A 72,089-nucleotide genomic window follows, 5' to 3' on the forward strand; every position below is an offset into this window, starting at 1 on the left:
CCCCAACCCGACCTCCCGATCTGCGTCCTCCGCGTTTCCAAGAAGAGCATCGCTCTCGGCCAATGAACGACCAGCGCGCGGGGCGGCAGAGAGATCACGTGGCAGGTGGGCGTGCTCAGGGCTCCCCGAGACCTGAGTGACAGGGTCAGCGGCCAACCGGAGCGCCGTGTCCTCCCCACCTTTTCAGGGGCCCGCCCCTTCTGGACCGACCTGGGGAGTCGGGAGAATGTCCAGGGTCAGAGTCCGGGGAGCCTAGGGCCGCGCCGCAGCATCTCTCCGTGGGCCGCGATGGCGGAGCAGTCGGAAGGGAAGGTGAAGTACTACACGCTGGAGGAGATCCAGAAGCACAACCACAGCAAGAGCACCTGGCTCATCCTGCACTACAAAGTCTACGATCTGACCAAGTTCCTGGAGGAGGTGAGCTGCCCGCGGCTCGGGGCCGCCCGCGGCTGCCGCCCTGCTCGTGTGGCTGAGGCGGGCAGCCCGAGCGGGGCAGGGAGGGGGCGTCCCTCTCCCATCACTCTCGCCCTGGGCTGAAAGGAAATGGGGGGCGATGGGAGGCCCTCCCTCTGTCACCGCCGAAGAGGCGCTTCTCGGTGCGCGTGGGATTTCCGCGTCGCGTCTGCAATTGCCGACGAAAAGTTTGAAAGGTCTTTTAGGTCCCGGGGGGATTCGGAGCCTCGGGTGGGAGACCCCGCCCCAGGAACTCGCCAAACCCGTCCCTGTGCGGGTTGGGCTGGGCTTTCTTCTCTTTTTTTTTTGGCACCTTTTCCACTCGAGCTTAATTCGGGAGCAGAAGCTCCTCTGGTGTCGCCTCCCTAGGAAAGAGCAGGGCAGATTAGGGGACGCGTAAAAGGGCCTGGTGCCTCTCGAGGGCGGGCGTCATCTCATCCCGAGGCTCGTTGTCCGCCGTGTCCGGGACCCAGGGTTGTCAGCATCTCCTAGGGGGTAGGGGGGGGGTCGGCTTCCAGAGCTCGGGAGAGGAGAGCTTCCTCGCGTGGTGAGGGCGGTGACGCGTCTCCGCTTAGACTGTGACCCCTTCGACTGTAGCCCTGAAAGGGCGGGGCTCCACCTGTGCAGGGCCGCACACGGAGCGTGCTGGAGATGGTGACGCGTCTCCGCTTTATAACCTGCAGGAACATCCCTTTGCTGTATGTGTAGGACACAGACTGTAATCGCCACCTGTGCAGGGCCGCACACGGAGCGTGCTGTGACCGGACCAGCTGATGGTTGCGCTCGGACCCTTCCCGCAGAGCAGCAGCAATGCTCAGTGTCTGTACAGGACCCCACGCGCGCCGTCCGTCCTCCGCACGGTCCGGCGTCGGGCTTGGGCTAGGTCTCTGGCGCGGGAGGCCGGGTCGGAGCTCATGTCTTCCTGACTCCAAATGTAGCACTTTGTCTGCGGGAGCGTCCAGATAACAGTAACTCCCAAGTCTGAAAGTGTCAATTACTGACGGGAGTCTTTGTCTTGGGATACAATTCGCTTACATTAACTAGACAGGCACGTTACACAGCACTCTGAAATCTTGGATGAGCACAGCTAGCTCTGTATTCGGTTAAACTTACGAAAGTAAGTAACCACTTTGTCTTAGTTTATATAAAGAACATTTCCCTGTCGTGAGTTTGACACCCAGTGGTAAACCCTTTACTTCATAGCATATCTGACTCAACATCCAATGTAATGAGGAGATAAATGAATGTGTCCTGATAGAATTAAAACTCTGCAAGAAGCAGTGTAAGTTTTGAGGTCTGCTCTTCTACATAGAAGAGGAGGCATCGCTTAGTCAAATACTTGGATTCCTTCAGTGATGTTAACAGCCAGCAATTTAAGGTTGGAAAAGCACTTTACAAATATTAACTCGATTTTTCCCTCAGAACAACTTAGCGAGGGAGCTGCTATGATTATGTCCGTTTTACAAGTGAGAAATAAAGAAATTTGCCCAGAATCATAGAACGGGGTAAGTATCTGAAACGAGATCAGAATTTAGGACTTCCAGACTCCAGGTTGAACATCCTATCCACTACCATTTCACTTCAAACCATCATAAGAACAAAGGAGTTGTTATTATTCCCAGTTAGATTACTCTCTGGCTTAACTGCCCCAAATACCTGTTTGCGATAACCTCTTTTTCTTCTTCTCTAATCATTTATATTATTTAGATTTGAATTTTATTTTTCTTAAAAATTATATTTCTCTTTTTCTTTTATTATTATATTATTTTTCTTCTGAAGTCCTTTTCTTCATTTGGAATAATAATGATAAGAAGCATTAACATTTTCGAAGTGCTTTACATATGTTAATTTGTTTGATCCTCACAAAATCCTTGTGATATTGGTGCTATTATCCCATTTTATAGATAAGGAAACTAGTTAGAAGCTAAGTCCAGGGTCACACAGCTAGGGTAAGTGTCTGCCTCCTGCTGCTTGGGTCTTCTGACTCCCCTGGGCCACTGGACTAATTCATAGTGATCTAGAAAGAGTTAAATTCAGGAAAAGCTGGGTTCAAATATTGCCTTTAATACTTATTATTTGGGTGACTTGTGGGCGAGTCACTTAAACCTCACTGAGCTTCAGTCTTCTTTTCTGTGAAATGAGGGGCTTGAAGTAGGTGGCCTGTGAGTTTCCTTCCAGCCTCGAGTCTATGACTGAGAATGTACATTTTGTAAGGTTTTCATTTAAAAAATCAATTTACTCAAGCAAAGTGAGGTAAAAAGTGTTAATAGATAGTCAGAAAAATGCAAGCCTAAACAGTTTTCCATATAACCTATGTAATTTGTAAAGTGATTTACTTAAATTCTTCAAGAGTTTGTGATTTGATACAGATAGGTTCCCCTGCCACCTATGTAGTTGCAACTCCTGTGTTCCACCTGATGATGAGATTGTATATGGATAACAGACATAACATCATTGACCAGTATTCAGTCATTCCAGCTAGATGATACTTACTGGATCTTATGCTCTGCTAGAATAGCCAAATCAGATATTTAGAGCTGAAAGAGACCTTAGTAATCCATTGAGTCCAGTCCTCTAATTTTACACATGAGAAAGGAAGTGGTCTGACTATTCCTGGTACCTGGAACTCTCCCTCATCTCCCCCTCCTGAAATTTGACTCCCTTCAAGTCCAAGGTGAGGTCCCGACTTCTAGAGAACCCTTTACCTTCTCCTTAATTGTTTGCAGGTTGTCTTAATCACTAATATGTGAGTTCCCTGAGAGCAGGGACTATTTGTTGCCTTTCTTTTGTATTTCCATTGCTTAGTATAGTGCCTGGCACATACATATTAGGCTCTTAATAAATATTTGACAAAATGAGTAAAGTTCTTTAGACTCCAAAGCCAGCGTTCTTTCTGTTGCAAAGTAATAGATTAAAAGGATTATTTTAAATTCTGTATCACTAAAATCTCTTGCTGCCATACCAAACCTACCAAATAATTTTTTCTCTAAAAACTTTTTAGCATTCCTTTTCAAGGGAAATTACTCAGGGAGGTGACAAAGGGAAGAAAACAAAGACCTCCTTTAAATGTCATCACAGTCTCTTTCTGAGATTCCTCTTTAAAAGGCTACAGAGACAAGGGTATTAAACAAAAGTCCTCTGAGGTAAAGAACAAACTGTTCTTTGAAAGATGAGCTAAAAACAAGTTTTCTTTAAACAAGTTTTCTTTCTCTGCTTACCCCAGTAATTTCATTGCTTTCTATTTGAAAGTATATTGTAGAGAATTCTCAAGCAAATTGAAATAAACTCTTTTTTCATTCTTAAAGGCTTTACTGATACTTGATCATTAAAAAGAAGTAGTTCTAGAATTAGCTTTTGTGTGGTGTTTCACAATTTATTTCTCCTGATAGAATGCAGAATGTTGACTGCTTCCAGGATCTTAAGCAGCTTTTTGTGTGCTTCCTGTCATTTGTGTTGTATACATCTTCTTCCTCCCTTTGTTATACTCGTTTATTATTTGAACATGAGCTCAGCTAAGTACAAGCAGCCATAGAACACAAAGAATTTTATACTGTTGAGGACCTTAAAGTTGTAATCATAAGCTTTACACATACCACAAGAACCACTTAAGCATTCAGCTTTGTGGGACTGATTGTAATACAATAAAAAGTGAAAGAATTAGCTAATTCTTTGCTGTAATTTTTGTGTTTATCAACATGTTATCTCTTGCTCATGAAATTAAACTTGTTTCCAGTAGCCACTGTACCAAGTCCAGCTTTTCCTGTCATGTCTCCACCTGTTTTCTATTAACTTCCAATATGTACCCTTTATTCTAATAAAGCTGTTCTTAATCACTGTTAGCTTTTGAACATCTAACTCATTCTCATCCTGTGCTTTTTTTTTTTAGAAAAAAATTAATACCATACTCTGCAATTTAGGCACAAATGTGCCAGAAACAATTCTTAGTAATTTATCATTATCCTAAATTCAAACATTTTCTGTTTGAGAGAGAGATGTTTAAACAGCAAAATCCCCTCTTGCCCTCAGACATGTGTCTAACACGTCAATTTGAAATAACATTTATAGGAATTTTGAACAAGGAAAAGGTCATAATATGATAAAATGCCATTTTTGGTTAATAGTCTCCATGTAATAAAACGTTAGTCGATTAATCTCCTAAAGCTAGTCAGTTCCTTTTTTACCTGCCATTTCAAGGATTCTCCTGATGTGATCAAAGAGATCTCTTTGTGATCAATATTCTAATCACTTCAGAATGGGGAATGAGAGCATGTCTCCTATGTGTAACTAGATAAGACTTTTTCCTTATCAATTTGGGTACTACCATTAATCCATTTTCAGTTAGGTGGCAGTGGATAGAGCACTGGGCTTGGAGTCAGGAATACTTGAGTTCAATCTAGACATTAGCTGAATGACCCAGGGCAAACCATTTAATCCATGTTTGCCTCAGTTTTCTCATCTGTAAAATAAGGATGATGCACCTGCCTGTCAGGGTTGTTAGGAGGAACAAATGGATTGATGATGGTAAAGTACATAGCCTATCATTAAGAGCCACATAAATGTTAGCTACTAGGAACCTTAGCCTTTGTTCTTGACCTTTTTACATACTTTTCCTACTGGGAAAAGTCAGGAAAGGACTTTAAACTTGAGAAATATTGTTATTTCTTAACGTTTTCAGTTGGACTTTAAAGAGGCTTTTAATTAGCTTCCTTACTTTTCTGTGCTTCGCTTGTAATTCTCTCTTTTATGCTGTCCTCTTATTCACATCCTAACTCATTTTTCAGGGCCCTCCACAAATACACACATGAACTGCTAGAGTTGTGAGGACTCTTGAAGATCATCCAATCTCACAACCTCTTTTATGCTTTCCTCTAAATCACATGGTAGAAACACAAACACTATTGATAGCAAAACTAGGGCATCAAAAAGAAGTTTATTGAGGAGAAATCCAGAGGAATTGAACACTTCTGGCCAGAAGTGGACTCCTCCTTTCTTTGGGAAGGAGGAATGGGGGATACAAGAGTGCAGACACTCCCTTTGGAGGATGGATGAGCTAGTTCTCGTTCCCTTCAGGGTTCCGTTTTCCCACGTGCCCCTCCCGTTAATCGTACATTATTGCTAATGAGGCTCTAATTCTATGCTGGACGCGTCGGATAATATACATGAAGTTTATTAAGCATGCGCAGTAGTAACTCTCGAATACTCAGTCGTTAACCCCTCACTAGTTTAGATCAGACCTGTCCTTATCTTTGCCTAAGAGTCTCAAGGCTGCTGTCAGCTTTCTGATTGGTTGGGTCCACCTGCTCTCTGCTAACTCTAGTAAGTTTAGCAATTCTGTAGAAACCCAACTGCAACTGTTTCTCACAATTTATTATCAATAGTCTTTAGTAGTTTTTAGCAGTTCTGTGGAAACGACCCTTTGCTATCTCTCACACACATCTTGCTCGTTTTTCAGGATCCACCCCAGGTGCACACATGAACTTAGAGTTGTGAGGAACATTGAAGGTCATCCAATCTCACAGCCTCTTCCTACAGACGAGGAAATTCACAGGCCCGGAAGCCTATGCTCACAGCCTCATGTATAGTGTTCATAAAATCGCCAGCTGCTCTAGTCTGTGCCAACGTAGGTACCCCACCTTGGTGTCTCTCCCTTCTCTGCTTCTGCTGGCCATTTCTGCTTTGAGATACATCATTTTAAATATTTCCTTTTCAAAGTTCCCTAGGACTAAACACTTGATCCTTCTGGAATACTTCTCCCTTGTAATAGGCAGCAACAGAGTTTATTGGACATCTCATGCTGGGAAACTGAGTAATGTTTGGTTTGCCCTTGTGTTGGTGGCCAGATAGGGCCCTGTCTTTGGGTAATGACTTCCCTTTCTGCTTTTTTGTCTCTTACTATGTACTACTATCTGTCTTGACCAATGTTAGCTCCTCATTGGACTCGCTACCCTCTCACACTGTCTTTGATTTATCCTTTATGCCACTGCTAAAGTTATCTATTCTGTTGCTTTGATCCTGTTACCCATCTCTTTTAAAGGTTGGTGACTGCCTGTTGTATGTACTGTTTAATTTTGAAAAATAGCTCCTTAACCCAGTCCTACCTTTCAAAAGTAGTGAGTTAGTCTTGCAAAGATTAGCTTTGTCTCCTACAACCCCCACCAACTCACATGTTTTTTTTTTTCTTCTTTAAAAAGAAATTTTATCCTCTTCAAGTTTGAAGAAGATTAATGAGAGAAGAGCTGGCTGCTTTCTTTGCCCTGCCTGACTGGAACCTCTAGGTTTCTCCTCTATTTTTTTCCCTCAGTTATGGAAAGATCTACCTATCCCTAGAATATACTTGTATTTGACTTGCATGTGACCTGTTCATTTCATGGAGTTATGAAGTATTAGAGCTGGAAGAGATCTTTTAGAATATCTAGTCCAGTCCCCCTCATTTTATAGAAGAAGAACCTGAGATTCAGTGACTTGCCAAATATCACACTTCTGGTATATGACGGAGCCAGGGCCTGATCCTAGGTCATACTGTGCTGTGTAGTTTTTGTTCTTTTATACATGCCATTACTCTGTAGGCATGCTCATGCTAATGTGTCCATTTTTAAGTACAAGCTTCAAATTGTTTAGTGCCATGCAAAATTTGGTGTTCATTTAGTACTTTTGATTAATGATATATGTCCCTCCAGATCATGTTGAAAGCATGGGGTGGTTGGAGAAAAGCCACCTCCTCCCATTAAGGATGCTAACTGTTTATTGGGAGCTCTTTGAGGGATCTCTTCCTTAATGGAATAATAAACCAAAGAAAGTATTCAGAGAGTGGACTAGCAGCCAGAGATCTGTCCACTAGTGAACAAGAATTGGATTGGAAAACAGGAATTGGATGTGTAACTTTCTGTAGGAGTCAAGAGAATGATCAAATCATGGGCAGTGGTGCATTCCCCCTTCTGTCTTTAAATATAGGCATTTTTGCATCATGAGATTGAATTGGAGTCTAATAATACCAAAATAAACACATTTAGGAAGATAAAAGTTTTGTGTTTTATTTTGTTTTCAAAGAAGAAAAGCAGAAATTTGAGTGAAGCACTGCCCATTCTTAATAACACTTTAAATAGCAGCAAGGTTTTGATTACTCATGGATGCTTAATAAAAGGAAGATTATGAGCTTCATTGTCTAAATATTTCACCTTTGGACTCAGGACATGAAATTGAACCTAGGTTTCTTTATTTTGTGCTTGCGAAACTTAGTTTTTTTTTCCTGTATCTTATTACATTGTTATCTGAGCTAATACCTGCAGGATTTTGAAGGATAATTACTTGAAATTAAAGCTTGTGTTATTTAGGCCAACAAAAAATTGATTATGGTTTAGTTTTTCTCTTCTCTGTAAGTTTGTAAATTTGTACAATTCTGAGAAACTTAATTAAAAAGTATCACATAATAACAATAATAGCTGATAGGTGCCATGTATTGTGCTAATTGCTTTACAAAAATCTCATTAGATTGTGAAAAATGATGGGTACATTAGCTTTTTACTTTTGATTCCAAGGTTTCTCACCTGTGTGTTACATTTGGCAAGTCACTTAGCTTTCCTGAGTTTCCATTTACTCATCTGTAAAATGAGGATGTTGGTCTCTGAGGACTCTTGCTCTACATCTGTGAGCTTCTTGAATCATGAAAAAGATTTTGCCTTTATAGGATGGCAAGGCCTATTTTCTTGTTCATTTTTTTTCCAAAAATGTAATTAATCAATTTTTAGTTTTCAACATTCATTTCCATAAGATTTTGAGTTTTGAATTTTCGCCCTCACTCTCTTCTTCCCCTTCCCCAAGATGATGAGCAATCTTTTATAGGCTTTACTTACACATTCATACGAAACATTTTCACTTTAGTCATGATGTAAAGAAGAATTAGAACTAATGGGAGGAACCACAAGAAAGAAGAAACAAAACAAAACAACAAAAGAAAGGAGAGTGAATAGTATGCTTCCATCTGCATTCAGACTCCAAAGTTCTTTCTCTAGGTGTGGATAGCATTTTCCATCATGAATCTGTAGGAGCTGTCTTAAATGCCTGCATTGCTGAGAAGAGCTAAGTCTGTCAAAGCTAGTCATCACACAATGTGACTGTTACTGAGCACCATATTCTCCTGGTTCTGCTCATTTCATTCTGCATCGGTTCATATAAATCCTTCCAGGTTTTTCTGCAGTCTGCCTGCTCATCATTTCTTATAGTGCAATAGTATTCCATTACATTCATATACCACAGCTTATTCAGTCATTCCCCAATGGATGGACATCTTGTCAATTTCCAATTCTTTGACACCACAAAAAAGCTGCTATAAATATTTTTGTACATGTGGAACCTTTTCCCATTTTTATGAACTCTTTGGGATACAGGCGTAGAAGTGGAATTGCTGGGCATGCACAATTTTATAACCCTTTGGACATTTGCTCTGTTAATCCAAATTGCTCTCCATAGTGATTGGATCAGTTCACAACTCCACCAACGATGTTTTAGTGTTCCAATTTTCACACATATTCTCTAATATTTATCATTTGCTTCTTTTGTCATGTTAGCCAATATGATAGGTGTGATGTGGTACATCAGAGTCATTTTGATTTGCATTTCTCTAATAAATAGTGATTTAGAGCATTTTTAATATGACTATAAATAGCTTTTTTTTTTCTTTTTTTGCTTTTTTGGAGGGAGGGAAGGTAGGGCAATTGGGGTTAAGTGACTTGCCCAAGATCACACGGCTAGTTTTGTGTTAAGTGTCTGAGGCTGGATTTGAACTCAGGTCCTCCTGACTCCAGGGCCAGTGCTCTATTCACTGTGCCACCTAGCCGCCCCTATAATAGCTTTAATTTCTTCTTCTGAAAACTACCTGCTCATATCCTTTGACTATTTATCAATTGGGGAATGATTTGTATTCTTATAAATTTGACTCAGTTCTCTATGTGGTTTAGAAATGAGGCCTTTATCAGAGACACTGGTTGTAAAATTGTCTCCCAGTTTTCTGCTTTCTTTCTATTGTTGTTTGTATTGGCTTTGTGCAAAACCTTTTCAATTTAACGTAATCAAAATTATACATTTTGCATTTCATAATGTTCTCTTTCTCTTGTTTGATCATAAATTATTCCTTTCTCCATAGATCTGACAAGTAAACTATTCCTCGTTCTCCTAGTCTGCTTATAGTATCAGTCTTTATCGAGCACCCCAGAGTCCCCAGGGTGTCGCTGCCACCACAGGTTCTTAGATCTGCTTTGTTAAAGGAAAGCAACTCAAAATGGGTTCACAAGCTTACTTTAATCAGTCAAATATGTATCGTTTACCTAGTTCATGGGAAAGAGGTCAGCATCCCGAACTTCAGAGTATACAGACAGAATTATCAAGACAGAGAAACAGATCAAGTAGACAGGTTTCCATGCTGTCCAACCATTACATCCATACCAAACAACATCTGGGTTTTTCAAAGCTGGGGGGCTCTGGACAACGGCTTCCCATGGTTTCATCTGATCAAATCACAGAACACTTCTCAAAGTGAGCCCCAAAGCAAAGCCTCACATCAGGGATTATATAGCCTTCTCCTGGCTCAGAGAATGTAACCACCCTCTTGACCCACTGCCCAATCACACAGCATCAAGGTGTGGGCATTCCTGGAAACAAAGCCTCCTGCCACAGGCTCCATGTGACCACATTCAGCCTAGTAGGAGGAAGAGTATATTTTCAAATCAAGGAAGGTTCTCAAAGGGCCTAGGGGCAGTGAAGATCTTTAAATTTGCATTTCCATTACAGTCATGTATCCATTTTGACTTCATCATGGTATATGGTATAAGATGTTGTTCTGTGCTTAGTTTCTGACATACTATTTTCTAGTTTTCCCAGTTTTTGTTAAATAGTGAGTTTTTATCCTAGAAGCTACAGTCTTTGTATTTATCAAATATTAGATTACTATAGTCATTGACTTACTATAATCATTGTCTTGCATACCTAACCTATAACCAACAAATTTTTAAAATTTTTTAAATTATATAGTATTAATAATAGTATATATATTTAAACATTTGATTTTAAAACTTGGAATTCCAGATTCTTTCCCTTCTTCCCTTGTCACCCACCCTTACTGGGAAGATAAGCAGTTCAGTATAGGTTGTACATGTGTGGCTAATGCAAAACAATAACATAGTAGATATATTGTAAAAGACTGACTCTATTTCCCTCCCTCCTATCCCACCTCCCACTTGTTCTATTCTCTACTTTGATCCTGTCCCTTTTCAAAAGTGGTGCTTCCAACTTCCCTCCCCCCCAGCCTGCTCTCCCTTCTATCATCCCCCCTCTCATCCCCTTCTCCCCTACTCACCTGTAGGGTGAGATACCCTATTTAGAGTGTATTTCGTTCCCTCCCTGAGCCAAATTCATTGGAAATAAGGTTGACCCATTCCCTTTTGCCTTCCTATTCTTCCACTCCATTGTGACCATTTTCCCTTTCCTCTTCTATATGAGATAGTTTACCCCATTCTGTCTCTCCCCATCTCCTCTCATTATATTCCCCTCTCACCTCTTAATTTCACCTTTTAAGTATCATCCCTTCCTGTTAAATTGGTCCTGTGCCCTCTATGTATACCTGTAAACATATGCCCATAAACCCTGATATATATATGTATATACATATATATTCCCTTCAACTACTGAGAAAGGTTTCATAAGTTACAATTATTGTTTTTCCATGTAGGAATGTTAATAGTTCAACTTTGATAAGTTCCTTATGATTTCTTTTCCCTGTTTACCTTCTCATGCTTCTCTTGCTTCTTGTATCTGAATGTCAAATTTTCTATTCAACTCTGGTTTTTTCAACAAGAATTCTTAAAAGTCCTTTATTCCACTGAATGACCGTATCTTCCCCTGAAACATGATACTCAGTTTTCCTGGGTAGGTGACTCTTGGTTTTAATCCCAGTTCCTTTCACCTCCGGAATATCATATTCCAGGCCCCTCGATCCTTCAGTGTAGAAGCTGCCTGATTGTGTTTCTACAACATTCAAATTGTTTCTTCCTGGCTGCTTGTAATATTCTCTCCTTAATCTGGGAATTCCGGAACCTGGCTATAATATTCCTAGGAGTTTTCTTTTTGGGATCTTTTTAAGGAGGTGATTGGTGGATTCTTTTAACCTCTGTTTTGCCCTCTGGTTCTAAAACATCACGGCAGTTTTCTTTGAGAACTTCCTGGAGGATGGTTTCTAGGTTCTTACTTTGATCATGGCTTTCAGGTGTAGTCCAATAATTTTTAAATTATCTCTCCTGGATCTATTTTCCAGGTCAGTGGTTTTTCCCATGAGATATTTCACATTGCCTTCTATTCTTTCATTTGTTTGGATCTGTTTAACAGCATCTTGATTTCTCATAATGTCATTAGCTTCCATTTGCTCCAATCTAATTCTGAAGCAATGATTCTCCTCATTGAGTTGTTGAGATTCTTTTTCCACCTGGCAAATTTGGCTTTTTAAGGCATTCTTCTCCTCATTGCCTTTTTGAGCCTCTTTTGCCATTTGAGTAAGTCTGTTTTTTAAAGTTTTATTTTCCTCAATCAGGCTGTTGACTCTCATTTGATAATTTTCTTGCATCGTTCTCATTTCTCTTCCCAATTTTTCCTCCACTTCTCTTATCTGCTTCTTAAGGTCCTCTATGGCCTGTAACCAGCTCGTATTTTCCTTTGAAGCTTTTGGTGCAGGATTTCTGCCTTCACTGTCTTCCTCCTGTTCCATGCTTTGCTTCTTTTTGTCCCCAAAATAGGAGTCTAACGTTGAATCTTCTGTCTGCTTTGTTTCCTTTGCCTGGTCATGTTGCCCCTCAGTCACTTGACCCCTGGGTTTTTTGCCACAGTCGGACTCTGCCACCAGACGGGGAGCTTTCATCCCAAACGCTGGTGGTTTCTCAGCTGCCGGAGGTATTAGATGGGTGCCTTCTCTGAGGCCTCCACATGCTCTGGCAAGCTGGTCACACACCCCAGGACCTCCACCCTAGACTGCAATCCAGATCCAAGAAGGTTAAAGCAAGAGCGATTACCCCTCAGACTGGTGCTTGCTCCCCCTACACTCTCCAGGCCAGGAGCTGAAGCTGCCATGTGGGATTGGCTGTTCTCAGGGGCTTCTCACCCCGGGGGCAAAAGCCACACACTTGCACTTACTGGGTCCCAAAGTCCATACTGCACTTTGCACACTTTCACTTTGTCCTCCTCATTTATGTGTTGATAAATCTGGAAACGGCCACAGCTGCTGCTGATCTGGGGTCCCTCAGGCTTGTGGCTGGTCAGGCCCACCCTCAGGGTGGGGCTGGGCTGGGCTCCCAGAGCCATGCGCTGTGATTCCTGCTGTTCTGCCGGGCTGTCCTCAGTGGGAGGTTAGCTTCTCTGTGTCATTTTGTGGGTTCTGCTGCTCCAAAGTTTGTTTAGAGTCCCCTTTTTACAGGGATGGGGGAAGGTGGAAGCCAGAGCATCAGGGAGGTCCTGCTTCTATTCCGCCATCTTGACTCCACCTTTCTTGTTCATTTGTAAAAATTAGAACAGCAATTTTGCTTTTTTTTTTTTTGCTTTTTGGAGGGGGAAGGTAGAGCAATTGGGGTGAAGTGACTTGCCCAAGGTCACATTCCTAGTTTTGTGTTAAGTGTCTGAGACTGGATTTGAACTCAGGTCCTCCTGACTTCAGGGTGGGTGCTTTATTCACAGTGCCACCTAGCCATCCCAGAAAAGCAGTTTCTAAACACCAGTAATTCCTTTAGGGATTTTGTTTGTATTTGTTTCTGTCCTCAGCTTGTTGGACATTGAACTCTGATCCGGGCTGAGAGCTGTATTTGGTGACTTCTCTGGGTGTCACAAGCAGTATTCTCTCCCCTTCTTTCCCTCCCATCTTGATCTCCCTTCTTCCCACTTTACCCCATCTTCCTTCTCCTTCCTTCCTGTTTCACTCTTTTGTTTCATAATCTGTCCCCTTTTTTCCCTCTCACCTTCTATTTCCTCCTCCATTTTGGTAACAGCTGTTTTTATACTCGTGCTATTGAAACTGCTTTATTTCTTTATTTTATGGCTGTTCATGTGGTATAGGAACAGAGACCAGACACCAATCAAGATTGGTACAGATCACTATATAACTTGCACCAGGGGCATCTGGGAAATTGGAAGCTTTTAGGGTTCAGTTAATATAACAAGTGATCCTTACTGTATATATTTTAAAATAGCTTTGCTCTATTGTAACCCCTTAGAGTTGTAGTCTGGCTTTCACTTTCTGCTAAAACTGCTTTGTCAGAAGTCACAAATGAATTCTTTTAAAAGATAGCCTGGCGTTTGGTTCTCTGGCCCTACCCAGTTGTTGAAATGGGCCGTCTCTGCTTTAGACACTCCTCATATCTGGAATCTTCCTTGCTAGAAACATGCAGCTTCCTTGATGGTTCTCTGCTTACATCATTAGACTTAGGGAACTAAGTGATCATCCCTACTGAAGACTCCTCTCTTATCCATAAAACCTCTAGGTTTTTTTTAGGTTCCTGAGCTGTCCCAATACATGGAGTAACATGGACCCAGGGGTCTCTACCAGTGAATCAGGAACGACATCAAAAATTGATGTCACCAAGTGTCAAGTATGAGGGGGAAACCTCTCATAGTATCGTTGTAGATTTTCTGCCTCCTGCCACAGCCTGAAGGTTGTCATATTAGAGGCTCCAAATAACCCTATAACCCTCCTACATTCTTAACTTCCTAACAGTTGAGATTTAGAGTTGAAAGGAATTGTAGAGGGCATCTAGACCAAGCCCAGAATTTTTAGTGAAAACGATGGCAGAACCAGGTTTTGAACCTAATTTCACCCAATTTCAAATCCAGTGTTTTTAATATGGTATCAAATTATCCCCTTGAAGAGGAGTATTAACTTTTCCTTGCTCTCCATGTGTTTTGGAAGAAGGATCTTAAGTCTTTTGTCTGGGGGTGCTAGAGCAGAGGTTCTCCAAGTGCGGTCCATGCACCCCTGGGAGTCCCCAAGACCCTTGTAAGGTATTTGCAAAGACAAAACTATTTTCAGAATAATACTAAGAAATCATCTGCCTCTTAAGATAGTCTTCCCTTTTCCAACTACATATTTGTATGATGGTGAATTTTCTTCATATATTTCAACCAAAACAATGTATTGCAATAAATTGGATGCACAAATAGATATGTGAATCCAACTGTTAAACCAAAAATTAAAAAGATTTGCAAAAATTTGTACAACAGTGCCTTCCCACTAATTTTGTTTTGTAAATAGTTATTTTTCATAAGATGTTTTTTATATATTATAGGTTTATTGTTATTTTTAAGTGAATTAATATATATTTAAAATTATGTCATTTAGATTTTGAATACAGCAAATATTAATATTACTCACATAAAATAAAAACTCCTTGGATTCCTCAATTTTTAAGAGCATAAAAGGGTCCTCTTTCATTTTCAAATGAAGTGTTAATTGTAAAGAGACCCTTATACCAAAAATCTTGAGAACTGCTCTGCTATAATAACCTAACAGGTTAGGGAAGAGGAAAGACTTGATAGCTTATCTTCAAATATTGGAAGGACTGTATGGTAGAAAAAGCATTAGACCTAGGCCTCAGAGGGTTTAACAGTAGGGTAAAGATTATAGAGAGGCACATAGACAGGAAGGAAAGACTTGTTAACAATTAGAACAATGTCAGCCCTCAACTTTTGTGGGGATAAAGTTTCTAGAAAATGGTCTGAAAGTCAAAAAAGCAAATGTTGATACACTGATTCTATAAGAGATAGGAGGCTCAATTCCTTTGACCAGTAAAGACTATAATCTTTTTCTAGAGATTGATGAAAATATACTACTCCACATACAGTTCATCATAACAAAATCTTAATTCTGAGAATATGTACTTTTTCTAACATAGTAACCATGAAATAACACCGAAAGTGCAGTATGTAAAATTGGCTAACATGCAAAACATTTTTTCTCACCAGTAATTCCCTAGAATTCTGTGACCTTTTGTGCTAACATCTCAATAAAAATAATGAGTTCAGACAATATTCACTTTTCATCACTTAGGAAATGTACAGTATTTGTAACTTGCCCAGGGTAACACAAGATTCTCTACAAAGATTCTCAAAAGAATGGAACAGAGATAACTTTGATAAACCTCTTGTTAACATCAAGTGAATGATAAACAATGAAATGCCTTCCATGTGACAAGAACTATGCTAGTGGATGGGGATACCAAGGCAAAAGTGAAATCATTCTTCCCTCAGGGAGATACCTTTGTCACAGTCATGGAGAAGGTCAGATATGGACCCCAAGTCAAAGAGCATAGCTCTCTTGATGGTGGAATTCTCTAGGTGCTCTTCTTTGTGAATGACACACTGTTTGCATCAAGCTCCAGGACACTGCGTAACATTGCCATGGAGGTTTCATAATCACTTAAAAGAGTTTGGCTTAACTATCTACCCAGAAAAGCAACCTGGATGAAAAATGCCTATTCCCTGTACCAGGGACAGGCATAAGGACTGGGCCTGTGATTTCATTAGTGTAAGAAACTCCCTCTACTAGTGTAGGTCATTGCCTTCCATTCGACTTTATAGTTGTTAAAAGTTGCTTAGGACAGAGAGGATAGGTGAATTGCTAAGGGTCGTACAGCTAGTATGTGTGAGAGGTGAGTCATTTACTGAGGTCTTCATGTTATTACTGAAGAAGAATATTACTATTACTGCTTCCTATTATTACTCTTTGTCCACAATTGCACCTTGGCTATCATTGCTCAAACTGTATGAATAAGTAAATCAGCATACAGCTGATTTATTAGTATATTTATCTTGGTTAGATGGTATAAATAGACAATAAACTAGACCCAAAATTTATCAGAAATAGTAGAGTGGCTAGGTTGCCTTTAGGAAACTGTAGTGTTTAAGTGACTCTAACTTCATCCTTGAAACAAAGGACCTTTTTCACAATATTAATCTTCCAGTTGTATTATATGACTGAAAGTCATGAATGTCACAGTCTCTAGAGAATGAAAGCTGAAGGAAATAGAGAAACGCATGATGAATGAATAGATTGCAACACATTAAGTAATGAGAAGTGCTATGAAAAATGTTAAATGAATTGTAGTACCAGAGAAGATGTAATACAGTGAGAGCAAGGAAAAATGGATAGTTTAAATGCTCCATTGCTACTTACACAAGATCAAGAGATCTAGAAAAAGACATACATCACCTTTGATGGGCATACTAAAGAGTATTTATGGTAGAGAATCGACCAGACTTGCAGAGGATATGGGGGAACTACAGTCTTCTTTATTGGAGGAAGTGACTGCACCAGTTTTATCGCAGATCTACCAAAACATTGAAGGGCCAGATTTTTTGACTCTTAGACTTTTAAAGCAGAAAAGGACGACAGAAATCATCTAATTCAGTTGCTAAATTATGTGGAGAAGTGACATGACTTGGCCCAAGGTCTCAGTGCCAAAGTAATGGGGGTTAACCAGGCACTGTGGGCTTCCTGAATCACTTTCTTCTACATTCTATTTGTTCAATAGGGATGAATCTCTGGATCATGAAGTCAGTGGGAAAATATGATACAATATACATTTGTTGTGTTTTGTTATATTGTCAGCCAATATTTCTATAAGCTTATAATTAAGTCAAACACATCATTCAATGGATAAATGATCACTTCTTGGGTGCCTACTATGTGCCAGTGCTAAGCTCTGGGAATACAAAGACTATGAAAGATCTTGTATTCAAGAAGTTTCTATATTGCGAAAGACAATGTATACGGATATAAGCATGCAGAAAATATGCAAAATAAAAACAATATAAGTAGCAGATAGTTGGGGAGGGCAGGCATCAGCAGGTGCACAGATCAGGAAAGGCTTTATGTAGAATGTTTTAGGAAGTAAGGAATTCTGTGAGATGGAGGAGAGTTAGTGCAAAATATATACACTGGAAATGGAGTGAAGTGGAAATAAGTGAAGCACAGACAAGGCCTTTTTGACTTCACTGTAGAGTATGGGAAGGAGAGTAATGTCTAAAGAGGTTGGAATAGCAGGTTGGGATCGGGTTGTGAAGGAGGGCTTTAAAAATCAAATAGAAGTTTATATTTTTTTTCCTTTAAGGCAAATGAGATACCACTGGTTTATTGAGGAGAAAGTGATGTGGTTTGACATACATGTAAGGAAAATCACTTTGGCACCTGTTTGGAGAATGGAGTAAGGCAGGAAAACCAAATTACAACCCATTGAATTAGTCTAGATGATTCAAACTCAAACCAAATTGGGTATTATGAGCAGACAGAAGGGGCTACCTGCAAGAAATGTGGTTTTAGAAAAGACAAGATTTGGTGATTGGTTGGATGTTCAGGATAGCACTACTTCTCAGCCATCTGAATGAAATGCAGTCTGTGTTATGACCTCTGTCTCTGGTCCTCATGAGTGTTCACTTTAGCTCAGAACTACCACATCACTTTCTGGCCATCACCATGCTGTGCAGTGAAGCTCCATATTTCCTCTTCTGCCCACCCCACCACCCCTTCCAGCTCTAGCTTTCAGAACAGTAATCATTGTCATTCATTTGCCCTGTGATTCTGTTCACCATTTCTTCTGATTTTCCTGTCCAAAACAGCTGTAATTCTCCCCATATTTGCTTTCTCCTGTTAGAATGAAAGCTTCTTGAGGGCAGGGACTGTCTTGTCTTTGTATCTTTAGTACTGAGCATGTACCTGGCACTAATAAGTACTGAATAAATAGTTCATCATTTATTCATTTATAACACTGCTATGATGAACCTGGGACACAGAAAGATCCCTGGTACCCTTCATTGAAACAGGGGAGTTTTGATAGAGAAGAGATTTTTTGTGGGGATTTTTTTTTGAGGAAAGATACTGAGTTCAGTGGATATTTGAGATATTTATAGGACCTCTAGTTTCAGATTACCATAGGCAATAATGTAAGATGGGATCTCAGGAAAGAGCCTAGATCTGGATATTTAGCTTTTGAAGTCATCTGCCTAGAATGGATCATTAAAACCGTGGGAGTTGATAGGGTCACTAAGTGAGAGTACATAAGAGATCCTTGAGTACATGAGTCAGATCCTTGGGGAACTCTCCCATTTAGGATGTGATTGACTGATGATCCAGAAAAGTAAAATAAGGAGAGGTCAGACAGGCAGAAGGAGGTGTCTCTAAAACCTAGGGAAGAGAGAGTGTGGTCAATGGTGTCAAATATGGCTCAGGGAGGACAGTCTATGAGCAAGCATTTTATTAGGTTCTGGCTATGTGCCAAACATGTGATAAGCCCTGGGAGTACAAACATAGGCAAAGAGAAAGACAGTTCCTGCCCTCAAGGAATTTACATATTCTAATGAGGAGAGCCTATTAAAGGAAGCTGGGTGGAGATGGGGAGAAGGTGGAGAAGGAGCTTCTGTGGTGGCTGATGCAGGGCTAAAGTAATGAAGAGATTTCTGGGGCTTGGTGAAAGGCTCAGGTTGATTTGGGGTGGGGGAGGGATGCAGTGTAATTCTGTGGAATTCAGAGTTTGCCATTAGTTGAAGCTTGATTTCTCTTTAAGGAAGGGAAAAAGCTGTTAAGAGTATAGTAATTTTAGAAATAGATTACTGTTTCCAAAGGAACAATCCCCAGAGTTTATGAATTAATTGTGAAATAAATTATAGGACCTTTGTGCCTTCAATGTTTCAAGTTTCATTTGTCATGTTCCTTGACAGTGAACTAGTGGGTGAACTGGATAGGTCAGTACAGGTTAGAAAACAGAGGAAATGTCAACATAATTTATCAAGAAAAGGGGTCAGAAAGAATATCAGGGAGCTAGAATTATAGCAATAAATTCCTGCTCTATGCTGTGCACTGTGCTGCTCACTGGAAGTAAGAATGCAAAGAATAACAATCATTATTTATAAGAAGTTTCTGTTAATTAGCGAAATGAAGCAACACCTAGAAAATCTCTACTAGTTTGAGAGAAGGAAGATAAAGAATAGAAAGTTTGTTGCTCAAATTGAAAACAAAACTAGATTGAGATAGTTCTTAATCCCAAACATTCTACCTGGGGGCTCCGAGAGATTCTTTTGATGACTTGCCATCTCTTCTGAACTTTGTAAAATCCATGAGGCATGAAGCATTAGTGTTGAATTCATACTCTATTCGTTGGACATATGAAAACTCCAGTAAAGAACTCCTCGTTATGGGCCATCCAGAAAGTATTAATGGCCAAAGTCTGAGTGCTAAGAATATTGGGATGAAGGTGGCAGTGTTGGACATTACGGGTGCTTCGTGTCAGGTTTCTGGAGTTCACAAAAGAAGTTTTCCAGTCTGCACTGCATTACCCAAAGTGTGCTAATGAAAGATCAGTACTCTTCCACTTTTTTCTGGTTGCTTGAAGTATTTTTTGTTTGACCTAGAGGCTCTGGGTTTGCATTTGGAAATTTCTTTTAGGAAGTGAGTCGGTATTTTTTCTGTTTCTTCTTTGCCATCTGATTCTAAGGGATCTGAGCAGTTTCTTCTCAGATTTCTCAAAATACAAAGTCTTGTTTTGGTTGGGCATTCAGGGATCTAATGGGTCTTGTATTTTCTTTTCTTTTTTTTTTTTTTGCAGGGGGCGGGCAGGGCAGTTGGGGTTAAGTGACTTACCCAAGGTCACACAGCTATTAAGTGTTAAGTGTCTGAGGTCAGATTTGAACTTAGGTCCTCCTGACTTCAGGGCCGGTGCTGTATTCACTGAGCTACCTGTGTCTTATATTTTCTAAAGAGTTTTTCTTGCTTCATTTCTTCTGGGATTTCTAGTTAAATTTGTGCTCATGGTATGTTTGTCTTTGTAGCTTTGCTTGTAGATGTTTGGAGTCCTTCTCTTTTTCAGAGTTTATGTCTTGAACATCCCAGTCACCATAATAGCTCTTTATGGTGAGATTCTTCTTTACTTATTCTTCTAGCCTAATTTTTGACTTCAGACGTAATGTTAGAACTGGGCTCTGCAGCACTTCTGGAGGGAAGATTCCAGGATGGTTCTGTTGCAGCTTTCTTGGGGTAGGGTATTTAGTGCTCTTAGAGTGGTTTGATCCAGATTAAAGTCTAATTGATGTTTTTCCTGATCTGAGCTCTCCAAGTTCCTGACCTGAGTTGGCTGTGAGCAACACTAGACTACTGTCAGCTTCAGTCTCTTAGCCAGCCGAGAAGCTTGGAGTGGTTCAGAGTGACAGAACTTGCAGGCTACACTTTTGTTTAGGATTCCTGCCCAGCTTCTTTCTCTGCAGGCTTGGGTTTGGACTAGAAGATGGAACTGACTTTCTGCTCTTCTCCTGGGATCGGAGCCATATACCCACTGCTACTCAGGAACTCACTCCTTCCTTAGTGTAGCTCAGGGCCCGCTCTGGGGGAGGGAAGTTTACCTTTTCAGTGCGCTCTTAATATGCGACCCTGGAATGGAGTAGTGGACAACAGTTTCCAATTGACACCTGTCTCTGCAGAGATGCTTAATATGGATGTGATGGTGCCTTTATATGAATCTGGGACCCTCCTCTTGCCCTGGGACACAGCCTCCCCTTGTGCTGGAATGCTCAGTGTACAGCTCTCCTCACCAGATCCTGTCCTGAGTGTCCACCGACTTTTTTGTCTCCTTATGCCTATGACTTTTTCTTGGATTTTCCTTCCATGATAAGTCTGGTACATTTTTAGACCTATTTAGAGCAGTTGTGGGAGGGGAGAGCTTTCCGTCCTGCTTCCTGATAGTCTCCATCTTAGCTCCAACTCCTCAGTATAGACTTGATGTAAAGGAAAATTTCCTATAATTAGACCAAAAACCAACATAGTCATTCTAGACTGGAGGTCTTCAAGCAAAGGTTGGATGACCCTTTTGTCAGGCATTCAGCAAGCATTTTATTAAGTGCTAGGCCTTGCCAAACTCTGGTTTTACTAAGAAAGACAAAAAGTTCCTTCTCAGAGAACTCACAGTCTCATTGGGGAGATGACATGCATATCTCAAGCTGCAGACAACTGTCAAAACAAGATATATACACGACAAATCAGAGGCAGTCAACAAAAGGAAGGTAGTAACAAAATATGAAGGGGGATCAGGAAAGTCGTTCGTGGAGGATGGCATTTGAGCTGGTACTTTAAAGCGGTGGAGTTGAGGAAGGGGGAGGTATTCCAGGTGTAGGGACAGTTAGGAGTATGATGTCATCAGACATAGGCAGAGTAGGGGGTGGAGGCCAGGCTGTGAAGGGCTTGGAAAGCCAAAGAGACAATTTTATGTTGGATGGTGGTAGCTGCTGGAGTAGATGGAGGGTGAGGGGGCTCGTGACATGGTCAAACTACTGAACCAGATTGGGAGGCATCCAGAGTCAGGGAGACCAACTGGCAGGCTCTGGCAGTAGTGCAGAGTACAGTGACAGGTAAGTAAGAGGGTCTGCACCATGTGGTGCCAGTGGCAAGGAAGAAAAAAGGCACCATAATGGAATATGAGCTTGATGGCAAGAAGAGTCAGTTTTGTCTTTGACTGTGATTTAGTGCCTTGTGGCACATAGTAGATACTTAATAGATATTTTGGTTGATTGAGTAAATGGTCATAAAGCTTTTGAATTCCTCCAGTGAAATGGAATCCACTACCCCTGAGACAATCAATTCCACTTTTGGTTAATTCTGATTAGTAGACTGTTTGTTTGTTTTTTTTCCATTGATATTAATCTAGATTTACACCTTTATGTCTTCTGCACATTGTTCTTAGGGGCCAAACAGAAGTCACTCATTGGAGAAAGAACTTCCTCTTCTTTGGCCTGCTTAAATATAGAACAAAGGTAATTCGAAGCATGTGACAGAAGGCTTTGTGAAGTACATAGTAAAATTTCCAACTTTATTGGATAATGACATGTAAAGTTTATGGAAATGGACGTGCAGGAAAATCATATAGAGCTGAGAGCCTTGGACTGCTCAGTGCCTAGCACTAAGCATGATCAGAGATGTGAATAAGAAATGATCAGACAGGGGCGGCCAGGTGGCGCAGTGAGTAAGAGCGTTGGCCCCAGCATCGGGAAACCTGGGATTGGTTCTGGCCTCAGATACTCGGCACCCACACAAAAATAACTGGCCATGTAACCTTGAGCAAGTTCCTTAACCCCGATTGCTTTAAAAGAAAAAAAAAAAGAAAAGAAATAACCAGACCATGTGGGTACAAGGAAGAACCACGAACTCCATTTGTTGATTCTTAGTACAAGGTTTTTATAGAGCAAATGAGACAAAGGAATAGGACTCAAGTATTCTTATCATTACCTTAGTCTGTTATACACTGGAAGTAGCACAGAATAGATAATTTGATAAGGCTTTGTTATCTAGATGCCAAAAAGTTAGGAAAAGTCAGTTGACTCCTTTCATATGCAGTCATATCACAAAGGATGCTTTTCTTTGAGCAGGCTTCAAGGCCAAAGCCAAAGCCACAGTCATCGAGGACATTTGCATAGGAGCCAACGACCTAAGTAGCAAATACTTTGGCTTTGAACAGCTGAAGTCTTGGGGGAGAGCCTATTGGTCTCAGAACTCAAACAACATCCTTTTAAGTGTAACCCGTATCAAAAGACCAAAGGAGCAAGCTTACAAAAAGCCGCATCTCGAAGGGCCTGCTATACAGCACACTGTGAGATTTTTATCTGAGTCCTGAGTCAGGCCTTTATGGCTCCCCACAGCTGAGTTTCTGAGTTGTAAAATGACAAGTTCCAGACCAACCAAGTATAAAATGAGAAGAGAGAATATAAATTATGATTTTAAGATAACGGTCTCTGAGGTAGGAAGGGGATATGCTGTGACTCACTGTCAACTAACTATTCCCTTAAGGTAACAGCCCAGCACACAAGTCAAAAAATACTGAAAAAAATCTCTTAATGTCAGCAGAAAGGGTATTGGCAGCAATACAAAAAGCAGTTAAAAAAATTAAAACTATGTTTGTTAAAACCACTAAACTATGTTTTGTGTGTAATCACTCAAACAACAAACATTGAGTTGCCTGCCCCAAATGAAGCATTGTGGTGGGTGCTGGCAGCACAAATAACAAAGAATAAAGCAATCCTTGCTCATAAGGAGTTTACATTCTAAAGGTAGGGACATGTGTAAATAAGTGCAGAATAAACATAAAGACAAATACATACAAGGGAGCCAGTTAGGAAGAGTAGTCACTAGGAGCTGAGATTAGAAGACTTTGTAGAAAGTGTCTCGGCTGTTGCCTTGGAGGAAGGGAGGGATTCAGTGAGACAGAAGTGAGTAAAGAGTGTGTTCCACGAATGCACAATCAGTATAAAGGTGTGGAGATGCGAGATGCAATGTTTGCCTGAGGAATAGAGAAGGTTACTTTAGCTGTATTACAGAGTGTGGAAGGGAGGATAAGAGTAAGTCCATGGCATGTACGTGTTAAAGGGGTTGGGATGATACTCTTATCTCTGCAGTACCCATTCCATTCCCCTCTCATACCTCACCATTGGAATTCAGTAGGAGGCAGAATTGAAAGAATTGGTCAGACCATATCTGGAACATGGTGTTTAGCTTCACGTTTTTAAAGAGACATTTGCACACTTAAGTCAGACCCTCAAAGAAGATGAAGTCTCAAAATCATGACATTTGAGAGACAGTTTTAAGCCTAGATAAGAACAAACTAATGATGCTAGCTATCTTGATATATTTTAAGTACTGTCATGTAGAAGGTGTTAACTTGCTCTGTCAACTAGGATCAGTGAATGAAAATTACAAGGAGACATTTTGGCATAATATCTATCACACATACAAACACACACACGCATGTGTGTGCAATAAAATGGGCTGCCTTGACAAGGATTCAGGCTGAGGGCTTGTTAATATAGGAGCTATTTTAAGGTAACTAAAAACTAGCAGGAAGCCAGGGAACTCTACCTCTGAAATGGTGAAGGAAAGGTGATAAAGAAGACCAGAGATTCATGACATAAACATTGTTCCCGAGTTTTGTGGGTGCCACATCAACCTTCAAAATGATAGTGTTTATTCTAAAGAAGGGAGGACAGTATATTCTGTTTTCTAGCAAACTCTGTTTGCCTAAGACAAAGGAACAATTGATTTGAACAGCCTTTTTTCAATATTTTTGTACTATGGCTTGCACAATCTTTGCCCATTATGAACTCCTTTAACCTTGGTTTTTGGCTTAGCCTCGAAGGAATTAGATAAGCTGTATTTAAAGAATTGTTTTTGTTATTGTTGGGTTTTTTTTTTTTTGCTTAGTCATTGTGCATACTTCTGTAACTCTTTTCCATTTATAAAAGTGGTTGTTTTTTGTTTGTTTTGCAGTGCTAGGTATTCAGGCTGAATTATGGAGGAGCGCCTTTTCAAGAATGTATACTTCGTGGACCTAAGTTCATGTTAAGTTGGATTGAGTTGGAAATGGTCTGTTTGTTTTCTTTAGCCCCTTTATTGAGATTTGAACTTTGACCTAGTTTAAAACAGTGAGGTGTGTTCCAGGTGATTCTGCTCTGCCAGATATTTGCAGATATGGAGGCTGTCATGTTTCTTTTCATGAGTGCCAGCTTCAAGTCAAGTAATTACTCAGTGAGCTGGAAGGCATGGAGAGAAATCTGAAATTTCCGGAAAATTTGAAGATATGGAGGGGGAAAAGCAGTTTAAAAACAGCAGGTGGGAGGTGAAAAATGGAAGTACATTTTTAGCATGCTTTTCAGATGAAAGGTCCCTTCCTTCACGCATATAAAAATATATTTTGTATAATTTTGTTTGCTCAAGTAAATAAAAGCCCTGGACCAAGTGTCAGGCAACTTGAATTTTGTGACTGGCCCACTTGCATAAATCACAACCTCCCTGGGTCCCCGGTTGTGATAGGGGTAGACCCCAACCTTTAAGGTTCCTTTAAACTCTTATAAAAAAATCTGGGGGGCGGCCAGGTGGCTCAGTGAGTAAGAGCACTGGCCCCAGTGTCGGGATGACCTGGGGATCAAATCCGGGCTCAGATACTCAGCATCACACCCAGAAACACCTGGCCGTGTAACCTTGAGCAAGTTACTTAACCCTGATTGCTTTAAAAAAAAAATCTGATTCTATCTTTGATATTCTGGGAAATGTTTTCCTTCTCTGTTCTTATTCCCAGGTGTTTTAAGGGAGAGAAGAAATTCTTTCAAAAAATAGTTTTCTCTCCCAAAACAATCTCTTCTAGACTGTCTTATTTTTTTAAAGTTTTCCATTTGTTTTGTTAGTCCCTGAAATAGCCATTTAAATGGTATTCCAGGGATCCATCTTCCACTATACCCACCAGATGTTTTCTATCCTCATTTAGTCATGTCACTCAGTCACCTGAGACTTCCTCTAGCTATACCTCCCTTCTCATCCAAGACATTACGGTAAGCTTTTTAGTCCCTCCCTTTCCTGTATCCTAGCTTCTTCTAGATTTTAGGCCTTCTTAGCCTTCAGTCAGGGACAGGCCCAGGGTAGCTGTGTTTACTCCTTCATCCCTCTCTGGGCTGCTTCTGACTCAGGACTTCTTTCTCCACCATGTTTCCACTTTACTTCCTTCTACCCTATTTTTCTGCTCTGTGTGTTTGTGTGTGTCTTTCCCCATTGGAACATAAAACTCCTTGGGGGAAGGGACTTTTTTTTTTGCTTCTGTTTGTATTCCCATTGCCTAGCATCTTGCCTATAAAACACATTGTACTGTTTATTTTTACCTGCTAGTTCAAAGTTCCAGCCTCAGGCCTCAGTGGAACAACTAAAAAAGGCAAATACTATAGATCATTTCTAACTAAATCCAGTTTGACATGACTAGAGGTCCATTGAATACATATTCTTAAAGGTGCTACCTCACCATGTAGCTTGACTATCTAGCATTGCAACAATCAGACAAACAAAACCGGGAAGAGTTAAAAATTCATTTTATGGTAAGCTCATAACAAATGCTTGTTTACTTGATACCTTGACCTAACCCCTGGATCCACCTCTATTTTTTGTGCTTTCGCTCTCAGATGGTGGTTGCAGCCAGACCAGGGTCCAGGTGAACTGACTTGACTCACTGAAGCTTTTTTGTAATCAAATTCAAACCGACTTTCACTTCTTCTCAGCAACCCTTTTGACATTTCTCTAGTCTAGATAGAGCCTCTCTAACAAGAGCTTTGACCCTTAGCTCCTTGACATTCTCCCTATAGCAATTACTTGTTACCTTTGACCATCTGACAGAAATGCTTCTCAGTCAGATGGTAGGGCTGAGTGTGAAGCTAAGGCACCGTCTGCTTTCTAGAGTCAGGCAGTAGAGAGAGTGGGCTAAGCCAGGGGTTGTTTTATACACAGTCAGGTCCCAATCAGCTAGGTTGGGCACATGAGTGGGAGCTCTTAATTTCCCTAGGATGCTTTTAAAAGGGCCTACTTATGGAGCTCTAGATTTAATAGCTGTAGTACTTACTTCACAGGATTGTTATAAGGCTCAAATGAATCAATATTCTTTTGCTGAATTTAAGTACTATAAAAATGTCCATTGTTATTATTAACAGAAACTTTATAGTGTATCTCTTTTTGAGAGAAATATAGAAGGAAATGACCTGCATTGGACCAAGTTTACATGGAGGAGATTCACATTAGAGGTGGTATAATTGTAAAGACATTGGGCTGTGTAATATAAAAGGTATCTGGAGGGGAAAATACCAGTGGCATGGAAAAAACCTTAGGCTTTCTTAATACTAAAAAAGCAATTGAGAAAGCATCAAAAAGTGGGAAGGGAGAGAGGAAAAAAGGAAATTTACATCATAGCTTCTATATATTTCAAAGGAATAGTAAGTTCTACATAATAGATTTGCAGTTTCATGTGCAATCATCTTTTTTTATTGTACTGTTATAGAAATGCTTGTTTTTTCCATAAATTAAAAATAAAATGAAATTAAAAGAAAACTCCTGACCTGCATGTCTAGTCTCTCATCTCCATAAAATCTTTGAGTTGATATGTGTGTATGCGTGTTTATGTATATACATGCACACACACATGAATCAAGGACATCATCTATTAGAGTATTAATAGGGAATAGTATTTTCACAAGCAATATTCAGCAATGGACCACATCTTTATCTTTCAGAACTAACTGAAAGATTTAAGAATACAAGATAACATGGTGTTTATTGTGTGTTGACTATAAAAGAGTATTCAACAGGCTTCTTTCCAAGATGTATCTGATCTATACATCAAAAATCATTCAAGATTCTTTGGAAGATATAGCAACAGAAGTGATCTTGTTTAGTGAACGTTTTATAATGAACATCAAATGAGGCATAAAACAGGGATCTTTATGGATAACAAAGGTATAAGGTCAGTTCTGCTATGATGCTTGTTTCAAAAACAAAAAAAGTTTGTTCCAATGTAATCGATATACTAAGGAATGTTTTGAATATAATTCAAACTTCAGATTTGTTTCTACACAACTTTTTCATTGAAAAACAGTAAGAATGCAGAAAATTGCTTAACTTCATAATAATTCACAAGCTGCAGTCATTCCATTGCCCACTTCCATAAACAAATTTCAGGTCTTTGTCAAGATGAAGTGCCATATTTTTTATATGTCTTTTGGTACAGTAGGAACTGTGGGTCCTACACCACCCTTCTTCATACTGGTCTAAACCTACCCTCATCCCTGTTCTGCCATCGTCTCCAGCTACAATTCAAGACTTTGCTTGCCTATCCCTAAGGGACCTAGGGTATACGCAGAGCATACAGAGCAGTAAGCTAAGATTGTGGATGTTGCTAATATTTATTATAGTATTGACTGACAAGCTTATTAATACATAGACTTTTATAATTGGAGTGGACCTTAAGAGTTAAACTTCATAAATGAATGAATGGAAACATTTATTAAACATTTATTTTATATACCAAGCACTGTGCAAAGCTGGGGCTACAAACATAAAAGCAAAAATCCTTGCTTCTGTCAGAGACTATATTCTAATGAGGCGGTATGTAGGGAAGGGCGCTTTTTCACATTACAGGGACGGCACATTGGAACATGAGTACTAGATTGCAGATGGGATCACAGTTCTTGGTTAATCATTTTACAGATGAAAATACGTAGGCCTGTAGAAGGCCAGTGCTTAGGATGTCTGTGCCAGACATCCAGGACTAACAAGAGCTGGCCCTAGAGGCCAGTTCCCCTGACTTTTCAGCCCTGAACCCTTTCCACACCTTTCACAACTGTCCTAACACTAGTCATTTTTCTCCTGCATGTATATGAAATGACAAGAATTTGTTTTAATTCATTCATTGCTTTTTAACCTGTTCGCTTCCGTTGGTAATGGTAGTAAATGAGTGGGCATTTGGTTGCTAAATAATCCTCAATAAAAAACAGACCGTTTTCCTACCTAAAAGAAAATCTTAGCTTTTTCGAGTAAGCATGAAGCAGTAACATTATTAGGCAGTACTAAGCATAGTTTCTAGGCTATAAAATGAAAGGATTAGAGTTTTTATTCAGCAAGAGGAAGAAAGATCATCACAAATTACTTTGCAGCCCATGTATCTACTTGGGAGTTGCTGGACTGATAAAATATTTTTTCATTTGGGCATGTCACGCTTTACCTAAGTACCCCTGCTTCTCATTGTAACATGGGCCAAATCACGGTCAAGATACCCACTAGCACCTTTCTCTCTCGTTTCCATAGCTTCAGCAGCCAAATTGACTCTTTCCCATCTAAAAATGTCATCCTTTCCAAGAAACTTGCCACAGAGTTTCTGATCGCAGTGTATTTTTTTACCCACTTTTTCTGCTTTCCCTTAAAAGCTCTTTTATTTAGTTCCTTTTGGGATAGAAATAATTCTTGTCCATACATGTCTGTCTGTCTTTGATCTTAAGCAATTAGAGGCAGGACCCAAGTACATTTCAGTGTGTAATTGACCCTGTTCCTTCTTGTCCCGAGGTGATAGAGAGAGGTGGAACTCATTCATTTGAAGAACGGGAATAATCTTCATCTTAGAGCAGGGTTGTTAGAACCTAGAATTAGACCACTAAAATCTCTTCCCCCCCAAACTGATGCTGTTCAGAAATGTATTTTTTTTTCATTGTTCTGCTGTCAGTTTTTTTTAAGTGCAAAAAAACCCAAGCCCTGGAAAAGTTTGTGTGTGTGTGTGTGTGTGTGTGCGCGTAGACTAAGGAGCTGACACACGGCATCAAAAGGAGGAAAATTTACTTTTTCCCATCTATTTCTCAGTAATATTTTGAGGAGGGAGCAATAATAGAATAAACTCAAAACTTTAATGTTGTCTTGGGAATTTAATATTAGTAATTTCCGCTGAAAGGAGGAAGTTTTTGTTGTGAATCTTTACCTTCAGTTGCTGTTTTGTTTTAATTCCTTGTCATTCTTCAGTGAGACAGTTTTCATGTTGTCTCATGAAGGAACAGTGAATTGTTTTCACCACAGTTTCAGATGTTTTCTTCCACTATAGACTGTAAGTTCCTCGAGATGATTGATTTTTTGTTTTATATCCCCAGTAGCTGGAGCATAGTACAGCCCTTTATAAATGCTAGGTTTTTTTTTTATTTTAAAGGGAAGTGAAATTCTCAAAACCTTACTGAGGTTGGCACAGATGGCCGTAGACCAGGGCTCCCGGGCTTTGTTTGGGTTTAGCACTAACCCTTCAGAGCACTGTTGTGGGGAAGGGACTTGGCAGTTATGGAAGAACTACAGAAATATAAGTGGTTGGTTGGCGTTTTTGTGGAAAGTGTAAGCTCCTAGCCATTGAAAGAAAGTGTTTACATGGAGGCTTGATTGGGCGGCCACTTGTCATGAATGGTACAAAAGAGAACCCACACCGGGAAGGTTTGACAAGATCACCCCGGAGTCACGTAACTAGGGCTCAGACTTCAACAAGCCATGAAATGTTCTGACTTCATATACACACATACAGTGTCATGTGTGTGATGCTTTGAATAATTTTTTTATCCTCTCTACTTGAACTCCTCGGTTGCTGGTACCTTCCTCACTCCTAAATTACATCGTATTAATTTTCCATATACGTACATGTCTATGTTGTTAATATAACTTGTTAATGTACATTAATGTAGCTTGCTAATTAAACTCCTTGAGGGGAGAAACTTTGATTTCTCTTTTTCACATCTCCAGATACTAGCACAATTCCTAGCATATAGTAGATGCATAATAAATGCTGATTGATCTGCTCTGTCCCTGTGCCCAAGGATTTAGTAAGTGCTTAACAAATGTTTGTTGACAAGTTACCTAAGAATAAAAATGATCTTTCATGAGGGAAATCAGTATCTTTTAATTAGAGGAAAAAGCATAGTCCTCAAAAAAAGAATTGACCACAAAACTTTTAAAAGATTAATTTTAATGTGAGTTACATTTCTCTGATTTTCATCTCTTGACTCTATTCTTTTTTTTTTTTTGCTTTTTGGAGGGCAATTGGGGTTAACTGACTTGCCCAAGGTCACACGGTTAATTTGTGTGTTAAGTGTCTGAGGTTGAATTTGAACTCAGGTCCTCCTGACTCCAGGGCTGGTGCTCTATTCACTAGCCATCCCCCTTGACTCTATTCTTAAGTGAATAATAACCTCAGGAATATTCTGTATTGCAAATCCTCGTTAATGATGATACTTCCCTATATTGATGCCTTTTTGTTTCTCCCTTTAAATAAATAGCATCCTGGTGGAGAAGAAGTTCTGAGAGAGCAAGCTGGAGGTGATGCAACTGAAAACTTTGAGGATGTTGGGCATTCCACAGATGCCCGAGAATTATCCAAGACGTATATCATTGGGGAACTTCATCCAGTGAGTATAATCTCAAAAACCTTCTGTCCCAGTTCTTAAGGCTACCAATTGCTCTTAGATCACATCTTCTGTACCATGGGTTACATATATAAACAAAAACAAATGTTCCCCCCCCCAAAAAAAAAGATAAGACACAATAATTTATAAGATGTAGGTCCCCCTCCCCCCCACCACAATACACTTTCCTTCCATCCCCCTCAGGAAATTCTGTTCTATGTTTGCTTTTGTATCCTGATCAGACACTTGAATTATTGTTGTTAAGATCTCAAAATAAAGACTAACATTTTAGAAATAGTGCTATTTTATAGTCTTCGCTTTCATCTTAATGGTGCTGCATTCTTTTTTTTCTTGCAGGATGACAGACACAAAATAAAGAAACCTTCAGTAAGTGCCAAACCATTCTGCAAACTTTGTCTGTTGGAGCCTCATTGTAAAGTGTGTGTGTTGCATGTTCCAAAATGCAAACATTACTTTCTTATTATCAAGCAAGTTGTTTCAGTTACTTAATTTACACCAGTTAACTTACCAGATACTTTTTCCTTTTAAAGTGAAATTACATATTTGTCAGGCAGGTTGCGACTTAAATGCATAAGAAATACCATAGTGTTTTTAAGTGTCTAGGAGAGCCTTCTGCACTCTTTTTTTTGGGGGGGGGGAGAGATTCTTTTATTAAATTTTTTAAAAAATTAATTTGTTTGCTTACTTTTAGTTTACATGATTCAATTCCACAATTCCTTGAGTTTCACATTTTGTCCCCCTCCCCCCCCTGCCATGGCAGCTTATAGTCAAGTATAGGATCTGTAAATACTTTCACATTATACATTAGTCAGGTTATAAAGACGGATTGTATCAGATGGAATGAACAATGGTAAAGAGGACATAAAACCAAACAAGAAAAGGAAAAAGATCAGGTAGTTGGCTTCCATCTGGATATAAACTCAGTTCTTTCTCTGGATACACATATTTCTCTCCATCATGAGCCTGAGCCTTCTGCACTCTTGACAAGGATGGCTTCACATTTCAGACATTTTCAGCAGGACTTGTAATTACACTGATATGAGGAAACTCCATTAACCGGTTCAGATCTGTACCCGCTGTGCAGCTTAAGCTTCTTACCAGTTCAGATGCCTTTATAATGATTTTTAATACCTCTTCATTCAACATTGTGTCCAGTCTGGGGAATAGCTCTGAGGTATTGGAAGTGAGCCACGTTATGACACTCTCTATTAACTAGTAAAATCTAGTTCTTTATTCAGTGAAAGGATCCAAAGCAGGAACAACGGCTCACATTAGTCATATAGGCACTGCTGAGTTCAGAATTCTCAGCCTCTGGGACACTTAACAGCATGGGCATTATCCAAGCTTTATCTGCTAGTGACGGACCAGGAACGGTGTAGGACCTATTGCCCTATGGGAGGCAACTTAAGAAGTGATGGCAAGAGCTGGTGTCTGTAATTATGAGTCAACAGAAATCATACTCGGCACCAAGGAATGACCTAATGAGAATCAGACGCCGTAGTGTGTCCAACTGTGGGCAGGTATTAAGGCCACAACAAAGAAATGGAGCCAGGTAGCTCAGTGGATAGAACATCAAGCCAAAAGTCAGAAAGGAACCGAGTGCAAAATCTGCCTCAGACACTTAACTAATTACGTGACCCTGGGGAAGTCATTCTGTTTGTCTTTGGTTCCTCATCTGTAAAATGAGGGTAATGATAACAGCAGCTGCTTCTGGGGTTGTCGTAAGGATCAGATGAGACAATGATTATAAAACACTTAGCGCAATGCCTGTACAAATGTTAATAACTGTTATTATCATCAAGGCTATTATCTAGTTAAAGTTGAATGGAGGAGTACCTGAGTTGTGCAGATATAGGAAGAAAACTAGGGAACAAAGTGGAATAAAATAAGAACAATTTAATCATGAAATAAGGATAACTTGTTGAAAGCAAATTCTGTGGTAGCCCATGCTACCTATGGTTTGGACCACCATGAATGGTGTGGGCAGCGAGGGATCGAAAGGGCCACTTGTGGATATTGTGAGCAGGAAAAGCTTCAGAAACGAAGTAGGAATTCAAGTGGTCCTTGGATGACCAATGGGTCTCAAAAGCCTGAAGAAGAGGTGGGGGAGGAGGCAGGCATCACAGGTCAGGGAGACTGGAAGAGTAAGGGTTGGGTTTACATACACATTACAGGATTTCAGAGTTGGAAGGGAAAAGACTTCAGAGGTTATTGAGTCTGATCCATATATGAGAAAGAATCTCCTTTGCATGGCATTGGACACATTACCCTCCAGCCTTTATTCAAATATGTCTGGTGCCAAGAAACCCACAGCCTCTCAAAGCAACCCTTTCTACTTTCCAATAATTCTTAACATCAAATCTAGATTTGTTTCTTTGTGATTTCCACCCATTATTTCTGATTCTGACTTCTTGGGCTAAGTAGAAAAGATTTGTTCCCTTTTCACATAAGCCTTTCAAATGCTTGAAGACAGCTGGCATGTCTTCTTGAGCTTTAAAACCTGTAGGCTAAATGTTCCCAGGGCCTTCATCCAGTCTTCATAGTATGGACCTAAGAGTTTTTGCAACAATACTGTTTGCCTCCAGGATGCTCCCTAGATTGTTAGTGTCGTTCACAAAATGGAGTGACCAGACTCGCCACTCCTTGACACAGAGATGGACCCTTTCACCTCTGAGCATATAACTTCCTGTTCCTACACAGGACCTTTCTTTAGGTTTCCCAGGCTGTGATTTCATAGTACCTCAAATTTCTCATGAATGGCACAGGATTACTTCAAAAACCTAGTGACTTTGGTAGTTACATATGAAGAAACAAAATCAGAGAGGTTATGACGTGTCTAGAGTTGCACAGATTCCAAACAGGGTCTTCTGACACCTGACACAGAGCTGCTTTTTTTTTAAACTACACCACAGATCCTCTTACTGTAAACATGCAGATATAGAAGTTTTGCTTATGTCGATAGACAATTTTTAATAATGCTTTATAGTTTCAAAACATTTTCACATTCCCTGGAATTTAATTTTCAGCAGTTACTCTGTGAGGTAGAGAGCTGTAATAGTAAGAAATTACTCTTACAAGAGGACAAGTATTCGTGGCCACATTTGGTAGAAGAAGAAGCTGAATCCGAAGAGAGACTTGTTTATTTAAGGCAACATGGCTCATATGGAGTAGGGTGAGAATTTGAACCCAGACACTTCTGGCTCTCTGCCCAGGGCAGTTACCATTACATGCTACCCTTTTTGACTTCTTATGTGGGCAGGCATCATAGGGTTGAAATGGAAGAAACCTTAGATATCATCTAATCCAAACTCTTCCTCTAGAGGAGGAAACAATTTCAGAGAGGTGAGTGGCTTGCCTGAGAATTAATGGCAAAGACAGCATTAGAATACAGATCCTCTGAATCTCTCCACTGGACATCAGTATGTCTGCCAGTATTAGTCCAAAGATGGGCAGAAGCCAGCTACAGTGCTATTTCTGATAAGGTAAAGTAGGATGGGCCATAGTATGGACTGAAACAACTGTGTGGACTTTGCATTTCTTTTTCTATTTTTGTGTGGGTTAATTTAATTTTTCCAGCCTCCTCGTAGACATGGAAATAGTTTTAAGTAAACTTGTTGAGATTGCCTAGTGAGCTTGTGGCAGATCTTGAAATAGATATCATTTCCCTGGAGACCTTTTCTGCCACCATTGTTCACAGTCCTGAATCCTGGGTTTTAAGCAGTGCCTGGGAGATCAAAGTATGTGATGATTCATAGGGCTTTTGATCTTGTGCTCATCGAGGTAAAGGTGCCTAGCACAGTGCTTCTGAATGAACCCTTAAGAACTATTCATTGATTGATTTTGAAATTGGGTTAGGATGTTCTTTGAAAAATATGCTAGTGAGTTTTAGTAATTGCCTTTATGGAAAATCAGGAAAATTCAGTTTGATTTATCAAACAAGACAGTTTGCTACGCCATGGAGAGTCAAAGACAAAAATAAGGCAGTGCTTGACCCCAAGGAGCTCGTGTGTGCTGGGTGGGTGGGAGCTGAGTTTTCCAAATGAATCATCGGCATGTTTTTGTATAAATGTGTCTGTACGGTGTAATACCCTAAACCTTACTAACTCTTTTAGAGAACATCTTGACTTGAAGCAGAACTGATGAACAAATATGTTAAATGTGTGATGTACACTCTGTCTTTGCTGTCCTTTAGTTAACTAGTTTAAAGCACAGCTTCCTAACGTCAGGCTCTCCTGTGCTGTCCTAATCACAATCTCTTCAGCAATTTCGAGTTTCACAGTGAACAAGACCAGTGTGGAGCCGTTGGGGATGGAAGGGGCGGGAGAGGAGAGCAGCCAAACAAGCTGAAATAGGTCATCGGCTTGTCGTCCTCACCCCCATTCCCATGTAAGACAAATGATAGCTTTAGTAAGGTTGCAGGTGTCTAAGTCTCAGCACATCAACTTTTTCTATTAACTCTTTTTTAGTACTTTTTCTTCAGATACAATTATGTGATCAGGGGAGACGTCCTAATGTGAAGCTTTCTTTAAAATTGCCTTGTTTCTTTTCACTGTGTCAGGAATCTTAAAGGAGCTCTTCCAAGGTTGGTGGGACTGAACTGCTTGGCTTGCTCCTCTGGAAAAGTTTCTTTGTACTTTTCCTTTGTAAGAATACACTTTCACTTCCACTGCAGAGTGTGGCTTTGTTACATCTAGTCCTGTGCTCAGGGTTGCGGCATTTCAGAGAAAACGGCCATTGAAGCCATGTAAGCTTTGCTTTATCTTGGTTCCTCTTGGAAGGCACTACTAATACTTGTGCTTGTGTGAGCTGAGGGCTGCTATTTAGCCAGTTGCTAATTGTTGGAGTGATTTATGCTTAAACTTGTAGTACTGTTACCTATGCTTTCTCTTCTCTGTGGCTGTTGTGAGCTCTTTTCACTAATTTTCAACATTTGGAAGCTTCAAAGAATCCCAGAGGCAAAACTGACCACTGTGGCAGCAGATTAAAATGTCTATATCATGCTGGTTTGAAAATTCCCTTTGGAATATTCATTCTTACTGGGACATTATAGAAAGTAACTGGGTTGTGAAATAAACCGTTTTATATGCCAGCTAGTATTTGACTCTTATGGTTAAGCATAAAGGTAAGTGTTATAGTGATAGAGACTTGAAAAAATACAAATTCTAATCACTTTTCCAAGTTGGAATGACTTTCGATGAAATTCGGGTGAAGTATTTTCATAGGATTGTAACCTTTACCATCATTTTGCCTGTTGAAAGGTGTTTATCAGACACTTTGCTTATACTTTTAGGAACTATTCTTGCTTGTACTTACGATCATTGCTAAACGTCACTGTCCGTGTTCAGGTGTTGTAGTAGGGAGTTGAAGAAACTATTTTGATTCAGAATATTTTTCATGTTTTCTTTCAAATTGTTTAATATAAGCATAGGTAGGTATAAATGACATTAAATACATTGTCCACAGATAACATGTAGCCTATTTTTCTCTGGAAAAATAGGATATGATAATCACAAGTTAATAGGGATGTAATATTTTTGTATGAAAAGAAGTTGCAGAAATTTTGTGTTTATGTTATTGGTCTCTTAAGTTAACTGAGTAAAATGATCTTGCTTTGTAAAAAGTTTTTTTTTTTTTAAATACTATGGATTGCATAATGTTTTGATTTTCTTTTTAACTGTGCTTTTATCTTTTTTTTTCCAGGATACTCTCATTACTACTCTTGATAATAATAGCAGGTATGAAATAAGTTTTCTTTTAAAGTCTGTCATCGACCTGGAAGGGGGCTTGAAAGGTTTTGTAGTCCACACCCCTGCTTTTTAAGCAGTGCTACACCTAACATGAGCATCTCACTAAATAAGCATCTATAGAAATCCCAGCAAACTCCACCCAAAGGAAAAGTTCACCAGTAATCCTCTTGATTTTTATAGTGTGATTGCTAAATTTTATTTTAGGGCTGAGATGATGATGTGTAAAGAATGTTGCTGTATGTAATTTTCTTTGACATGAAAATATGTGTACATAGGAATTTTTATTAGGTTTAAAAAAAAATCTACATTCAAGTTCTTATTTGGCCCAACAAGTATGGCTTAGGCACAAAATCACATTAAATATGTGATTTGCATATATGCCATGTCGAGCACTCATTTATCTGTGATCCTTTGTTACTTAGTCTAAATTTGAAACTAAGCACTACATAGTTTGGGAATTTTTGTGTGTGTTAGCTACACAGGTTAGACAGATGATCTGGACATAGTGTTACCTGGACCGTATGTCCAAGTGAAGATGTATACTTGGAAAATTTGTAAAACTCTCTAAGGAGTAGGTGTTGTAAATGTATAGATTCATGGAGTGTTTAAATTGAAGAAGTATTTAATAAGCACTTAATGTGTGCATGGGGTTGGTTTGCGAGCCAGGGACAGAAAAGACAAAAGAAAAAGAGAACTGCTTGCTTTCTAGGAACTTCAGTTTGGTGAGGTGAGAGACAGTACATAAACAGCTAAGCATCGATGTGAGATAATTTGAAGGAGAGACTGCTCTCCACTCAGGTAAAAGACTTCTTAGTGGAGTGACGCATGGCTTGAACCTCTAAAGGAGCTAGGTATTTTTAGAGAAGGTAGAAGTGGTAGAGAACGAGTTCAAGGCCTATGCAATCACAGAAAGCCTTCCAGGAAGGAAAAGTTTTTGTGGTGGGGTGAGGGTGGGGAAAGCAAGCAGGTAAGTTTAACTGCAATATATGGAGTCCGTGAAGGGGAATAGTATGTGGTAAGTCTTAAAAGATAAGCTGGAACCAAATGCTAAGCTGAGGGTTTGTATTTTATCCTGGAGGGAATAGGATATTCTTAAGCAGCTTCTTATCCTAATATAGGTAAGAGGTGATGAGGACCTGAACTAGGGTGGTGTCTATGTAAGTGGAGAGAAAGGGCCAGTTGTGAGAAAAGTGGACGCAGAATTGATAAGACTCGGCAACTAATGAGTTTATAGGGGGTGAAGGAGAATGAAGAGTCAAAGGATAACTTCCAAGATTTCAAACCTGGGTGACTGAGAGGATGAAAGTTTGGAGGAAAAGCAAATTTAGATGAGGGAAGATAACAAAATTTGTTTTGGGCATATTGACTTAGTGATGCCTTGAGGACATCTCTGTGGAGAAGTCCAGCAAGCAGTTGGCAATATAGGGCTAGAACTCAAGAGAGAGATTATGGTTGGCTGTATAAATTTTAGAGCTATCTGCATAGAAATGATGATTAAATTCATGGGAATTCACAGAGGGAAAGTGTAGTGAGAAAATAGGGCCCAGGACACTAGCATGAGAGATACTCATAGATAGGAACCAAAAGAAAATAATCTCAGATAATGTTCCAAAAGAAGGAGTCTGAGGAAGTATGGATAGATAAATATAAAGGAGAAGCAGTAGGGTTAGGGTTAGGGAAAGCAGAAGGGGAGGAGAGGCCGTTGTCAGCAGGATCAGAAGCTATAGAGAGTCCATATGAGATAAGGACTTGAGGAAACAGCAATTGAGTTTGACAGCCAGAATTCACTGGCTGCTTCAAAGAGAGAAGCTTTGTTTGATGGTGGGAATCTATCTAGACGAATCCACTTACTTTTATTTTTCATGTGAAGAAACTGAAGGCCAGTGGTCCAGAGAAATGATCTTTGCCCAAGATCACACAGCTAGTCAGTGACAAAGCTTGAGCTTCCCACTTCATCCTCCCCACTTTAGTCAAGTGACCATTCACCATTGCTGTTGTATGGTCTTTTTCCCAGGGTTGATAATCTGTCATTAACTAAGAATCATATTTTTAAAATGTAGCCAGGGAGTTCCTAAGTAACCTCGATAAGCCCTTACTATAAAGTGTATGTTAATTTTCTTTCTGAAGATGCCAGTGTTGTCATCGGTGACTTCTTAGGCTAGTGAGGTGCAGCTCTTTTTTGGGGTAGGGGGCTGAGCATTAACCCTGCTCTATCTGTACTCTTTTGTGCAGCTGGTGTTCTTAGGCTCAGAGAGAAAAAGACGTTCTGGTGAATTGTCATTAGCTGGAACAAATCGTTTTTTATTTACGTGTATCTGACCGTATTCAATATATTTGAAACATTTTCTCCCTGTTTCCTTCCAGTTGGTGGACCAGTTGGGTGATCCCAGCAATCTCCGCACTTGTTGTGGCCTTGATGTATCGATTCTACATGTCAGAGTACTAATCCCATTTTTTAAAAAGCCAATAAAAGAAGAGACTGACTTAAACCAGGATATAAAGAAGCCAGTTGTCACTGTCCACTTTGCCTGACAGAAACCAACTTCATTTGCAAAGAGAACTTTATAGTGTCCATTTCCCACCCCTCCACCTCCTGACATCCAAAAAGTGAATTCTCCTTCTGTACACTTTTCTATAGGGTGTGCCTTTTCATTCAAATTATTTTTAAAGTTCAGTTTCTCTTTTTGATGCTCTATCACTACTTAATTCTTTATATAACAAAAACCAGCTGCTATAATTATTGTATAATCTTTACCGTTTTCTGCATCTATTTGTGTGTTTGTATAAAATCAGTCTTTGATACTCAGAAGCGTTTAAAATAAGCCCTTCAGCAGACTATTTAGATCCAAGCAGTCAATGTTGATTCTTGACTCTAAGGAGGTTTTTGGCTTCTGTCTACTATGACATTATCTCTAATACAATTACCCATTGTGGCACTTTTTTCATGTCAGTTTCCTTTTCAGGAAGTCAAGAAGCCCAATGGTCATAATTTGAATGCTTCTAATAACTGTTTTGGTATAGATAGTAATGGTAAGAAGGGAAAATGTCCAGAAAAAAACTGACATTGATCAAGGAACATACTGTATCTACCCGTAAAATGAGACCTGTCCCTCCTTCCCCAGTTCTCAGCCTAGAATTAACGCTCTGGTTCCTGGAGGCAGGGAGTGGGAGGAATCTGTTGGGAAGACAAAGCCTTTGTTGGCACTCACTCCTTTTAGGAGGGCCACTGTTTCTCAAATTTCTATTAAGAAGGACTGAAAGGCATCTTTGGTGATGTTTAGATAGTTTTTTGTTTTAAGGAATTCACTGCCAACTAGTTAATGAAAAATTATGTTCATACACGTGGTTCCACTTTTCCCCTCATGGAAAAACCCTCTCGACTTCTTCCATTATGTCTATTGCCTTTATTCTGTGGCCTTCATCTTCCTCTTGGAAAGTTTAGTTGTTGGATGACATGGTGGGGGAGTGAATGTTTAAAATGTAAACTGTCATAATGAATGTGATTATGCATTTTCAAACTCTTGATATATTAATCAAGCAGCATGTACACGAAAAACCCCTAATACACATTAAAAAGGCTGATTTTTTTCCCTCTAAAAATTCTGTTGATATCAATTGTGTAACCATTAGGTTTACCATCCTGCCACTGTCACTTCAGACATACACATACACTCACAGTGCATAACCAGGGCCTCAGGTTAAGGAGAAAGGCCCACTCTTTTATCTGTAACCGAAAATGACATTGAGGATGAAAGTGGGTAGGGAGAGGTGGGAAATGGTGAACTGTGGTGCCAAAAATACAAAATTACCTTGCAGAAAATTTTTTTGTTCAACTTATGAATAAACATGAGCCTGGAACAAAATGGTGCCTTGTCCGATAGATTTTAAATAGGGTGCTTTGGTAAATGACATGTGTTTTTTGTGAATGCAGAGCTGTTAAGAGTCATTGAGGTTCTGAACCAAAAATTTGGATTCTGAACTAAAAGTTCATTTTCTAAACTTAATACTGAAGTTGATGTTTGTCACCAGCTATTTCTAAAACTTGTTTCTTGAGCTCTTCAGTCACTGTCTTGCAAGAAATTCTTAACTTTTTAGTGTATCCTGGACCTCTTTGGGGGGGAGGGGTATGATGAAACCTATGAATTCCTCAGAATCATGTTTGTAAATGCAAAAAATTCAAAAAATACATAAGGTTACAAAGAAAACCAATTACATTGAAATCATTATAAAAATTTTTTTGAAAACCAGTTTCAAGATCCTAGGTTAACCCCTGCTTTAGTGAGATTTTATTTCAGAGTTTTGCTAAAGACAGTTACATATCTGTTCTTTGAGGTGCATCTCTGAGGCAACACTCATTCAGTGATTAAGGCTAGGTAATGAAAAAAAAAATGACTTAGATATTTCTCTGGCTCTTACCTCTTCCTCTTTCCAGATCCACATAGAAGACTACCTACTGGATTTCATTTAAATGCCCTTTTTTTTAAACCAATAGAACAAATGCCTGTAAAGTTATTGACATCACTCTTCTAGTCGCACAAGTTAACTTTGGAGCCTCCCATAAATAACCTGTCAACAATACATGTTTTCCCAAAAGGAATACATTTTTGTCTTCATATGCTCATTACCTTCCCCCTAATAAGTTCTGAGAGTGATAGTGTGTTGCTAGATTTTCAATAAACATTTATAATCAGGCTTTCTCTACAGTGTCTCACATAAATATTTTTTTCCATTCCTACTTTGCTACTTATTAATGTTTCTTGAAGAGACTTTTACAAAAGACTTTTCTCCACCCCCATCTATCCCGCTTAAAGCTTACTGGAGCAATGTATTTGCCGTATTGCTTTGCTCAGGGCATTTTCTTACTGAAAATCTAGGGATTCCTGTTATTACTTACAAAATAATGTTCAAACTCCCATTTACAAAAGTCATGCTCTAGCCACACTAGACTGTTTACCAAGCTGTCTCTCACTCCTTGTACTGGTAATATCTCCACCTTAACTCTTACCTCAAATGAAATTCAACAAAAGTAGACTGAGGCACATACTCTGAGCAAAATAACAGTTTACTTGCAGGGCACAGACTTGATAATAAAATGGTTCTAATGACTGCCTCAGTGAGCCAAAAGACCTTGAGCAAAAGGACAGCTGCCCTTCTATAGTTTGGGGGGCATACAGAACAAAGAATAGGACTTTGTAGGTGGGGAAAGAATATAATTGGTGATAGGGTTGGCATCATAAGGGTGAGGACAACATGACTGGTTGCAGATTGAAGCATGAGGGACCGTATGATTGATTTGAAACTGGGTGTGAGGATTTAGTATGACTTAAGAAAAGTTCATTGTTTGAGGCCACTTGCAAGGTTAAAGATAGTGGTTGAACTTCTTTGGATAGCAAATGGGATATCCTTGAAGGATAGCTTGTGGTGTAAAGATACTAGGCCAGACTCCCTGGTGTCCATTCACACCCCTCAAAGATAGCAGATAACCTTGAGGCAAGAATTAAACAGTGATAAGCAAGAGAACTGGATTTCTAAACTTAACTCTTTCTTGGCAGGCCAGCTAAATTTCTGGACTATGACTAAGCAGTCATAGGACAAGATTGTAAATAGGATCAATAAATGACACAATCAATTTAATCTCACTTAATATAATTTGTGACAATCTTATCTGAAGTCTAAATTCCAATTCTACTCTCAGAATGAACTCCCTTGATCTCTCTAGCCTAGATCTCTTTGCTCAGTGTTCTTGTGCATAATGTTGCTTATACTCTCCTTAGGGCAATTACCATGTTTTACCCATTGGTATTACAGTAACACACATACACACCACACCCTTTATCTCCTAGGATTATGAGTTCCATGAAAATGCAGAATGAATCTTCCTCTTCGTATTCTCCGCAAGCACCTAGCACAGAGACTTACTACTAGATTGTAAATAAATGCTGAAATAGAATTGGAATGATTATGGCAAATGTTGCAAGAAGCAAAGACAAAATGCTTAGATACTTAAAAGATATTTTTCAAGTGGAACTATCTACCATTTAGAACTATGCTGTATCATTTGTGTTTTATGCTTAATTCTATAATTTATTTAGGCACATTCAGGTAAAACTTGTGAAAAATTTAGTTCTATTGTCAAAGAATCAGTCTCAGAGTTAAAAGGAATTTCAGAGGCTCCTTTGTCTCATCCATACTTAAAAGGGAGACCTTTCAAACATTTTTGAGGTTTGCTTTATTTTTAAAATTGAGACATTTACTCTTATGCATCAGCTACTATGTTCTCACATCTTATGAAGATGATTGATATCAGCTCGGCAGTCAACATCCAACATGTAGTTGGCATGTAGTTTATCGAGATCTGCTGATTTGAACTGAGATAAGTGGGTACATTTCTGCCCTTCCGTCTACATATTTTCTTTGGGAAGAAAAAAAAAGTGCAGTCATTCTCCCTTTTATCTTCTTGTTCATCCTGAACACAGATGTTTATACTTTTTGGTCCATCATTAGTGGGCAAAAGACAAATTGTCAAGTCCTGTAATTTCTACTTTTGTAACATCTGTTGTATATTCCCTCTTCTCTACTTTGACATTGCCACCAACCTGGTGCAGGCCCTCATCCCCTCACCTCTGGGCTATTGTAATAACCTGCTGGTTGGTTTCACTGCATCAGACCTTTTTCCCAATCCTGCAATCAACTTCCTCTTCCTAAACTTTAGGCCTGATCAGGTCACCTTGCGCTCTATTTAATAAACTCCAGTGTCCCCGTATCACCTCCAGGATCAAATATAACAGCTTCTGTTTGCCAGTCAAAGTCCTTTATAATCTGGCCCCCTACCTTTGCAGTATTCTTACATGTTTTCCCTCTACCTCTGCAATCGGGTGACATTGACTCCCTTGCCATTCCTCCCCAGGCATTTTCTCCGGAGTTGGTACCCATGGCCACAATTCTCTCCTTCCTCATCGCTGCTACTTGCTTCATTCAAGTCTCAGCTAAAGTCACATTTTCTACAACAAGCCTTTCCCAAACTTCCATAATCTGGTTATTTCCAGTTTAGCATGTATAGCTATTGTTTGGGCATAGTTGTTTGCAATTATACTGTGGTGTCTCCTATTCAGTGAGCTTCTTGAGAAGGGGGACTGTTTTTTAACACTTCTATTCCAAGTGCTTAGCATATGGCTTTGCAAAGAGTAGGCACTTAATAAATGCTGTTTACTAAACAAAATGCAAATAAGAACAAGTTTCCACCTTCCTCCATTGCAGAGGTAGGGGAATCCAGGTATGAAATATTTCATGTATTGTCAGACATAGTTAATGTTTTGGTTCATTTTGATGAATGATTTTTTTTCCCTTCTTGTATTGAAGGGTAGGGAAGGAGGGGGAGAAATAATTTCAGAAATAAGTGTAAAAGCAAAAGACTGATTAAAATAATATTAAAATAAACAATACATTTTAGACCTGTGCACTGCTATGGCTCTATTTCTAGAACCTTTTGAAATCTGTTCTCCTAAAATCTAAGATGTATCTCAGGTCATGCCTGCCTTCTCTCAGTTCTAAAAGGCAATGAATGTTCACTTCTCCCAATTAACTTTTTTTTTTTTAATGGAGACATTTTCTTTATTTCCCTTGTCGCTTCCTTTACATTATGAAGTATACATTTACTGTTAAAGCAAGTTAAGAATTTACCTGCTACTCTGCCTTGGGGTGGGTAGAGGAGAGCACTTCAGCAGATGTCCCTTATCACTATTATTTTTCCAGATCCACGTTATTATAAATAACAGTTATAGTCTCAGGTTATCCAATAAAAACTTATTTAACCAAAAGAGCCATATCTGGGTCTCAGAACAGGGGCCATATGGTGCAGAAAGGCAAAGAAGGGAGGTTCCATTTCCTTGGGCACTGTACTAGGTGAAAACCTTCCTATACACAACCTTTTACATTCGTTCTTTCCTTTCCTTTCTGTACACTCTGGCCCAAGTCGCCTGATGCTCATACCCCATCTTTCCAACTCACTTGCCCTCCATGCATGCAGTTTGATACTCAGTCTTGCCCTGCTCAATGGTCCAAAATTATTTCTTCCTCCCTCCTACCCTCGTCATGCTGCTACCACTTCCATTTTAGCTAGGTATTAAGAGAAAGAAAATCTGATTGCAATGTTCACACTAATAAAAATTCACTCTTAGCCTTTCCAAAGACATTTGTACTTCAAAAAGGAAGCGCTTATTAATTAAAATGAATGCTTTCAGAATTTGAGATGATATAGCAAAATGGAATTAAAATATTCCATTAACTTAGGAAAAATGTATTCAGGATCAGAGGCTTTTAGGATTTGGAAAGGACCTCAGTGGTCAAGTCTAATATTCATGCTTTAAAGTTAAAGAAACTGAGTCCCAGAGGGTTTAGTGAAAGGTCACACAGATTTAAGATGTGAAACCAGGTCTTCTGACTTCAAATCCCATTCTCTTTCTACTCTACTACATTTGTTCAAGGGTGCGCCATATCCTTTTTTTTTTTTTTCTGGATCAAGTCCCGTAAGACATTGCTGGTTTTTATAGATCTTTTTTTCCTTTGTTTTAGAATCTTCATCTTCTCTAAAAGCTCCATTTTCTTCACCGCAGTCCCAAATGATTTGGGAAAGACTGGGTAATAATGGAGCAATATTATGATGTTATCATTTGTAAGTCAAGGGTTGCTGTTGCTTATGTGTACTTTGTTTTACTCTTTTGATCCTCAGAAGGCCAGAGATTACAGTTTCTGTTCAACTTCCAGACTTGATAGATTGGCAGGTATCTAGGCATTATGGGCATCATAAATATTTTTCTTTCTAAAATCTTATGCTGTATCCGAAAGGGATCAAGAAAGATAAAAAGAATCCATATGTAAAAAATATAGCAGTGTTTATTGTAAAGTACTGGAAACTAAGGGAGTACCCATCAATTTTTTTTTTCCTAATTGAAGAATGGCTGAACAAATGATGGAATATGAATGTAATAGAAGATCCTGTGCCCTAAGCATCTTGTGCCCTAAACAATTTCAGAGAAAGCAAAGACTTATATGAACGGATACAGAGTGAAATGAGCAGAACCAGGAGAACAATTTACACAAGTATAACCTTGTAAAGACAACTTTGAAACACTTAAGAACTCTGATCAATGCAGTGACCAATAACAATTCCAGAGGACGGATGATGAAGCATGGTATCCACCACCTAACAGGAGGGTACAATTAAGTAAAAACACATATTTTTCTGATCATGGCCAATGGGAATTTGTCTTTCCTTTTTTCCCCAATGTGAATGTGGAGGTAGAAAAAAATGGATTTTTGTTACTTGAAAAAGAAAGTAAATTAAAAAAGAAAAATGTGTGTGTGGCAGCTAGGTGGAGCAGTGAATAGAGCACCAGCCCTGGAGTCAGTAGGACCTGAGTTCAAATCTGGCCTCAGACACCTAACACAAAAACTAGCCATGGACCTTAGGCAAGTCACTTAACCCCAATTGCCCTGCCTTCCCCCTCCAAAATAAAAAAGCAAAAAAAATGAGTCACAACCCCTTATGAGGTTTAAGGAGCACTGAGTTGATAGTGGACAAAGTTGAAGAAGCTCATAATTTGTAGCTAGTTATGATGATGAAAACAAAGTTTTTTTAGTATGGCTATAGAAGAAAAGCATTACTTTTTATCAATTTTGAATTATTTTTAAGTGAGAGCAAGCATAACTAGGAATTTGACTTTTGATTTCAATTTCTGCAAGGATTTTTGTGTTAAGATGTTTAAATAATGTAACAAGGTTTTTTTATGACAAAAAACTTAACAATTCCTTTCTCTCCCTTTAATGCAGCTCTGGGAGAATATTCTTTACTTTGTACTTTATGGCTAAACTTTCCAGAAATTTTTTTTTAATTAATTTAGATAAAACTAATTCTGTTTAGAGAGTTACAAAGATGGATGACATTTTAAAGGCATGCCTTTTGAGAATTTATCTCACACAAACCATTTTGGAATCAGAATTTATAATATTCTCAAACAGACAAAATCCCACAGCCAAGTTTGAGCAAGAGTTCATAGTTCAGTACCTTTGCCCTCCGGAGCCAACATGGGTCGCGTTCGGACCAAGACCGTGAAGAAGGCGGCGCGAGTCATCATTGAGAAGCACTACGCCCGCCTGGGCAATGACTTCCACACCAAGCACGTGTTTGAGGAGATCGCCATCATCCCCAGCAAGACGCTCCTGGAGAAGAATGTGGGATATGTTACTCATCTGATGAAGCGGATCCAGAGGGGCCTGTGAGAGGTATCTCCATCAAACTGCAGGAAGAAGAAAGAGAAAGGAGGGATAACTACATCCCTGAGGTCTCTGCTTTGGATCAGGAAATCATGGAAGTGGACCCTGACACCAGAGAAATGTGGAAATTCCCGGACTTTGGTGGTTTGGCCAACCCGCACATTACCCAGCCCACAGTTGGGGTGAGCTTCAAAGCACTGAGAGGAGCTGTTTCATATTTACTTTTGCCTTCTTTCCAATAAACTTGGGAACCCCCCCCCAAAAAAAACTTCATAGTTTAGGTTAATAGTCTCTAAACTGGAAATGACAGCCAACAGGTAGAAAATAATTTCCTAAAATCATTCATTCAGGCCCTCTTTGATCACTCCCTCTAAGGATTTTCCTTTCTATTTCATCAGAGATCAACCTGAGTTCAAGTTACTTCCATTAATGGAAGTATCAAGACACTTCCATTAATTGAAATTATCAAAGAATTCTTCCTTTTCTTAACTCTAATTTTTAGTTTATCACTTTTTGGAGGTGACTTTTGTAGACTGATTAGAATAGTGAGACCTAGGGATGGGTTAGAAACTGGTTAGGCTATTGAAAAGAATGATGTAAAAAAATCTGAATGAAGGACATTGTTTTATAAATGATTGTTAAAGGCTACAAAATTTTTCCTCCAAATTAGTCCAAAGACGTTTAACTAGGATCACTGGGAAAAATATTTAATATTCTTAATGGTTTTTTTTGGAGGGGGAAGGTAGGGCAATTGGTGTTAAGTGACTTGCCCAAGGTCACATGACTAGTTTTTGTGTTAAGTGTCTGAGGGCGGATTTGAACTCAGGGCCTCCTGACTCCAGGGTCCAGTGCTGTATTCACTGTGCTACCCAGCTGCCCCTAATATTCCTAAAATAGGGGCAAAACCTTAGTGTGTTTTCACTGGGCCTTTTGGTTAAATCAGTACTTCTTGGGGCTGAGAATTATCTAGGGCAGACTCACTCTGGGACAGATTATTCTGGCCTGCTTGTTAATACAATCTCATAGATACTTAGGCTCCTTAGGAATCTACCCATTATGGTGAATCTTTCTTTAATAAACTTCACTTTTCTTTGGCTGAGAGAAGACTTGAGTCAAATTCATCTGGCAGGACCTGGTAATGGTGGTATTTTGGATTCTCGTGCACCCCTAAACACTAAACCTCAACATTAGGAGTGCACACTGATACACTCAGAGTTCAATGTGCAAGTGGTGAAATAGAAATCATTGCCCCAGGATCAGACACATCACTTTGGGGACTTGTACTTGGACAAGAAGTGCCGAAATCCCGTCCATTTCCATGGATACTGTTCAGCCAGAAATAAAAGACTCTTGGGCTCTAACATTGGAATATGAAGAAAACCAAGCACTGAACTACTCTGTGGTGATAAATTCCATCCAATCCCTTCCAGAATCCCGCCCCAGACATCCCTACTTCGCCTCCGTGCTATCCTGGCTCTCTTGCTGCTTTTCATCACATTATGCTATGGAAATTCCTCCTAGAGACTCAACACCATGGAATGCATGCGTGTATCCCCAGATTTGACTGATAAGGACTGGTTTCTGGACCCTGTTCCTGCTCTTAACCACTAGTGGCATCAGCAGTTAGAACAGCTCCAACTCTTGAGTAGACTGCCATGTTTCCTGCCTGCTGCAAGGTACATGAAGTTTCATTTTCCAATACCAGTCCTCCTCTATGATCAGTTCAGAGACCAGCCAAGACCCTGAAGAGCTTTTGTTGATGGTTTCTGAAGAATGCCTTTCTCCAGATCTGCTTTTTCATCAAGTCTGGGGAGCCCTGAAACAGCTTCTCTTTATCTATGAACCTAAAGAAGAAATTTGAGAAAACATTCCCACCTTTCCTTTACAGACGTGGTAGGACAATTGTGGTACATCGAATATTTCTACAGACGTTTTCATTGTGTTGATCAGTTTTTTGTTTTTTTCCTCTGAAATAAATATTAGTTATATAAAAGTCCCCTCTTGTAGAGGATGGGGGAAGAATACCGTGAGAAATTATAGTTACGGAAAAGACAAAAGATATCAACAAAAATTATTTTTAAAAAGACAAAAAAAAAAATCAGCGCTTCTTCCTGCCTAACACCTCCAGCCTACTCTTTTCTGGAGACTTCTGTACTCTATCCTATACCCCATATTTGCTTTAGCTTGGCCTCCTCCAGTCAAACCCAGCTCTAGCCAGCCTTCCCCAGTATCCTTCTTGCTTATGACATCCGAGTTAGGAAGCCAAACAGATGGATATACCTGAAAGAGAACTTAGCCCCTTCCTGTGAAAATCTACGACCTAAAGTCAGTGAGCTGCCCAGTGTGACTGCAAATCAGGCATCCTACCCTGGTTAGGAGAGGGCTTGACAAAGCTATGTCATTACCTGTGCTGGAGTAGCTACCTGATTCCTTGTCAAGCGTCTCATGTTTTCTTCAAAGCTAATAACACAATTGTGTAAATAATTATTCAAACAAAGGAGGGAGAAAGCACTACAAACATTCAAACGGGGGGAGGGAATGGTCAATTAGAGCTTTTTAGTGGTGGAATAGGCTGCTTGAGGAGGCAGTAGGTCACCAACTATTTCTTTGGTCAAGTACTGTGGCACTTTTAGGATAAAATATTTGTTTGTGTTGCTCATTCATGTCCGGCTCTTTGTGATCTGTGGACCATACTGCCCATGGGGTTTCCTTTTTTTTAAATTTATTTACTTTTAGTTTACAACATTCAATTCCACAGTTCCTTGAGTTTCAAATCCCCGCCCCCCCATGGTAGCATTCAATCAAATATAGGATCTACAGATATCTTCACATCAATCATCAGACAGGTTGTAAAGGATTATAATCGATGGGATGATCAATGGGAAAGAGGAAACAAAACCAGAAAAGGAAATAGCAGGTGGCTAGATGGCACAGTGAGTATGGCACCAGATCTGGAGTCAGGAGGACCTGGGTTAGGATCTGGCCTCAGACACTTCACACACACACACACACACACACACACTAGCCGTGTGACCTTGGGCAAGTTACTTAATCCCAATTGCCCTACCCTCCCACCTCGAAAAAAAAAAAGAAACAGCATCTGCATTCAGCCTTCGCATCTCTTTCTCTGGATGTGGATACTCTTTCGATCATGAGTCTTTTGGAGGCGTCTTATAGCTACATTACTGGGAGGAGCCCAGGCTTTGAGGTTAGATGTCACACGTACATTGTGTTTGTGACTGTGTACAGACTTCTCCTGGTTCTGCTCTTCTCGCTCAGCATCACTTTATAGAAGTCTCTCCAGGTTATTGTGAAGTCTGTCTGCTCCTCATTTCTTATAGCACACTAGTATTCCCTTACATTCATATTCTACAACTTTATGTCCTCAGTATCTTGTACAATATCTCGCACCATTAGACTGTGAAACTCCTTGAGAACAAGTACTAAAAGCTTTTTTGAATACCCAGTGCTTACCACAGTTCCTGGCATGTAGTAGGTGCTTAATAAATACTGACCTGCCAACATAGTTATTATGATCACTTTATATATATATATATATATTTTTTAAAGCAATCAGGGTTACGTGTTTCTGGGTGTGGTGTTAAGTGTCTGAGCCCGGATTTTATCCCAGGTCATCCCGACTCTGGGGCCAGTGCTCTTACTCACTGAGCCACCTGGCTGCCCCTAATATGTATTTATTAAATTGAAATATGCTTCCTGTAATTTTCTCAAACAGATTATTAAGTTTACACAGTTTTAGCCTATTAGATTCAACTGAGGCATGAGTATTACTGATTGAAAGCTACTGAACAAAGGGACTGTATACATCTTTGTACCTCCCCTTTGACCTGTCAGCCCTTTGTACTTAGCAGATGCTCAGTACACATTTGTTGAATGAATGTACATACTGAACCTATTTAACTTGCATTATTAAGATAAATATTTTTACATATCAGGATGTAACTCTTTCATGTATGATGCTAGCAATTTTACTTACATTTACTTAGCCAGAGGAAAAGAAGGCTACCAGAATTTTAGGGGAAGTGATCCTATTAGACTATGAGCATCAATATATCTTCTTGGCTTCTGAAGCTTTAAGTGGGTCTGGCCACATCTGTGTCTTTATCCTGTAGCCTGGCTAGTGAACTCTCGCAATAAGAAGCTTATCTGTAGTAAACAGAAGAGAGGGTAGGGTGAGTTACTTGTACAGAAGGTTAGCAAACTTCTGTGTACTTGGACTCAAATAGGTTTTATAACCTTGATAACTGGCATTTTCTTTATCTTTGCTGGGCTGCGATATCACATAGTTTCAGTAAGTCTGTTTTATATCCTTGAGTTTGTTCATGTGCTACATTAAAAAAACGTGGAATTTTATGTCCTTTAATCAGGCAAAGTGTCTGAAATCGTTAACTCTGAGCCTACTGGAATCAAAATAACCCATAGTATATTTTTCCAATAGAATGTAATTTCCTTAAGGACAAAAAACGGTTTCATTTTTATCTTTATAGCCTTAGCATCTTGAACATAGCAGATGCTTAACAAATGCTTGTGGTTGATTGATTTCCCTTGCATGAATGAATTCAACCAAGATGAATGATTCCCTCAGCATATATTCAGTCAACAAACAGATAAGTGCTTACTCTGTGCTAGACACTGTACCAAACTCTGGGAATACATATATAGCAAAAGAAAGACAGTCTCTTTTTCCCTCAAGGACCTTACTTTCTAACTCAGAAGACAACACATGAAAGGAAGCTGAGGTGGGGGACGGCATGATGGGAAGACCAGAGGAACGTAGCCTGGTGAGAAATTAAGAGATTTATCTTTTAAAATTTTTATTTGTTCAATTAGCAAATTGCAGGAAGCATATTTCAATTTAATAAATATATATTAAGTGATAATAATACCTATGTCAGCCAGTCAGTATTCTGAACACCCTCCTTAAGTGAAGGTTCTGAGAGCACCCTTTGCCCTCCATTTAGAGGGAGAAATCTCAGGACCAAAGAGCACTTTCAAGGTGTGAGTTCCAAGGCTGAAGTGATCTTCCAGGATGAAGAGGTTTGGGGGTCATGATAGAAAATCCAGAGGAGTGCAGCCTGGTGGGAAAACTACAACTTTCTAAAATTTGGAAGAAAAAAAAACCATTTATTCCCTGATTTACAATTAGAAAATTAGCTGAGTAATTCCTTCCTTTTATTTATTGAATTTTTTTTCTTTTTGGAGAGGGGAAGGTAGGGCAATTGGGGTTAAGTGACTTGTCCAAGGTCACACGGCTAGTTTTGTGTAAAGTGTCTGAGGCTGAATTTGAACTCAGGTCTTCCTGACTCCAGGGCCAGTGCTCTATTCACTGTGCCACCTAGCCACCTCCTCCCTTCTATTTTCTAATGGAGTTGGGGGAGGCTTCTTGGAAGAAATGGAGTTGAAGGGGAATTGAATATAGACATAGTAGATGGTTTAGAATGTGGCTTTAATGGGAGGGAAAAATGCCAGTGTAGTGAAAAGAGCTGCATTTGTATTCTAGTTCTGCTAGCTGCTACCTATTTGACTTTAGGAAAAGCACATTACATTTCTGGGTCTTAGTTCTCTCATTTGTAAAATAAAGGAATCAGACTGATGAACTCAGGTTCCTTTGAGCTCTGAATCTCTATTCTTGGTATGTTCTTTTAAAGACACATCATACATCAAAGGGTTAGCCTAATCGGGGAATGGGAAGTTACATAAACAGAAGCAATTTCTTTTCCCAACTCACTCTCGTCTTTCCCTTCTCTAAGCTCCTATTATATCATGGTTGCTGCCTTCATTCCCTAAGAGGAACAAAATGACATCTCTATATGTTTGGTTGACTGATCAGACCACTATGAGCTCGGAATGCTCTACCACAGGATGGGCACAAATAATTCATGTGAACGTTTGGGGGCGGATTCTCTAAATTTGCACTTCTCCCGTTTCTTTTGAGCTACTTCAATTCTGCTTTGCTCATAGAGCACGGCACCTTCTCTGATAAGGGCACACGATACTGAGTCGTCCTGCAGCCTGATGGGAAAACCACAACTTTCCAAAATTTGGAAGAAAAAAAACATTTGGGAAAGGTTACTGGTGTGTCCCGTGTCACACAACAAATTTCAAAGTTCTTAAGAGAGACTTTGAGAGTGTTGTTGTATCACTCCTTCTGACCACCATGTGAGCGCTTGCCCTGTGTGAATTCTCCATGGAATAGTCTTTTTGGCCAGTGTACATTTTGCATTCAAATGTGACCAGCCCATTGGAGTTGAACTCTCTGCAGTAGAGTTTGAATGCTTGGCAATTTAGTTCAAGTAAGGACCTCAGTGTCTGGTATGTCATCCTGCCAGGTGATCTTCAGCATGTTCCTAAGACAATTCAAATGGAAGCAATTCAGTTTCCTGGCAGGACACTGGTAGACTGTGCAGGTTTCACAGGCATATAGCAATAACGTCAGTACAATGGCTCTGCAGACCTTCAGTTTGGTAGGCAATCTAATACCTCTCCTCTCTCATGCTCTCCTTTGAGCCTCTCAAACACTGAGCCTGCCTTGGCAATGCGTGAGTTAACCTCATTATTCGTCAGTCAGTCAATAAACATTTATTAGGCACCTACTATGTGGCAAGAATTGTGCTGTCAGTTCCATTATACTTTTGCATTTAATTATTCTCTAGTCATTCTATGAGTGTAAGTTAGTCTCTTTAACTAGTTCCTTAATAGTTCCTTGTGGCAATGTGCTGGGACTTTGAATAAATACTTATTGATTCATGAAAAGATGCTTAGATTCTCTAAATCAGTAAAATGCTAACAGCAAGAATGTTAGGTAGTATTTATATAGTGCCTTAAGGTTTGCAAAGTTTGTCATATATTGCATCCATCCTCTAGAATAGCAAAAAAATAAATAAATAAAATTATGGTGGGTCTGTGTGAATTGACATTATTCTTAGTGGGATGGGGGCTGAAACAAACATTAGGTAGAACAGTATGGCAATCTGATCATAACAACCTAATGATTCTGTGGCCAAGACTTAATTAAAATATACACATACACACGCACAAGGAAAGAGAAGGACTTAGATGTAACAAAAATAGTTGCATTATTTGTAATAGCAAAAACCATTAGAACAACATTGAAAAAAATGGGAGAATTGCTGAATAAGTTATGGTGTAATGATGTAATGAAGTAATTTTTTTAGACTAAATCCGATCAGATCTGCTAACATTGGTCAAAACTTGCTCGTTGTGGATTCTTTAGTGAATTGCCTGGGGCACTGAGCATTTCAGTGACTTTCTAAGAGTCTTAGAGTCAGGATGTATCAGAGGTGGGACTGGAACCCAGGCCTTCTTGAAAGCAGTGTTCAATTTCTGACCAGTCTGCCATGCTGCCTTTTTTGTTATTGTTGTTTTTGCTTTTTTATGGAGCGGGGAAGGCAGGGCAATTGGGGTTAAGTGACTTGCCCAAGGTCACACAGCTAGTAAGTGTTAAGTGTCTGAGTTCAGATTTGAACTCAGGGCCTCCTGACTCCAGGGCTGGTGCTCTACTCACTGCGCCACCTAGCTGCCCCTGCCATGCTGCCTTTTAATGAAATACCATGGTGCTGACTTAATAAGTGTGAAGCATGTGAGAACGCATAAAAACACAGAAAGCAATTCAAACTAAATAAACAGAAACAGAACTTTATGCACATTGATTCCAACTATATATGAAAAAAGAAAGCAAATAGGGGTAGAGGAACTATAGAAAGATCCAGAGTGATATAGATCCCCCCCAAAAACAACAGCAGCATCACATTTTTTATTTGTTTGAAGTTTACTTACTATCTAATTTGTTATTGAAAAGTCAGTGTGGTGTGGTACATGGAGAACTGGCCTCAAAGCCAGGAAGATCTGAGTTCTAATCTTACCTCTCAGACTACGTTGTGGAGGATATGTTGACCTTTATTAGGAGAAGCAATTTCCTCACTTGGGAGTTCCATACACTAATGAAATCACTAGTCTAGTCCCTGTCTCTATCTATGTTATTAAATACTAATGGCTGCAAGTAAGATTTTATTCCTTATTTTTTATTTTTTGTGTTATTAAGTTTATGATTATTTTAAAAATCACTTGCTGGTTGAGAGAACTCAGAGTGGTTCAGTCATAGAAGAATACTTGTGTCCTCTCATCCTAAGGCCTGGGGAGATGGCTGTATGCAGTTTGGATGTCATGATGATAAAAGTTGGTGCAGTAGTTTTTGAACTGAAGAAACATTTTCTGACCTTGAGGATCATCATTCTGTCTTTTTGGCTCTTGGGGCTCAACTGGTTTCTAGTTGGGACTTCACTTGAAGACTGAGGCAGAAGGCTGGCTCAGAAATGGTGGTGACTAACCAGCTCATCAGGTTTCAACATGTTACTCATATTTGCATATTTCCTGGGACAGGAACAAAAAAGCAAACTGGAATGAACACTTCTGGTGCAAGGGTTATATCACCAGGTTGTTTCACTCTCTTCTCTGAAGTTCTCTTATCAAGGTTCCTTCACTGGAGTAACTGGGCCCTCTCTTCCTGGGTTCTTCCCCTTCTTGCAGGAGGGAGATTCTGGTATATATTTGGATCAGAGTATTTTGAACTGGGAGGGACTTAAAGATCATCTGTTCTGGTCTAATTCACTCATTTTACAGATGAGAAAACCAAGGCCCAGAAAAGTGAGTTACCTGTTTAAAACAATATGCTAGGTACTAAGCAGCATAGGCAGCCTTCAAATTCAGGCCCTTTCCTGCAAGAACCTATCCTTACTTCTGTCTAGGACTTGTATGAGATTAAACTGTTTCTTGTAGGACTCTCAAACAACAACAGTTATCGTTAACATTTCATCTTCTCTCTCAAATTAAATAATTACTTTAGGTCATGTCATGAGGAAGATACAAACCACTGATAGCCTTCAGACTTAACTGTCCTCAAAAATCAGAGAAGCTGGTGTGTGTTAACTCTGTAGGGAAGGTCATTAATTTACTAGTAGGAAAAAAAAGCAGTTTCTCCTTTGTGCATATGGGAGGAACTGTATTCTACCAGCAATTAACCTTTTCCACAATTTATTCTCTTTCCTAGCTCTGAGTGAAAAGACAGACCAACTTAAGTCAGTAAATTGAAAACATACAAATACAAAAAGAGCCTAATTGGGGAGAAAGTCACAATTTAAGCCCACTTACTCCTTAAGATAGGAGTATTTAAAATGCTATCAAATCATTAACACCAAAAAGCAATTTGTGCATGTGTGTGTGTGTGTGATTTTACCTTATTTCCGAAGAAACATATAAATCTGATGAACTTTACTGGTGCCAGCCATATTATGAAAGCAGCACAGTGGATAGAACATTTAGACCTGAAATCATGAAGACCTGAATTCAAATCAGGTCTTACTGTGTGACCTTAGCCCAGTCACTTAAACTCTGTCTGCCTCAGTTTCATTCTGTAAAATGAATATAATAATAGCACCCATCTCCCAGGGTTTTCAAAAGTATAAGAAGAGATATTTATAAAATGCTTTGCAAACCTTAAAGAATCACATAAATGCTTATTCTTAGGAGTATTTTCTATTATTAATTATAACAATGACATAATTATAATCTAAGGAAAAGTATTTTCCTCATAGTTCTGAACTTTGGGAAATAGTTAGACAAACCTGAACTCCCCTCAGGACAGTGACTGGTATTCAGATGAGAACAGAAATAACTATAGTCTTTTCTGTGCAGTCCTCATATATCTCCAGCAATGAATTAATATTATATCTAGCACTGGTTACGTTGCCTCTGTAGAGTCATTTTTAAAGTCTATAGTACACTCCAGGAACTGTACTAAGCATTAGGGTTACAAATATAAGCAAGCAAGACTGCCATTGCTTGTTCTTCATTCTAGAAGAGGATCATGGCGTCAGGAAGGAGATATCATGACTTGCAAATGAATTGGATTGAAGTGAGGCAGGACTGTGCAAAGCCAGCAACCTCACTGTCTCCTCCAGAGCCATCTGGGTCCAGTGGCAAGACATAGATCATGATGACTGGAGGTGGCCCCTGAAGATAAGGTCTTTTCCAGGTCTCAACAAGCAAGACTATCTATACTCTTAAGGAACTTCCATTCTAAAAGGGAAGGACCATACATAAAGTGGAGTTGGAAAGGGAGTGTGTTCTGGAGGGAGGTCAAGATATGGAGATGACTTGAGGTGTAGCAGAAGGAGAGGCTCTGTCAAGATAAGGCAAAATTTCACTTGTCAGAGCTAGAGACCAAGAAGGTGGGCACTACTCTCTCTGTTCTAGTGCTAAGCCCATGGAGATGATGGTCCAAATGGAGAAAGCATGATGTAGAGATATTTGGAAAGTGGGGTGGGGTTTTGTAGCAGCAAGCACCCCAGCGTCCCCAGTATGTCGCTGCCACCACAGGTTCTTAGATCTGCTTTGTTAAAGGAAAGCAACTCAAAATGGGTTCACAAGCTTACTTTAATCAGTCAAATATGTATCATTTACCTAGTTCAGGGGAAAGAGGTCAGCACCCCGAACTTCAGAGTATACAGACAGATATATCAAGAGAGAAACAGATCAAGTAGGCAGGTTTCCAAACTGTCCAACCATTACATCCATACCAAATCAACATCTGGGTTTTTCAAAGCCGGGGGGGAGAGGGGGGCTCTCAACAGCGGCTTCCCAGAGTTTCATCTGATCAAAATACAGAACACTTCTCAAAGTGAGCCCCCAAACAAAGCTACACATCAGGGCTTATATAGCCTTCTCCTGGCTCAGAGAATGAAACAACCTTATTGACTTACTGGTCAATCAAAAAGTATCTACTGAAAAACAAGCCTCCCACCCCAGGCTCCAGTTGTACTTTAGCCTAGGGGCAGGGAAGATCTTCAAAATTTACATTCCCATTACAGGTTTTAGCTGTCAGATCCTGCCAGCTTCCTAGCTTCTGGTAAAACAGTACCCTTTAATGTAATCCTAAGGGTTCTGTGGTACTTGTTTAGTGGGTAGCAAGCATTGCTGGTTGCCTAGCTGCACTCCAGTTCCCAGGAACATTTCCTGTCAGTGGAGAGTATGGTCATATCAAGTGTTAGAGCAGACCTGCACAACTTGGAAGTAGGTACGGGCCAAAATTAAACAAGTCCAGACTTCTTCAGGCCACAGATAGCCTAGTTGCTAGAGAGTAACTGATGATGTTTGGTTGACATGGGTCACGTGACATACAAGAGAGGGTACGCAATGGCAATCCACCTGCCAGATTACCTGATGGGCACAATAGTGACTAATGGAAGGCAGGTTAAGTGGGGCATGGACAAAGCCCTTGTTCCATCTTTACTTTCTTCTGCATCTTTTACATTTTTCACAGGCCACCTGAAATTCTTTGGCCGGCCACAAGTGACCTCAGGGCCATATGTTGTGTAGGCCTGTGTTAGAGGCATGCTCTAACATGGCTCCTTGGCTCTACTGTCCTTGGGGTGGGAGTGGGAGACAGGCTCTGAGGGTCCTCATTAAAACAGGATGACTGTACAATTAAGAAGCCTTTCTGCCATTGGAAGTATTTTCAGTCAGCCATTCTGGCAAGGTATTGGGAAGGTAAAGCAAAGAACGTTTAGATGCCAGCTATAATATTATGGAATTTTTCACGCAGAATGAAAGTGTACATGCATTTTAGGATTTGAAAAGTAGGATAATTTGGGATTTAATATAGCTGTGTGGAGTGGAATCTCAATCTGTATTTATCTACATATACGTCCAAGGACAAAAGCAAGGAGAGCTACTTTTGGACTCAGATAATAAATTGCAATAGATTACAACATTAGAATATTAAGACTAATTTGTTGTTGGTATAAAGTTCAATTTCTTTTTGTATGTGCATTTCAGAGCTTAGTAAAATGGATGTTAGAGGAAACAAGTTTGTTTTTTTCTCTCTCTCTTTTAACAACTAGATTAAAGAAATTCATATTTGCAATTCCTAGAGAACAGATGTGCCAGATTTTGTAACATGTGGGGTCATGCAAATCATAGTCCTAAAGGTATTCAAATTTAAAACCCCACTAATTCAGAAAGAAAGGAGGTTTGAGGATCCTTTCAGGCATTTGGCCTAAAATGTGCCCAACACATCGCCACGCAGACCAAGAGCTGACTGCTCTTCCTCCTTAAGCCTTGTGAGTAATATGAACCCTAGCTTTGTTGGCAGCTCCCCCAGAGAGATGAGTCAGCACTTCATTGGGTGGATACCATTTCTAGAAGGTCTTAGGTGACTGGTTGAAAGTTCAGCAGTGAATGAATGGTCTTCAGAAATTTTCTCCCTGAGAAGTGTAGCTATGGGATAACGAGAGACCTGTGATTCCCAGAAAGGAGGTCAATGGTACCAGACCAGATTTAGTTTAAATTTCTTTCTATGAGATTTTCTCGGAGTTTAATGAATGAAACTTTACATCATTTTAAAATCCTTTACTGGGATTTTGATGGAGATCCCAAGATTGTAACTTCTGAGAACTTTTTTCATTTAAACACTTCCCAAGGCAGAAAGAGTCCAGAATGGATTTTCTGCTGATTTTGAGCACTAGTCAAGCATTCTCATTTTTCTGCTCAATTCTAAGAAGTACAAAGGATTTATTTATGACATCTTATGTCTGGCCACAGGTTTTAACCAAATGAAGATGACGTTGCTATAACTGGCATGTCAGTGTGGCCACGTCTGTTGTGACCTCCTCTAGCAGGAGGTCATACAGGCAGAGTGGAAACATCCCCTCCGCTGTTGAGACCTCATAGTACCCAGCATCAAACTGAGTGGAGAAGCAGAGAAGCAACTGATTTGGTCAATGTGAAAGGTTAGATATGTGTCCTAAATGGAGCTTTATATTTAATTTACTTTTATTTCCTTCTTTCTACCAGTTACTCACAGAAACAGTTGCTTATTATTAATTAAATCATAGTTCTGTCGTGGTAGCTGAGACCCTCGATGCACTTGGTAGCCTTGACCTTCTTTCAACTGAAGAAGATGATTTACAGAAAATCTTGTCCATTCTCTTCTAGTCTCTCCTTCCCCTCCCCCATTTTCTTTTTTTATTGTGAAATTAATAATCATTAACACACATAAATATTTCAATATATTTTTAAATAGAGAAAAGAGACTTGTATGAGAAACTGTAAACCCCTGATGTATAGTTTGTCTACAGGGAAGTATTTCTATATTGAATACAATGGGGGTAGTCATGTAACCTGACTATTTGTGTCCATTTCCATACCTTTCATTTTCTTTTGTACGTGTGACTCTTGCCCTCCCTGTCTCTCTCCCTTTTCCTTGCTCATCTAATTATTGCTGCCTGAGTGATCACTCCATTGACGTCCTGACATAATAAACATGTGTAGTTCAGAAAAACAAATCAACACGTTGGCCATGTCTGGAAACACATTTGTCATTCAGCATCCTGAATCTGTTACCTCTCTGTGTCATCATCTTTTGAAGCCACTGTCCTTTGCTGCTCTGATCAGACTTTGGAGGCCTTTTAAAGCTGTTTTTCCTCATATTGTTGTGGTCATCATCACTGTTGATCTTCCTCCGTTCACTCTGCATCACTTTGCATAAGTTTTCCCACGTTTCTCTGAATCTATTGTATTTGCCATTTTCTATGACAGTTCCCTGATTTTACAGAAGAAGAAAAGAAGTGAAATGACTTGCCCAAATTCAAACAGGGATGATACAGCAGAACAACGACTTGAACCTGGATCCTTCAAATCTAAAACCAGGGCTGTTTTCAGTATTTCTAGTAAAGAATATTGTATTGCAGTCTCTTTCTTACAACTATATGAGGAATATGTTTTGAATGTTGCTAACCCAATTTTACAGATAAGGAACTGAGGCTTATAGGGTTTGTAACTTGTTCAAAGTCACTGGACTTTGAGCATGTTATAAAGTCAGCTTAGAAGGTGCCACATCTCTACTGTAATGTCTAAATCAGTGATAATGTAATATATTTAGCCCAGGGGTGAGGAACCTGTGGCCTCGAGGCCACATGTGGCCCTCTGGGTCCTCATGTGAAGCCCTTTGACTGAATTTAAACTTCATAGAACAAATCCCCGTAATAAAAGGATTTGTTCTGTAAAACTTGGACTCAGTCAAAAGGCCGCACCCAAGGATCTAAAAGGCCACATGTGGCCTCAAGGCTGCAGGATCCTCACCCTTAGTTTAGCCAATTCTATCTTCACAATACTCCATGAATCTCTCCCCTCTTCTCCACTCAGAAGGCTCCCACTCTAGTTCAGCACTTCTTCAAGTCTCACTTGGGCTACTACATTAGCCTCTTAATTGATGACCCTGTTTCAAGTCTTTCTTTCCACCATTCCATCCTCCACAAGAAGCTCCCTTACTCTGATGTCTTTAAGGACTCTCTGTTGCCATAAAATACAAAGTGGCATGAAAAGTCCTTTATATTCTGGCCCCAACCTATCATCTTTTTTGACTTACTTTATATCACTCTCACTGGAGCCAAACCATCCTATCTGCTGTCTCTGTATGTGTCCCCACACCTATCTCTTGTCTTTGCAAGGCTGTCTCCAGTATCTGAAAGGCCTTCACTCTGCCCTTCTGCCTCATGTTATCTCTACCTACATCCACGGCTCCACTCAAGTACCACATCCTACAAGAATCTTTTCCTGACTCCGCCACCCCTGCCCCCTCCAAATTACTTTGTACATATTTTATATTTACTTATCTATTCAAATATTGTTTGCCCCTAGTAATAATAATAATAGCTATGGTTTATATAGGGCAGCTAAGTGGCACAGTGGATAGAGTGCCAGGCCTGAAGCTAGGAAGATTCATCTTCCTGAGTTCAAATCTGGCCTCAGATGCTTACTAGCTGTGTGAACCTGACCAGGTCACTTAACCCTGTTTGCCTCAGTTTCCAAATCTGTAAAATGAGCTGGAGAAGGAAATGGCAAAATACTACAGTATCTTTGCCAAGAACACCCCCAAAATGGGGTTACAAAGAGTCAGGCACAACTGAAATGACTAAACAACAAAAACCATTTATATAGCACCTACTATGTTCCAGGCACTGTGCTAAATACTTTATAAATATTCTCTCAATAGAATATAAACTTTTTAAAGGCAGGGAATATTTTCCTATCTTTGTTATCCCCAGTGCCTACTATAGTCCTTGGCACCTAGTAAGCACATAAGTAAATGCTCCTTGAATTGAATGGGAAGAAAACCCAGTGAAGCCAATTTTTGCATCCATTGCTAAAGAATACAAGACAATATTGGAATACACTCATACTTTTTGTAGTTTATGTTGGCTTCTTATTCATTTCTGTCTATGTTTCTTTGATAAAGTCATATATAGTTTGGGACCTGTCTACCTTTAGGAATGTTTCTGTTAATAGGAATATATATTGTACCTGTGCTTGCATGGCTGTAGACAACTCCAGGATGAGGAATCTTCCTTTATCAATCCAGGTGTCCATCTTCTCTGCCACTTACAACCAAATCAGTTACCTAGAGCACTAAGAGATTGTGACTTGATGGAGGTCCCATGGCAGGGCTTAAACTCAGGACTTCCCGGTTCCAATCTATTGGCTATGTCATACTTCCTTTCATTTCTCTCTATGCGCTTATAAAATCAGGCTGATATTACAATTAATGATTATTTTTGGCCTATTATGAATCTACCTTTTAAATTATTTAAAAATGTTATTTTTAATTTATGGAATAAAACAAGCATTTCTATAACATAATACAGTAAAAAAGATGATTGTGCATAGTAATGAAACTGCAAACTATTCCATATTTCAAATATACAACAAAATTACCATGTAAACTTATTTTTTCCTTCCTTCCCCCTGCCCCTGACCTAGATAGAAATGGTTACCATTAGACACAAACAGATATATGTATGTAAAATTATTCTATGCATACTTTTATTTATCAGTTCTTTCTCTGGATGTAGATAGCATCTTTCTTCATATGTCTTAGAGTTAATTTGGGTATTTATAATAGACAAAATCACGTATTTGATCAAAGTTGTTCTTAAAACAATATTGCTGTTACTGTATACACTGGTCTCTTGGAACACCGCCTTATGACAAATATACACATTTGTACATATGCCTGCTCATTTCACTCTTCATTATGTTGTGCAAGTCTTTCCATGTTTTTGTAAGATCGAGTTCATCATTTCTTATATCACAGTAGTATTCCATCACAATCATATACCACAACTTGTTTATCCATTCCCCAACTTATGGGCATCCCTGCAATTTCCAGTTATTACCACCTCAAAGAGAGCTACTATAAACATTCTAGAACATGTAGGTTCTTTTTCTTTTTCCCTAATCATCTTTGGAAATAGGCCAAATAGCGGTATTGCTAGGTCAAAGGGTATGTAGGTTGTTTAATAACTCTCTGGCTATAATTCCAGATGGCTTTCCAAAATGGTTGGAAAAGTTCACAATTTCACCAACAATGAATTAATGTCCCAATTTTTCCACATCTTCTCCAACATTTATCACTTTCCTCTTTTATCATTTTAGCCAATGTGGTAGGTGTAAATAATATCCAAGGTTATTTTAATCTGCATTTCTCTAATCAATAATGATTTAGAGCATTTTTATATGACTTGTTTTGACTTTTCACTGGAAAACTGTCTGCTCTAATTTTTGACCATTTATCAATTGGGGAACGACTCATATTTTTATAGATTTCACAAAGTTTTTTATATATTTTAAATATAAGACTTATATTAGACAAACTGTCTAAAGAAATTTTTTCCCAATTTTCTGCTTTACTTCTGATCTTGGCTATATTTATTTTATTTGTACAAGAACCTTTTAATTTGATGTCATAGAAATTATCCATTTTATACCTAACTTTGCTCTCTATCTCTTGTTTATTCATAAATTGTTTATCTATCCATAAGTCTGATAAGCGATATATTCCATGTTCTTATAATTTCCTTGTAGCATTTCTTTATGTTTAGGTCATTTATCCATTCTGACCTTATCTTGGTAAATGGTGTGAGATACCAGTCCATGCCCAGTGGCTGTCATACTGCTTTGCGGTTTTCCCAGAAATTTTTTACTGAGTAAAAACTCTTATCACAAAATCTGACACTTATCAAATATCGTCAAAATGAATCCACCTTTGACCTTCTCTAAGATAATTAATGTTTGTTGGAGGCCCTAGCATAGCACTTTATAACATGCAAAACACTTCCACACACATTTTATTCAGTTCTTTTGTATCTACAACCTCAGAGTTAGATTTTGGAGGGACAGGGTTTATGGATTATCTATAAGTTTATAAGTAAGTTCTCAACTTTGCAGCAACAGTTACTTCCCTACTCTAAGGACAAAAATTCTCCAGGAGACCTTGCTTGTGAATGTACACATTCACAATGTTACAACCTTACTGTTAGTATTTACTGGTAGGAGAACCAAAGGAGAGCTTTTAAAATGTTAATTTGCCTATATTTTTTTTCTTTTAATGTGTAGATTTTTTCATGCAGTGGGACAAAACCTGCACATCATGAAATGTAAGAAGCCCATGTCTGACTGTTTAGGAACTATGTTTCCTATATGACTGCAGGCCTCAAGAGTTGGGGCTGTTGGCAGATTGCTGAAAGTGTGAGTTCTCTTGAGACACTGTGCCAGTATCAAAGGGATTTCATCAGGACCGTGGGTTGGGAGGCAAGGAGAAGGAAGTGAGTCCATAATGGGGATAGCAGGGGATCTGAGTCACAGGTCCAATCAGCAACTGAGCCGAGACTTGGCTAGACAAGTAGGCTACAGGCCAAACAGTGAGGGAGTTAGCTGAGTTATGGCAACCTGTAGGGTTTGCCAGTACTAGTCAATGTATTTCTTAAAATTTAGAGCACTAAATAGGTTTTTTTAAGGATTGTGAATTCAACATCCTCAACAATTACAAATGTTTCCAGACAGAAAGAACAAGGAAAAAGGACTGTATGAGAAACTATGAACTCTTGCCACACCATGTTCTAAAGAAATACATGTGCTTAGTAAGATAGTCACAGATTGCTCTATATGTCCCTTTCTGCATCTCCCTTCTCTTCCCCATTTACATTAAAAAATACTTTGTTGGGGCAGCCAGGTGGCTCAGTGAGTAAGAGCACTGACCCCAGTGTCAGGATGACCTGGGGATCGAATCCGGGCTCAGACACTCAGCACCTACCCAGAAATACCTGAACGTGTAACCTTGAGCACGTTACTTAACCCCAGTTGCTAAAAAAAAAACAAAAAAACAACAACAATACTTTGTTGCTGTTGTATCTTGTCATTACCCACTGATCCATATCCTCTCTGCCTCCTGCCCAACAGAAGCACCCCCTCATAACAAATATGTACAGTTAAAACAACTCATCTAAATCAACAGAATCACCTCCTTATAACAGACTTGTAGAGTGAAACAAAGCAAATCATCATATTGTCCATGAGTTCATTACCTGCCCACCAAGAGGTGAAAGGTATATTTCATCACCAGTCTTAAAATCATGGCTCACTAAGGTCTTTCAGTGTTGTTTTTCCTACATGATTGTTATGTTCATCGTGTAAATTGTTTTACTCGCTCTGCTCACTTCACCTCAGAAATCTCTCTCTACTTTTTTTTGAGGGGGGAAGGCAGGGCAATTGGGGTTAAATGACTTGCCCAAGGTCACACATATGCAGTCTGAGGCTGGATTTGATCTCAGGCCCTCCTGATTCCAGGGCTGGTGCTCTATTCATTCTCCTACCTAGCCACCCCTCTCTTCATATTAGGTCTGCTATATTCTCTTTTCCCTCAGATTTCTCTCTCACTCTAGTCTGCATGAAAACTAATTCTAAAGCCTCTAATAAACTGATTCAGCAGGAAATCTGAATGATTGAGCATCTGAAGGGGACAATTCCTCAAACAAAAGGAACAATACAATGAAGAACTAGGTGTGTAATTTTGACCCTTGGCATCTGGGCTGGGGAAACATTTTTTTTTAAGCAATCGGGGTTAAGTAACTTGCTCAAGGTTACACGGCCAGTTATTTCTGGGTGGGTGCTGAGTGTCTGAGCCCGGATTTGATCCCAGGTCATCCCAACACTGGAGCCAGTGCTCTTACTCACTGAGCCGCCTGGCCGCCTGTAAGCATGTTTTTTTTTTTTTAGACAAAAAACTTTTTCAGAGCCTTTGAACTAGAGTATACTTATCATATCTTGCCTACTCTGGGTCTACATTTCTAGCATTCAACCAAACCAAATTAGTTCTTGGCAGGGGAGAAAAGGAACAAAGTAGATTGCCGTTTGGCATGACCTTTGTCCTCATGGTATTTAGTACATTATTGGCTGGCAAACTGGGTTTGACCCAAGTAGGCTTCTTTTTGTTGCATTATACCAACAGTATCCTGATACTCATTAGACTTGGTGTAGAGTTCTGTATCCAGATGAAAGAAAATCAAGGTGAAAGTTTATACTTAAATAACATTATCTAACTGAGACAAACAATTTTAAGGGATTTGGAATTGCGTTTGAAAGGCTATAAAATGATCACTGCTTTCTATCATAGGAAAAGTAACAATGCAGAGAATTTCTGTGTATCAGTAATGGGAAGACTCAGAGAATACAAGTTATGAAAAATTAATGTTGGTAAATAAAATTAATTCAAATAGAATTAGAAGAAAAATATAGATGGGGGGAATCTTTGCATTAAACATCTTTGGTAAAAAATCTGACATCCAAAATCTATGAGCTGTAATTCTTAACCTGTGTTTGGTGAAATTAAAAAAATTTTCATAACTGTATTTCAAATAATGAAATAAATAATCAATAATAATAACCAAATAATGGTTGGTTTCCTTTGTAACCCTATGTATATTATTTTATGCATTTAAAATATTTTTCTGAGAAAGGCTCCATAGGTTTCACCAGGCTGTCAAAGGGGTGCATGACATAAGCAACATTAAAAGCCCTTGACCTACAGGGAAATGACAATCTATAAAATTAAGACCCTTTGCCCAATAGACTAATTGTCATAAGACACAAAGTTTTCAAGATAAGAAATGTGAACTATTTAAAGCTATCTGAAAGATGCTCAAAATTATTAATAATCAGAGAAAGGCAAATGACAACTCTAAAGCATCACTTCTTTTCCAACAAATTGGCCAAGATGAAGGAGATCACACATATGGCGACCACAAGTTCTGAGTGCCGAGGCCAGTAATGGGCTTGCCCCAAAATGACAATGATGATGAGAGCTGCTATTTATATGGCTCCTACCATGTGCCAGGCACTGTGCTAAGCACTTTACACAGATCTCATTTGAGCCTCACAGCGACACTGTGAGGTAGGTGCTGTTGTTATTTCTATTTTTCAATTGAGGAAACTTGTTCACAGTCACATGGTAAGTATCTGAGGCTGAATTTGAACTTGTCTCTTCCTTATTCTAGGACGAGCAGTCTCTCCGTTGATCCACCTAGCTGAAGGGACACAAATCCACCACAAATTCTGTGGAAATCAAAGGCATTCGAGGTCCTGTCTTTTCTGGGATTAGGAGGTTGAGAGCTGAGTACTCCCACATGCCCAGCAACTCTGACATGAAAACCTGGAATACTCAGGCAGCTGGGCAGAGTTCTTTGCTACTTTCACCCATCTTGACCCGCCTTGTTTGAATTAAGCAACCATTAAAGCTGGCACCACTGTCCCATAGTGATTTCATTCTGTCATCTTAGTTATCTGTTTTTTTCCTCCTGCTATGGCAGACAAATCTCTGTCATGCCACCCCCAGCTCTCCACCCCCCCAGCCCTAATCAATGTCATTCAGTCTGTGTCTGTTGAGGTAAAATACCCCCTTCTCCCTCCTCTCTGCTCTGATCAGTACTGACCTCAGCCCCTTCTGAGTATATAACCTCCTTTAGCCTCGAATTCCACTGTGGCCTTTGGAACTTCTGCACTGCCATCAATAAGCTTTCCTTTGTCCTAGACAGATAGCTCTACCTAACCCTCTTTTCAGCTCTTTCTGCTGAGGGAGCTTGGCTGTCTCCATAAGTCACTGTACCCTAGACCACCCTCTTTAGGACTAAAGGTTCCTTTTCTCAGTCTTTCTGAAGCACTGGATCAGGAAGAAGAATAGGTATATTCTTGGCTCACATGACATGCTAAATAAAAACAGATAATCAGGGTCCAGGTTTTCACTGAAGCTGAACACATAGCTGACCACAGCCCCATAATATTATCACGAGATTATGAGGGATGAGTCAGACTCAGAAGATACCACACACATGGAATGAGACTTTCACTCCCAAACTCTGTTCTCCCACAAGCACTGGCTCCTTTATACCTTTGGTGTCCTCAGGCCCAGGTTTCTTACAGTTGTGATACCCCATGCAGCAGGTGATTTATGTGGTGTGGGGATCCTTTGGGTCAAGATGAATTCAAGTTGAATAGATGCTTATTGGCTGACTTAACACTACAGCATGCTTCCATGATGGCAGGGAATGATATGCCTTTGGAAGACACTGGGCAATGTGGGAGAAATACTCAGCTCTCAATCTCCTAATCCCAGAAAGGACAGGACCCCTAAGGCCTTTGATTTCCAGAGAAGTTGTGATGGGTTTGCTTGCATCCCTTCAGCTAAGCGGATCAATGGAGAAGCTGCTGGACCTGGCCTCAAGGAGTTCTGTACCTGGCTCACAGCCTGCCTCTCCCAGCTCAATCCCTATGCTCTTATTCAGGTATTACAACATACATGTCATTTCATCAAATACCCTGGTCTTCCAGTTCATCTACCTCCTTAACCTTTTAACTTCACTCCACTTTATCTATCATAGGAAAGGCCACATAGTTGATCTCACTATCACCCATAATAATTACAACTTTCACGACCCCAAACTTTAAAAGTCTATTTTATCTTATAATGTCTTTAATAAGATATTTCTATGTTCCTGGCCATCTCCACACCATGCTGCCTAATGCAGCAGCCATGATCCTCATCTATCTATCCCTACCACAACCTTGGATTCTGCCTCTGAGTCCCATGGCTCTGATAGGTGAGCTTTTTGCAAGCTTTTGCAATAAGGAATGAATAAAAAACCATGCAATCTTGAAAGAATAGTATCAGGAGTAATAAAGCTCAGAATGATCCCAGGTTAATAAGGAAGAGTAAAGTAAACAATATATGTATATGTGTGTACAGACATACACATATACATATGTACATATATATGCATACATATGTGTGTATATAGCATGTTAGAGAAAAGAGGATGCTCAAAAAAGGATGATGACTGTTGCTCAGGTTGAATGGGATGAAAATAACCGATAATAGAGAGAAGACAGGGTTACTCTATAATTAGAAATAATTCTTATTTTGCTTGTGCCTTCTCTACCATTGAGAATGATCTTTAGAATGGAAAAGATAACAAAAATGGCTGATGAGGACTTGATATTCAAGGTAAGTGAAGGGAAAAGAAAGAAGATTCAGATGCCCTTCACAAGTCAAAGTCCCTTGGTCAACATGAACTACATCCTAGGGTACTTAAAAAGCTGGTGGATGTTGTCAGTGAGATGATGGAGAATGGGGGTAGTGCTGCAGGACCGGATAAAACAAATGTCTTAATTTCCAGAAAAGAGAAGGGAATGGAACCTATGAACTAGACTCTAGTGAGTTCAACTTTGATGCTAAGCATAATTCTATACTATGTAGTTAAAGGGATGGTTAATGAACAACCAGAAAAGAAAATAGTAATAACAAAGAGCCAAACCAACTTTATAAAAAACAGATCATTCCAGATTAAACTTATCTCCTTTGTTTACTCAGATACTAGAATAGTAGAACAAGGGAATGCTGTAGATAAAATTTAACTAGATTTTTGCAAAACATTTGATGATGTCCGTCATGCGTTGGCAGAGATGTGGGCTTCATGACAGTACGTTCAGGTGACTTTGAAGACTCGTTTATTGACTGACCCTGAAGAAGAATAACTAATCAGCTTGGAAGGAAGCCACATGCATAGGTGCTTGGCCTTATGTTGTTTGACATTTTATATCAATGACTTGGATGAAGATGTAGTTGATGTACAGATGAAACACAGCGAGGAAGGATAACTGACACACTGGCTAACTATTAATAATAGCTAGCATTTATATAGCACTTTAAGGCTTGCAGAGAACTTTACAGATATCTTATCCTTATAACAAACCTGGTGGATAGGTGTTTTTACTATTCTTATTTTACAGATGAGGAAACTGAGGCAAGATGGAGTGATTTGTCTAAGGACACATAGCTGGTAGTTATGTTAGTAACCTAGATACTTATCTGAGGCCAGATTTGACCCCAGTTCTTCCTGACTCTTGAGTTCAGATCTCTATCCACTGAGCCTTTTAGATTCCTGTACAGAATCAGGATTCAGAAAGAATCAAAAATTTGCATGCTGAGTCAAATTGAATGAGATGAAATAGAAAAATTAAATTCTGCATTTAAATTTTAAAAAGTACAAGACGAGAAGGCGTTGTTATATATCAGTTTGTCTGAAAAAGATATGAGGATTATAATGGACAACAAACTCAATATCAATCAATAATATGATATGCCAACAAACAAGGCCAGTTCAACATCAAACCACATGCGGAGAAGTGATGGTGCCGAGAGCTATGGGGTTGATAGTCTCACTGTATTCTTCCCTGGTCATACCACACTTAGAGTTTTGTGTTCAGCTCCGGGCACCACATTTTGAGATGGATCTTGATAATCTATAGAACGTGCAGGGGAGGATACTCAAGATACCTTAGGATTATTTTATGTGAGAATTAATTGAAAGAAATGACCGTGTTTAGCCCAAAGACTATGGGGAAAGCACAGTTGCTGTCTTCAAGTATTTGAAGTACTCTCACAAGGAAGAGGTATTGGGCTTGCTCATCCCAACCATCTCCAGTGGTCTGGACTAGGAATAAAAGGCTGAAGTAAAAAAATAGAAAACTTAAGCTTGGTAATTCTAACAATTAATGCTTTCTTAAAATGAAATGGGCTATCCTGGGGTGGGGGTGTCCTTGCTCATTGGAAGACTTAAAGCAAAGTCTGGATGACTACTGGTGAAATATGTGGTTGTAGAGAAGATTCTTATTCAGGTATTGGTTAGATGTGATGGTCTCTGAAGGCCCTTCCAATAACTCAGCTTATGTAATTCTATGAAAATATTAATAGTAGCATTATTTGTAATATCAAAAATATGGAAACAAAATTTGTGTTCAAGTATTGGGAAATGACTAAAGAGATTGTGGTATATGAATATAACTGAGTTTTACTGTGGCAAAACAAATGGTAAATATGAGAAACACTGGAAGATCTGTATAAAGTAAAGCAGAGTAAAGAAAGCAGAGCAAGGAATAATATACAAACAACATTATTGAAAAACATACCAACAGGTAACAAAACTCAGGTCAAATGTGATGAACAATGCCTTTGCCAAACTAATAAAACTGAAACACTTACTGTTCACAATTGATAAGCCACAAAGTAAAAATTGGTATGATGTAACCCCTTCAATCCATATGCTTAACTGTCTGGGGGGCAATGAGCTTTGTTATTGGATAGGAGTAATGTTTAGGTGTATATTGCAAAGTGTCTGCTATGTCAAAACAAAATGAATTCATTAAAAAAAAGCAAAAAGCAATCTAATCTTCGAGGAATCAGATTCTGAATTTCTAATTTTCACTCTGCTCTGTTAAACCTAATACCCATATGGTGCTCTGCTTGAAAAGAAAGTCTTTAACTTCTCTAAAGAAAAATACTAGATTGTAAGATCCTGGAGGACAGGCACCGTCTTTTGTATGTTTTTGCTTCTT

General features: G+C 39.4%; 1 protein-coding gene and 1 pseudogene across 2 annotated transcripts; both read left to right on the forward strand.

Annotated features, from left to right (window-relative positions):
- The first annotated feature begins 150 nt into the window (after positions 1-150).
- On the forward strand, positions 151-40,861 carry CYB5A (cytochrome b5 type A). Of its 2 annotated transcripts, none has more exons than XM_069099558.1 (5): positions 151-417; positions 31,105-31,233; positions 31,588-31,670; positions 36,952-36,986; positions 39,363-40,861. In XM_069099558.1, exons 1-5 carry the CDS (start codon positions 289-291, stop codon positions 39,380-39,382), a joined length of 396 nt encoding a protein of 131 aa, XP_068955659.1. In that variant the 5' UTR covers positions 151-288; the 3' UTR covers positions 39,383-40,861. The 2 variants fall into 2 exon arrangements, with proteins under 2 accessions (XP_068955659.1, XP_068955658.1); XM_069099557.1 differs by having other exon boundaries at positions 206-417; positions 31,588-31,617.
- Positions 40,862-46,545: 5,684 nt separating this feature from the next.
- On the forward strand, positions 46,546-47,538 carry LOC138169955 (small ribosomal subunit protein eS17 pseudogene; annotated as a pseudogene).
- Positions 47,539-72,089: the final 24,551 nt, after the last annotated feature.

The sequence above is a fragment of the Petaurus breviceps genome, unplaced genomic scaffold (genome assembly GCF_028583685.1).
Source record: "Petaurus breviceps papuanus isolate PSGF00001 unplaced genomic scaffold, PetGlider_PUasm1.0 38, whole genome shotgun sequence".
In the NCBI taxonomy this organism is placed as follows: domain Eukaryota; kingdom Metazoa; phylum Chordata; class Mammalia; order Diprotodontia; family Petauridae; genus Petaurus; species Petaurus breviceps.

Excerpts from the sequence above, each read along its gene's own strand:
- CYB5A (XM_069099557.1), top strand. The coding sequence starts at position 289 with ATGGCGGAGCAGTCGGAAGGGAAGGTGAAGTACTACACGCTGGAGGAG. Across the intron at positions 418-31,104 it reads TGACCAAGTTCCTGGAGGAG|CATCCTGGTGGAGAAGAAGT; the intron begins GTGAGCTGCCCG and ends TTAAATAAATAG. Across the intron at positions 31,618-36,951 it reads ACAAAATAAAGAAACCTTCA|GATACTCTCATTACTACTCT; the intron begins GTAAGTGCCAAA and ends TTTTTTTTCCAG.